The following is a 72,089-nucleotide window of genomic DNA, read 5'->3' as shown; positions in this document are numbered from 1 at the left end:
AAATGGTGAAGTGGAGAAGTGTGGCTCAATGATTAGAGTGGCAGACCCTGATGCAGAGGTCTAACCTGGGACCAGGGTTCAGTTCCCCACCTTGGCGGGTCTTGGGCTAAAAAATTCCACGGACCTGATAATTCTCGCCTCGGTGCCTGTTTCAATCATGGAGTCCCACTCTGCAACTCTGGGCAATAGCTTGCTTAATCTCCACAACGGCCCCCACAATGCCAAGGATGCCTGGCCTCCACCTTGGGGGAGCCCAGGAGTGGATGCCTCACAGGGAAAGCCAGGATGGGTTCCACTGTGGTATTCGTACAAGCTCCTTGAGACCCTTGCGGGTGAGTAGTGCGCTATACAAGTATCAAATTTACAAATTTTACACTGACAGTCACCTAATTTGGCCTACAGCTTCTGCATATTCATGCCTAGTTTTTGAAAGCTATGTACTGTGGTGCCGATTTAAGGATGGCATCCAGCAAAGATGACAAGAATGTAGAGAGTGCTTTCTAAGAGATGCCTGCCAGTTTGTCACATGTGTTCTAGTATGGCATTTGCATCCAGGCCAGATGGCAGGAATGCAGAGAGTGCACTTTGAGAGTTGCCTGCCACTTTGGCACATGTGTTCTGTTATGGTATTTGGCATCGAGGACAGATGGCAGGAATGCAGAGAGCGCACTCTGAGACTTGGCTGCGACTTTGGCAGATGTGTTCTGTTAAGGCATTTGACATCCAGGCCAGGCGCCAAGAATGCAGAGACTGCACTTTGAGAGTTACCTGCCAATTTGGCACATTTGTTCTGGAATGGATGGCATCCAGAACAGATGGCAATAATGCAGAGATCACACTCTGATAGGTGCCTGCCACTTTGGCACATGTGTTCTGTTATGACATTTGGCATCCAGGAAAGATGGCAGGAATACAGAGAGTGCACTCTGAAGGAGAATTGTCTGCCACTTTGGCACATGTGTTCTGTTATGGCATTTGGCAACCAGGGCAGATGGCAGGAATGCAGCGAGTGAACTTTCAGAGTTTCCTGCCACGTTAGCACACGTTATGTTATGTTATATGATTTGTAAAGCACAAGGCTGTCCCGGCAAAGGAACATCCCAGGGCTGACTGCCAGGAAAAGAGGATGGGAAAGGAAGCTACTGATCAGCGAAAGAGTCGGGTCTTCACCGCTTTTCTGAAGGCTAGGAGGTTAGAAATGCTTCTAATGGAATGAGGCCGAGAATTCCAGAGGGTCGGCCTAAACACCTTAAATGAACGGCCTCCCACTCTGGTTCTGTGAAACCGAGGGACTCGTGCCAGGTGGAGGTCGGCCGAGTGTAAAAAACGTGTCGGGATGTAGGGACGGCAAAAATCACTCAAAATGGCTGGGACAGAGCCTGCAAGAATTTTGTGAGCAAAGCAAAGGGCTTTAAAATGGATCCTCTGCTCTATAGGCAGCCAATGAAGGCAACACAGAAGGTCGGAGACCGAGCAATGCCTAGGCAGGGCAAACAGCTTGCGAGGTGTGGCATTCAGAGTGTGCTGCAGCCTTTTAATCATGGATTTATTGGAGCCAAGGAGCAGACCATTGCAATAGTCCAGCCTGGCTATAACAATGGCTTGAACAATCAGCTGGCAAGAGTGGGTGTAAAAAAAAAACAATATGGGTTTGAGGCCGCGCAGCAAGCCAAAACAGGTACCTGCAACAGACTTGGCATGATCTTCATAGGTAAGAGCGCTATCAACCCAAATGCCTAGATTTTTTGCAACAGTTTTAGGCAGAGTGGGAGTGCCAAGCTTTGTAGGCCACTAATTACTGCTCCAAAGATGGGAGTCTTTACCTAGTAGGAGGATCTCCGATTTAGTGGAGTTTATTCGGAGGCAGTTAGCCTCCATCCACACGAAATTGCGGTCAGGTCCTCCTGAAATTTAGAAGCATCCTGGCTCGGGTCCTTGGTAAAGAAAGTATCAGCTGCATGTTATCCACATATGACACCAGAGAGATGTTACATTCTTTGGCCAGCAGAGCCAACGGCCAAATGTAAACATTGAACAGGGTAGGGCTCAAAGCTGAATCCTGGGGAACACCGCAGAGTAGGGAATGAGTGTGGGAATGAAAAGGAGGGCTGCAAAAACAACAATTGATGGACAGAATGCAGAACAATGTCATACATTCACCCTAGTACAGAGATCTGGGCCTAAATCCATAGTTTTTTTGCTCACCATGCCATTCCAGTTTGAACCCAGCCATATGCAAATCAGTCTTGACCCTGTGCCTCATGGGAACAGTCCAGCCCAAACTGCCAAGCCAGGTCCTCCCTGGACTGGAAACAAGCATCCTAGGACCGGTTTCGGGGTTTCACCCCTCTTCAGCCAGGATAGCTTGATTCCAGTGGCATGGAGAGCACGGGACTGACGTCTGAGCATACCCATCCCACTCGGGGTGACAAATGCAAAAACAACAATTGATGGACAGAATGCAGAACAATGTCATACATTCACCCCAGTACAGAGATCTGGGCCTAAATCCATTGTTTTTTTGCTCACCATGCCTTTCCAGTTTGAACCCAGCCATATGCAAATCAGTCTTGACCCTGTGCCTCATGGGAACAGTCCAGCCTGAACTGCCAAGCCAGGTTCTCCCTGGACTGGAAACAAACATCCTAGGACCGGTTTCGGGGTTTCACTCCTCTTCTGCCAGGATAGCTTGATTCCAGTGGCATGGAGAGCACGGGACTCACGTCTGAGTATACCCGTTCCACTCGGGGTGACAAATGCAAAAACATCAATTGATGGACAGAATGCAGAACAATGTCATACATTCACCCCAGTACAGAGATCTGGGCCTAAATCCATCGTTTTTTTGCTCACCATGCCATTCCGGTTTGAACCCAGCCATATGCTAATCAGTCTTGACCCTGTGCCTCATGGGAACAGTCCAGCCTGAACTGCCAAGCCAGGTTCTCCCTGGACTGGAAACAAACATCCTAGGACTGGTTTCGGGGTTTCACTCCTCTTCAGCCAGGATAGCTTGATTCCAGTGGCATGGAGAGCACGGGACTCACGTCTGAGTATACCCGTTCCACTCGGGGTGACAAATGCAAAAACATCAATTGATGGACAGAATGCAGAACAATGTCATACATTCACCCCAGTACAGAGATCTGGGCCTAAATCCATCGTTTTTTTGCTCACCATGCCATTCCGGTTTGAACCCAGCCATATGCTAATCAGTCTTGACCCTGTGCCTCATGGGAACAGTCCAGCCTGAACTGCCAAGCCAGGTTCTCCCTGGACTGGAAACAAACATCCTAGGACCGGTTTCGGGGTTTCACTCCTCTTCAGCCAGGATAGCTTGATTCCAGTGGCATGGAGAGCACGGGACTCACGTCTGAGTATACCCGTCCCACTCGGGGTGACAAATGCAAAATCAACAATTGATGGACAGAATGCAGAACAATGTCATACATTCACCCCAGTACAGAGATCAAAGGAGGGGCCATGACTTAAAAGGACCTGCTAGTTAGAAACGATGTGAACCGGGTGTGGGCTTTATTGGTGATACCGATCTCCCGCAGCCGAAAAAAGCAAGATGTTATGGGAGACCATGTCAAAAGCGGCACTGAGATTAAATAGAATCAGTGCCGAACTTCTGCCCTCATTCCGAGATGCTTTGAGTTGCTCAGTGACCGCCAGTAGAGCTGACTCAGTACTGTGACCAGGCTTAAAGCAATTTTGAGAGGGATCTAGTATGAAACAGGATTCAAGGTACTGGGTCAGAATGGTGTTCACATGGGATTCAGTGATTTCAGTTTAAAAAGGGAGCAGAGAAATTGAGCTGTAGTTCTCTGGTCTAGAAGCACCTAGAGATGGCTTTTTTAATAGTGGAATTACTTTCGCATGATTCCAAGATTGCGGGGACGCTGCCGATGATAGGGATAGGTTAATGAGTTGCAGGCAGCTAGGTAGGAGGCAGTCTTGGAGCTTAATGAAAAGTTTCAGTTTAAGGGGATCGTCTGGAGATCCAGATTTTATCTTACTAAACAAGGCATGGAGGCCTTCAGTGGATATTAAGGGGAGGGCCAGAATGAAGTAAGTCTCAGTGCCAGTGAGGTAGCCTTCCAAGGAGTCCAAAGAAGTGCTCTTAGACTGGAAGCTGTCATAAATTCCCTCATCCTTGTTAATAAAATAGGTGGCCGATACCTCAGATTGGCAATTGGGTGTTATGGTATTTTTGGGGGCCAAAGGGGATTTGACCATCTCCCTTAAGAGAGAGAAGATCATTTTGGAGGGGTTGTTACTGATATTGATTTTATTGGCAAAATAGGCAGCATGGGATTTCTGCACCAATTTATGATAGGCTTTCATGGCCGGTCTATATTCAAGTTTAGCAGTGGAACTGTATGAACGTCTCAAATCGCGTTCCAACACTTTTCAGTTATTTCCTGTCTATGATAAGGCATTCATCAAACCACACATTAACCCGCGCTTTCTTGAGATGAGTACATTTGGCGGGGACACATTTGTCTAGAGCCTGATTGACCCACCCACTGAAGCAGTCATTAGCCATCTCGATATTGTCAGGTAATGCCGGTTTTAAGGGACCAAGAGTGTCTCGGAAGGTTGAGTGAACTAGTTTATGCCAAGGGTGTTTATATGTAGGGGTACAAAGAGCCTGGGATTTAGATTCTTCTAAGTATATTGAGAAAAGGACGAGATTGAGGTTATTCCATGACATGGGTAGTGGCGGCAAGACCTCAAGGAGCGGGATGTTGAGAAAAAATGGGGCCAAGGAAGTGGCCAGCCTTGTGTGTGGGCCCTGGAAACAATGGAAATAGTTGGCAAGCTGCCATGTCACCTAAGAAGTTGCAAATGTCAGGGTCATTGTGAGACTCTAGGTGGAGATTTAGATCTCCAATGATGGTAAAATTGGCTGAATTAAGCGCTAGTTCAGTGGCGGCATTAACTACTGCCTCTCTAAAAGATTTACTCGGCCCTGGGGGGCAGTAAATAAGTAGTGCAGAAAGCGGGAAATTATCAGTTAGAGACATTTTTAAAATAGTGCTTTTGCCGTCCCGGAGAGTTCACTGGCTAAAGGTACAAGTATATTGCTTTCTAAATCACGGCAATGCCCCCGCCTCTCCCCGTTCCTCTATTCACATTTCTCATGACGTAACCTAAGGGCGTGGCCAGGGCAGGTATGGCGGCAGAGTAATGCGAGAGCCAAGTCTCAGTCAGAAATAAAATATCCAGTGACTGTTCAGATAGTAAGGCAAAAACCAAAGGAAATGCCAGGGAAGGGCTGGAAGCTTGTTTCCGGTCCAGGGAAGACATGGCTTGGCAGTTCGGGCTGGACTGTTCCTATGAGGCACAGGGTCAGACTGATTTGCATATGGCCATGTCTGAACTGGGGTGGCAGAGTGGGCTAAAGAACGGTGATGGATTAAACCCAGATCAGTTGACTGGGGGTGAGTGCTTGCAATGTTCAACACTCCGTCCATCATTTCCTTTGGTTTTTGCTTTGTTCAGTTAGTAAGTCAAATATTTCTGCATGATGTTTGTCTAACCAACAGCAGTTTAAACAGCCAATGTTATACTCCTTCCTACATGAAGGGACGCTTGAACAGTGGTTGGCCCTGAAATTGCACTGGCCACAATGTAGAGAGCCAGCGGTGGGAGACCAACTATGGTTCCCACACAGGGGGTGCTTCTTTGCGCGTCAAGTAAGGTGTCACGTGAAAAGACTAACCTATTGGGGGTCAAATGGGCATAGTGTCTGACTCCTGGCGACGGCCAGGCACAGACGGGCGCAGGCGGGCTTGCCTTTGGGCCGCCCAGCGGGGCGCCCGCTACATGTGTCCGCGCTGCGGTGTGCATGAAGTACCTGGGGGGATACAACTGGCTCCTCCCAGGCACACCTCTGATTGGAAAAAACAAGCCAATCAGAGCGCAGCACTGCCGTACATACAAACAATCCCCAAGAGGTTTAAAAATGGTTTTAAAAATTGCTCATAAACAAGTAAAATCAACACACAGCGCAAAGAAATGTAAAATAAAGGGGAATCTGCCTCAGTGAAGGCAGGCCGAGCAGCTCCTCTCCATAATACACTTTCTCCCCCAGAACATGTGTTCTGGAACGGATTCTGGATCCATTCCATGTGTTCTGGAATGGATGGCATCCAGGACAGATGGCAGGAACGCAGAGTGGACTCTGAGAGTGGTCTGCCACTTTGGCACATATGCTCTGGAATCACCCACATCCAAGTAGTTGCAGCACGGTCAAGAGCTTCACATGACTTTGGCATGCAACCTGACTGTGGTGGGATCAAAAGCGGGGTCAATTTTGTCCATCCAATCCCCTATCATACTCTTAGAGAAAGCCTTTAATACCAGATAACTCTCTGGTGAAGGAGTGAGACTCTAGCTGAAGCTCCTCATTTTTTTTTTTTTTTTATATAGCACGAACTTGACCCGAACTGGGTATCATAGCGCTGCACAAAGCACCAGTTACGTTACATGAGGACACACATTCATTTTTTTGGTTAGGCACGGGGAGATTAAGTGATTTGCCCAGAATCACAGGATGTTCAGCGTCATTGCCGAGACTCAAACCCAGTTCCCCAGATTCGAGGTCGACCGCCCTAGCCGTTAGGCCAACTCCTCTCGTGGTCTTCTTCTAGAAGATTAACATAAGCACTAACTGCTCCGCAGGGTAAGTGTCTCCTTTGTTTTATCCCTATACCAGGAGTATTGTCTTGTGCTCCATTTTATAGAGCTGGTGATATTAGCCTCGTTTTTACACCTGCTGGGAGCTTGTATTATTATTTTTCTGCACAAACATGATTTTGAGTTTGCCTAGGCTATGCGTGGTTCTTGCAAAGATTCCTCCTAGATAGTCCCAGCTTGTATAATTTAAAAAAAATGTTGACGAAGACTGGCACATGGAAGTTTTTGCATAACACAACAGCGAAAAATCAATGCAAACAAGCTTAGTACCAAGTAATACATACTTATCTGTCTTCTGTGCCAGGTTTTCACAATGCTATACAAGAGCAAAGTAAATCACGCCCCAAACTTGATATAGTGTTTAATATAGTTAGCAGTGTGTGTTGACTGTGCCTTACAGCAATCCCACTCATTAAAGATAACCTAGGTGCAAATTTCTAAGCATGAGGAATCTTCAGTTGGTAAGCATTTTTCATCTGAGTTTAGAGGAGCATTACACGTTTTAGCCAGAAGATGGCAGTTTTGTACTGTTTCGAAATGTTAACATCATTCAGCTATGATTTATTTTAGGATCTGTCGGTATATACAATATACATTTAAATAAGTAGAAATATAATATTCTGGCCATTTAAAAAAGACCATCTGCTCAGTTAAAATATATGCCTCTATATGGAAAGTCATAAAGTTAACTCTTAACTCTGAAGATTTTTGAATCTCATTTTCTTGTCTATTTATATTTTTGATATTTTTTTGTATAACTCCAAATATAGTTTAATGGAATAAATGTGAAAATAAAAGTATGGCGTATGTCCCTTAACAAACATTTTTAAGTCCAAGGTTTGAATGAGCAGTCTTTTATTTATCAAAGCTCCATACAAGCGACTAACATTAAGCTAAACATTCTCTGTGTTAAAGGGACTTTGTGATTAGTTAGTAGGACCACGAATCACCAACTACTGCGTTATCAAAAAGATACTGGGGCATAATTACAAGCTCCTAGCGCCACCAGAGCGTCACTTTGTTGACGTTGTGCTAGCCCAAATTTACAAGGCCATTCAAAGCCAATTTGGGGTATAATTTACAATGGCATAGCACTACCGGAGCTTCACTTTTACCGACGCTCCGGTGGCGCTTTGCCCTGCTCCATATTTACAAAGTGGTGTTAAGCCACTTTGAGTGGTTAAATGCCACCATATAAATACGGGCCCTTTTCAAGCATCACTTTGCGTGAAAAGGGCGTGGGATGCTTGTTGCTGTGAACATTCCCATGCCCTCTTTCACGTAGTACTCTGCGTCAAAGGGGCATTTCATGGGTGTTGCTGTGGGTGTTCCCACTCAGCACCCATGGCTTTGTGACCCTGCCTCAGATTTACAAGGATTTGTAAATCTGAAGCAATGCCAAAAACGAATGCGTTTCCGGGGAAATGTCACGTAGGGTACACTGGCCTTCTTCAGGACCTGTGAAAAGAAACCTACTACATTATCTGAGCAGTACATGCAGGTGCTATGATCACGTGGATAAATAACCATAACAAAAGAGAATGTTATTGTCTTTTAGCTTCTAACTACATTATGTTGAGTTTAAAGGGCACTATTTTGGTTTATAGCACACGTTTTTTTTTTATTTTGGCAGTCAACAGTACAAGCAATTTAGCAATTTTTTGAGTGGGCTTCCTTGTTTTCGTGATGGTGTTCTCTCGCACCCACCTACTGTACCCACTGTAGGATGCCTTTCACCTATGTTGGCAGGCACTGGAAACAAGGCATAACCCTTGGTCAGAACTTGCACACAGTGCCCTTTCCATTTTTACCCACACTACAGAAAAGCCATTGGCTGTTGCTAGCACTCTGTCCCTGTATCTATAGGGCTCAGTGGATCCAGCCCAACGCACTATGGGCTCATGACATGGCCTTCAGCCATGCCCTACACCAAGTATTGCTGTCTCTGCCTTCCTCCACAGCATGTGATTCAGGCTACAAGGCCTGCCTCTTGCCATGCCTCGTCCTCAGAGACTTCATGTCTCCATCCTTGACAATGCACAGGGGCCTTTTGGCGCATTGACATTCCAAGACGGCTTAGGGTACAGAGCACAACCTCACATAATGCCATGTTCCCATGCCTTCTTCTCCTATTTTTTTGACTGTCTTTCTCATTCGCCAAGGTCTATTTTACGGTCAGTTATTCAAAATGTATGCTTAATAGAAATATTAAAAATGTGTACATTAGTTTGCCATCCAGTTCACAATTCCCTTTTCCTCATGTGCCCCTATCTCTCATAGTGTGTCAGGAGCTTTTGAGTCAGAACTCAATGGGAAGCCCGCCCATAACCTGATCAGCCAGAAAACGGAGACCTTTCCCAGCATGGGGACCATACCCCAGTACAAAGGGCAAAGGCAACCACACCAGGATCATGACCTCCTCCCCCTGTTGGCTCCAGGCCCCAGAACAAACATGCAGAAGTCTTTCTACCACCTTGTAATCCCTTCACACTAGCTGCAGTTGAACTTGAATCTCATCTGTAAGTCTTGCTAAAGTCTTCACCCTTATCTACATTTGTACAAAATTCCATGTTCTTGTGGACTGGATGGGACTGGTCCAGATGACTTCACCGGTCTTTACATTGAAAGCTGGGTGCTGACTTCACCGGTCTTTAAATTGAAAGCTGGGTGCAATGCCTCGCTTAGCTTTCAGTTATCATTCATTTATCTTGATTTGAACAAGATCTTCTGAACTCTCAACACTCATGATGCTGTCAATGTGTTGGGATGTACTGATCTAGTGGAATCTCTGGAACTTACAGAAAGCATTTAGGGCCAGAATTACTAACCTTTCCTACAAAGCAGTGCAGAAAGGGAACTTGCTGCGCTGCGTTGCATGAACAGGAATGGGCTGAACCGTGCTCTAGCCCCGCACTGTGCACTTGTGACTTCCTAGCACCAATGTAGGTATTCTGTAGTGTCCTAGCGTGGACACGTTCTAGTGTTCATCAGTGTGTCCTACACTGTACACCCACCCACCACAGACGTCACTGGGTCAGGTGACGCTGCTAATGAAAAGGGCCGAGCGCACGTGCTCGTGGCCAGTTAACCCACTACCCAACCATGCGTCCTGTGTCCATGATTCCCAGCATGAGGGCCTAGGGCCCCAACACCACAATGGCGACGAGGGTTGTCAGCCACAGCGTGCAGCAGCGCCCAGCTGTGATGAAGGGGGAAGAGAGCTACCTGGTGTGCACCCCCAGCAGGCACGGACGGCGCCCGAATGCCGCCGGGCGTGTGAAGAGCCCCGGGCATAAGCGGTGACCGGGAGCCCACCCCGCACCGCCACGAAGACTGGTAGGCGGACGCTGTGCCCCAGGGTGGAAGCGTGGCAGTCGGGTGCCCACCCCGACCTGCCGCTGTGCCTAGAAGCGCCCAGGAATAGAAGTGCGAGCCGTGCGGAGCCCACCCGCATCGGCCACGACGCCGCGGGAGGTCGGGTGCCACCCCGACCCCGTCGAACCAGCCACGGTGCCTGGGTTGTGAGGAGCGTGTCCGTGGTGACCAGCGGTCCGAGCGGAGCCCACCCGCATCGGCCGCGACCCCGTGAGTGGCGTGATCCACGCAGAGCCCACCCGCGTGGAAGAAAAGGCCCGCCGGCCAAAAGGTGAGGAGCCGCGCTGAGCGAAGCCCAGCAGGGCGGAAGCGAGCCGTAACCCACCAGCTGGTGGCGAAGCCCTGCGGCCCAAGCATCGGAGGCGGAGCCCACCCGCACGAGGAGGAACGGTCACGGTCCGCAGGAGTCCACCCCGCGGCCGAGTGGGAAGAGGCGGACCTTAAGCAATGGTAAAAGCGGAGCCCACCCGCGTGAGAAGAAGCCCGGTCGAAGGTGAATAAATAAAGCGGACCACACCCGAGAGGAGCGCCGGTCTCACGGAACCCGCGGGTGCCTACCCCGCATAGGGACAGATATGCCGACACTTCGCCCCCGCAGCAGGAGAAGTCTGCGAGGCTGCCGCGGGAGGGAGGGAGATCTGCCCAAGGACTGCATGCGGCCAGAGCCGCTCGCGGTAATAAATATATGATTGCCGCCGCAGTAAGGAGCCCAACGAGCGCACCCCCACCCCCTCCCTGCCACGTGAACACTGCACGGAGCTGCCGCAAGGGAGGGCGATCGTAAGTGTAACGAATGGCCGCCGCCGGCCGGAGGAGTATGCCCCACCTCGCAGCACACGAAAGAACTGCAAGCAAGCGGCCAGCGCCGCCGAAAGTAAACCACAACATGTGCGCGAAGGCGCTGACTCCCACTGTGCCCATAGAAAGATGCCTCATCCTCTCTGCAGTGCCTGTGCCCCCTGCACCTCAATAAACAAAGGAAAAAAGACTTACCTGCTGCCCAGCCCCTCTCCTGCACTTCACTGGTCTGCCTGGCTCCAGCTCCCCTCCAGCTCTCCTACTCACGAGTGAAGCCTGGAGAAGTGGAAAAGAAAACAAGGGATAGAGTTCTGGCAGCACAAAAGGTTGCTGCTGCATGGGAAAAGCAACACTGCCACCCAGTGCCCACTGGTGGTATTGCAGACACCAAGAAACAAACAAGCATGCAGCAAGCCAAGGAAGTCCAGCAGCCACAGGAGACCGACGGCTCGCAGCGCAAGGGAGAAGAGGCAGCAAGGCACGTACCGCAAGGTCTGACGGAGGCACGATGGTGAGCGCACGGGAATGCGACGGAGGCGCACAGGAATGTGCCAGAAGCGCAGGAATGCGACAGAACTGCAAGGGTGAAGAGACAGTGTGCCACAGGGATGCAGCGCCATCCCGCAGCGACAAGGAGGAAGAAAAGGAAATGGTGTCAAGCCACATCCACCCCAGCGAGGACTGCGCTGTCGCCGCATCAAGTGGAGCGAACCCTCGAGAGAACAAACGGACTCAGCGCAGATGTACCCCGGATGCGGAAGGTACACTGCAGCGCCTACAGGAGAGGAACCCACTGAAGAGGATGGGCGCAGCAAGTATCCGACACTGGCGGGCAAGGATGCAGAGCAACACCCAGTGGCGCCAAGAAGCCACCACATCAAGTGATCATGGCACAAGGAGCAACGCTACACTGAAGATGTACCACGACGGTACAAAGAGTAGCACGCACCAGCGCCTGACAAGGCAGCGGACACAAGTGGTCACACGACGTGATGCACCTCGTGAAGCCGACCAGCCAAATGGTCGCACCACAAAGGCCAAGCCGACCTGCCAAACAGTCGCACCACAACGGTCAAGCCGACCAGCCAAATGGTCGCACCACAGAAGCCGACTCGCCAGGAGTTGCAAAAGGAGGTGACCGACGCACGGGTCAATGAAGCTACAAAGCAAGAGGTCTGACGACAAGACCGAAGATACCCTGCCAGTGATCGGCAGCGCGGACCGTCAAGTGGCCCAAGAAGCTCAAGAAGAACCAAAGCAACTGGTGAAAGGGAGAAGACCGAAGCGGACCATGAGCATGGCCCCACGAACTTCAACCGAAGTAACTGGTGAAAAGGAGAAGATGAAGAGAAGGTCACGACCCTAACTCGGAAAGCTGAGGAAGATGAAGAGAGTGTTCTCGGACGAGGACAAGACCAGGGGGAACACGTGCAGAGTGCGCGCGCTGCATGGAGAAGCCTGGCCAGACCAAGAGGAGAACAGAAATGGTCCAGAGTGGGTCGTGAAGGGAAGAAGATATCGGAGTGGCACGTTTGCCACTACAAGAAGAGAAGGAAGATGACATCGGAGTGGCACGTCTGCCACTAATAGAAAAAGGGGAAAGAAAGATCTGAGTGGCACGGTTGCCACTGCAAGAAGGAGAAGAAGTCAGAGTGACATGACATCCTCACGGAGAAAGAAATAGAGGAAGGAGAGAAGAGTGTGGCAAGACTACTCACACCTAAAAGACAAGGAAGGTGACAAGCGTCAGAACACAGTGCGCAAGTCCTGAAGAACACCCGTGGCACGGAGAAAAGACCATCTGTTTGATGATGCTTTCAGCACACCTGGGATCTGCAGAGGTGAGCAAGCCGGACCATTCGAAACACCCACCTTTGGGGTTACACGGACACTGGTCAATGCCAGCCGTGGTGACTCAGGGGCAAAGGCCTCAGGGATGCCGGTGAGAGAGAGTATCCCCGCGACGAGAGATGGTCATCAGCCGCCCTTCAGCAAAGGTCTCAGGAGGATGAAGACTTCGCGTGCTAAAGACAGGAGCCAACAGCCACCCTCCAGGTCTGACTGCGGAATCTGAGGTGAGACCTGTCGTCTCCTCCGCACCCGCACTTATCGGCATGGGAGTAACACGATACAGGACACTTAACCCAGGCCAGATCTGATGAAGAGGGCCTCAAGGATATCCCGTGGCAGGGGAACACCTGTGAGAGGGGCATCCTGGTGAGAGGGGTGTCTTGCGAATAACCCGTCTTTCTGCAAAACAGAACACACGCCACAGATAAAGAAAAGGACTGGACTAAAAGATAAACGGCGATATCTAGCGCTGAACCAAAAGAACTCAACAACTGCGTTTGTCGCCAAGAAAGTAAAGCGAAGAAAAGACTGTGAGAGCAACTTCAAGGCAGAGCCGTCAAACAGACTAGATCCATCGAGCACCCCTGACTGGTGCCACAGTGAACTGGTGATCGCCCGCGACAGGAAGAACATCGTCCGCGACAGGAAGAACATCGTCTGTGACTCCAGGCTGCTGAAGCGTGAGCGACTCTGCAGAAGTTTGGTCACTGTATTACCTCTGTATATATATTTTCTTTCTCCCCTAGGTTGGACATTTGACTCTGGGTTTTTGTTATTAAAAATTGGGAGGAATGTAGTGTCCTAGCGTGGACACGTTCTAGTGTTCATCAGTGTGTCCTACACTGTACACCCACCCACCACAGACGTCACTGGGTCAGGTGACGCTGCTAATAAAAAGGGCCGAGCGCACGTGCTCGTGGCCAGTTAACCCACTACCCAACCATGCGTCCTGTGTCCATGATTCCCAGCATGAGGGCCTAGGGCCCCAACACCACAGTATTCCTGTGTCATGGTGCAAAGGTGCCAGCACTGTGGTAGGAATGTTTTTGTGCACTTAGAGGCTAAATGCAGCACATATGGAAACAGAAAATAACAAAGAGAAATAAAGATATTTTATTTCTCCTTGTTATGCCAGGAGACAAACACAGGTTTGCAAGCTTTAGTATATCTGGGTTTGCATCAAAATTCAGGGGTAGATGCATATGGAGAACCATGCGTTGTTTTACTACGCTAAGCAAAGCCATGCAAATTAGACTTTGTGAGGCTATTAAATTTCAACATACATTTTGCATCTGGGCTGCATCACAAAAGAGATACAATGGTTGCCGGATGAAAGATGGCACGACTTCTGTTGGCTATAAAAAGCGTGTGGAAGATCAGTCAGCTCTGTGGAACCAAAATCTGAACTTCAAATTACAATGTGGAGGGCAGTTTCTTTTATACATTTGTAAACACAAATACGTCATGTATTTTCATGTTGAATCAAACATTTGCTCAAGCACAAAAGTATATCAAAAGGTAATACTTTCTACAAAACATGTAATCACATGTTTATGGAATGCGACTCATGTGCATCTGTTATTGTTACATTTTTACTTGACTGCCGTACTACTGGTGTCCTTGGCTTGTCTCGTTGCTTTGAAGCCTAGCAATGCACATGTCTACTGCTCTAAGAAATATCTAGTACGAACCTCTAAACCGGCCTGTATGATTCTTCAATAGATCTCTACAGATTCTGCATTTCCCAATCTGAATTGTCAAGAATACATTCTATTTCATATTGTCACAATATTTTTATAGAATCCAATCCACTAGAGTTTTATAAACAAAATATGTTTTTTATTTATTTTTTCTTTTTTTCGTCTTACCAAGATTTAAAAAATAAAAATACCTCTGCACTTGCATGTCCATTCTAAACTCAGAATGCCATGTAACGCTTCCTTCTCTTCACAGCGCCAAGCCGTGATAGGACGCACCGATCTAAAATAAATGATCAGCACATGTAATAATAGAAAGAGGAGTACCTGAACTGCTGTCTGAACGTTAAAACCATTTCGGAAAAGGAAACTAAACACCTGCTCATCTCTACTTCTGTATTTCGATTCTGCATTACAAGATGTTGATGTCCTAATACTATAAATCAAAACATTGGTGGTCCAATATCAGCAAACAAATGCCATTGGCGTCCATCTGCTGTAAACCAATACTTTAGTGCAAATAAACACTTGACTTCCAGTCCAAGACCCAGGGCTGTTGTCCTTATTAGTACCCAGTGCCATAAACATTGTTGAATTTGGCTGTACAGTAACAGCACAAAATCCAGTCAGACATCAACCAGTGAAGCAACTGGATTATAATTGGTTAGCTCTATAAGAGCCACAGTATTGGAAATCAACAAGTGCTGGCACAGTGTAGGTGCAACCTGTCAGCACCCGCAATTTGTCAATCTCTGATATTGATGTTTGTTCAAGCAGCACCTACACTGTGTTTCACTTTGAGTTTTGTCACTTCCTGCATTCAGTCACAGGAGAACCAGAATTCTCTACAAGTGAATGGACAAGCTCTCATGAGCACTTCCTTTTCCCCTTTTAGTCCGTTCAGTACTATGCATTGCAAACCACTTTAGTAACAAAATAGTGGAGCACTGTGCCCAACATTGCTTCCGCATGTTCTCTATATATGATTACTGGGTTCTTTGTCTAGAAGCTGGTGTTTGGTTAACTTGCCTTCAGCAAATTTGTGTTTACAATGAGATTCTTAAAACTTTCACAAACCCCATAACGGCTGTCAGAATCTACATGATTAGGACTTCACCATTGGTTCACAAACCCTGCATCTTGGTTCTTCACTGTTCATAAAACGTATGGTATTTTATACGGATCCAGATATACCCTAGAGCCTTGGGAGTAGAATGTGCTCAGCTATAACCTCAATGAAACAGTTTTCATGCCATAGGCAACTTCTTTTCATATTAAAGGCAGATGGGAGAAAAACATCACAGCTAGTCAGCTTAGGTCTTAGATCCGCACTGTGGTGCATGAGCTCATTGACAAATCAAACTGTGAATATGTTGTTATAAGATTCTTTGCAAATATTTCCAGACCAATTTACATAAGATAAAAAGAAATTTAAGATGGACCATTCCCTACATCCATGTTTCATTTTGAGCAGTTTTGTCTAGTGGCTTACCTGCAAAGTCGAAATTCTGATTGTATTTTGGATCATAAAAATACAATTAGGGACTGTAGGAAGGTGGAGTATTATGTGGTGTGGTGGTTAGACCCCACCATGTTATAGTATCACAATACTCCAAGGATGGCCCTTTGATACACACTAATAAATCCTTAGCTCAGTCCTGGTAGTGTGACAAGGAGTAGTCAGACTTCACTAGAGGAACATGTGTTAAGCATTTCAGAGCACCAACATGAACAATAAGTGACTGACATGGCTCAATAGAAATCTAACACCAATTTATAAAAATAATGTATTCTTATCTTAACTTAGACGGAATGTAATAGCATACGCATAACTGGAGTTATAGATTTTTGAAGCAATACAAAATCAGTGCCAAACAATACAGTGAAACTTTATCATTGTGGTCAATGGGAAAAAACACTAGTGACAATCGGTCACTTACAGGCAGCATTCCATGGTACACTTGGACGGTAAAGGTGAAGCTGTTCCTGGTGCTGAATGGGAGCCTTGGGAGAGCTGCTTGTACCATTGAAACTGTGCTGAGGGTGACAAAGATGCAAAAACACAACAACTGGGTGTTTGCTGCTGTTGGGCGAAGGTCAGATGGAGTGCCCTCTAGGTGCAGTGTAGAGTAAAGGGGTCGGTTGCCAGACTGGTGACCAACAAGTCTTGGCAGTAGTAAGTACAGCAGAAAGTAACTTCGACATCCGGTAGCCCCAGTGAACGACGGGAAGGTAGTAGGTGCCTGTAACTTTGTGGAAGGCAGGACTACAGTTCCCACAATGCATTAGACCATCTGGATTTGGGCAATCCTCAAAGGGCCTGATGGCCAATGAGTCTTCTGCTCCAGAGCATTGTTTTGCATTTAGTTTGCAGGGGCTACTGCCACTAGTTCAGAGGAGTCTAAGGGTGCTTCAGGCTTACAAAGGGGTCCCTCTGTCTGGGAGTACTGAGAGATAGCCAAGGACGAGTCTCGCTCTGGCAGGTCCAGGAGTGTTGCCACAAGTGCACAGTATCCCTCTTTTGTTTTGTGCAAGTCTTGTTGTCACTGAAACAGATCTCTTCTTCTGTCCCCTTTGATGCAAGTTGTTCAGAACTAAGGGTCTGGTGTCAGCGATGTCTCTTAAATCCTAGATTTTGGGGAGTTAGGCCCATTGGAGCAAGTAGCCAATAGTCTGCAAGTCCCTACTACTAGTCAGCCCAGAGTTGACCACATCCGGGTGTGTGGGTTACCTTTTCTACCCAGAACCATCTATTCTGCCACTCCTAGAGATGGCAGAAATCAAATATGGTGTACAGATGAGGCTGCTCACCTTGGGGTTTTGGCTAGCCTTCTGGGGGTGTACACCTCCTTGACTAACTACTTTCCTGCCTGTCCTGGTGCAAATGTGCCTGGGGCATGGGAAGGGTTGTTTCCTTCACTAGGGGTCATCCCTGATGCATATCAGAGGCTGTGCAACCTTTGAAGCTAACTGCCTTTATGTGCCACTTCATTAGCCTGCTTGGGAGGAGGGAGGTGTGACCTCCTTCCTGCCCAAGCCTTTTTTCCTGACTCCTGGGAGTAATCACACTGTCTGGCAGGGGGTCAGAATCCTGTCTTAGCTGTAGCAAACGTGAGAAATGTGGGTTTGCTGGCCAACTGGGCTGGGGCAACTGATGCAGGGGCAACCAGGTGGGCAACCTATAAGGTAGCCACCTCAGTGCATGCCACATCGCCCTCGACAGGAGATACCAAGCACAACATATTGAGGCGGTACCATAATGGAACTGCCAACCTCAGGTTTGCCCGGGTGCCAGCCCATGTTATCCCATGGACTGTCTAACACTTATAGTGTCCTTTAATGGTAAAGGGCAATATCGGGTCACATATGCTTGCACTTACATGTCCACTTCTCGATATAAGCCGCCCTGCCTCCTAGGCTTTAGGAGGCCATCCATAGGGGTAACAGGTATATATCAGAGATAGTGCATTGACTTTGCCGCACATTGTGAGGGCAAAGTTGAGTTTAAGCAGTTTGCACTACTTCTGTAGTCTGCAATGGCAGGCCTGCTGTCAGTAGTTTCTTTGGGTCACTCAGGAAAGCACAACCAGTGCTGCAAGCCCTGGGGAGCCCTTTACTATCCATGCCCTGGGTACCACTGGGACATATGGGGGGGGGGGGGGGGAGTTAAGGTCCTTGTCCTTAGAAAATGCCAATTTACATATAAAAGTTTTAGGGAGAGAGCACTGGCATCTGGGGCCCTTGGCAGCAGGCTCCAGTGCACTATCAGAGTCATAACAATCAGCATTGCAGCAAAAAGTGAGGGGTGGCCATACAAAAAGGGCCCTTTCCGACATGACCCCCTGCAGATGAAAGGTGATGAGCAACTAATCAATCCACTGGTAGTTCTCATTGTCTAAGTGAAAAAACATGGAAAGGCCATCTACGTTGCTAAGGTCAGTCCCTGGTCTGTGTTCCACTGCAAAGTCCATCCCCTGTAGGGAAGTGAAACACCTCAAAAGTTTGGGGTTTTCCCCTCTCATTTGCAACAGCCATCTGAGAGGTCTGTTGTCAGTTTGAGCCGTGAAATGAGTACCAATCAAGTATGCTCTCAGCTTCTTCAGAAACCAAACCACAGCATGGGGTTCCCTCTCAATGGTACTCCGCTGCTCTCTAGGGAGGAGTTGCCTGCTTATATAGGCAACTGGTTGATACTGCTCTCATCATTTGTTTCTGAAAACACTGCCCCATTTCCATGTTCAGAAGCGTTTGTTTGGACAAAGAACTCCTTTCCATTAAGTTTAGATAACCTCTTTGGCGTCCAATACGCTCTATGTATGGTAAATAAGTGGTTTCTTTTTAATGCAGCAGAAGTTACAATAGACCAGCATTTGCTCATTGATACTTGCCATAGATTATTCGTATCCAGCGTCGGCAGATCTTTCCCCCATATTCTCTCTGGGATCCGGAAGACTTCCTCCCCAGCTGAGATAAGGGCCCAATACCAATGCGATATTTCTTTCCTAAAGGGATCCTTCTCCAGCATCTTCATTTCTAAAGGAAGGTTCCCCTTTCTGTTTTCTTTTAGTGATTTTGCCCAGCTTAATAGTTGATAGTATTTAAATTTTGATAATGGGATATTCTTGATTTCAACTAGTATCTCCCAGTCCAGTATTTTATTCCGAAACAACAATTGCCCCCATTCTATTATTCCTGCTGATTTTAGGGGAAACGCAAGAGTGTCCTTAAGGCATTCTGGTGTACTTGGCGAATCCCAGATCGGGGCTTTGTCACTAAAAAGAGGAATATCTAAAGTAGATCTTACACAGTACCATAACTTAGCGGCAGACTTCAAGACCTTCAGTTTTATTTTTTTGAAGGATTTCGGGTGACCGAACTTGTATAAAAAGTGGCTTGTGTTATTTGTCATTATATGTAGAAATATTGGGTAATGTACGTATGGGCCTAACAAAGACCTACAAGATTTAAATTGAAAGGCTCTGCAATACTCCAGGAGGTCAGGGCTGGCAAGCCCCCCTTGTTCTTTCCTTCTCCTAATTTTATTCCATGCGATTCTCGGTCTTTTTGAGGACCAGATAAAGCTCGACAACTCTCCCTGCATTTTCTTTATAGTTTCCCTTTTAAACTCCAACGGGATAGCACCAAAAATAAAAGTAAACTTCGGCAGGACTGACATTTTAATAATGTTCGATTTACCCAAAATCGTTAATGGGAGACCACTCCATACTTTCAGCAGCTTTTTCACCTCAACCTCTATTCTATGGATGTTAATGTGGGATATTTCATCCAGGTTCCTAACTAATACTAACAATACCCAAGTATCTGATTTTATCCTTACAGTAAGGACTCGAAAAAGCCTCGTTCCAGGTCATGATTTCAGTTTTGGCCTGGTTTATCTGGTATCCGGAAATTTTCCCAAAATCGAGTAGGGTCTCTTCTAATGCACATTGGGCTTCTTTTAAATCTGACGTAAAGATCATAATGGGGCAGCAGTGAAGAGTTGTCCGAAATGTGGACTGCAGAATGCAGATGACCTGTATATGTTCCGGCAGTGCCCCAATCTCGATGGTTTCTGGACGGATGTGGGTAAGACTTTAGAAGAGGCAGTGGGAAGACGGCTAAATGTAAGTACCGATTTAGTTATCTTGGGGTGATGGACGTAAATGTGGTAGGAATCGTTACTAAGGCTCAGGAAAATCAGTTTTTTTTATTGATACTCTTGGCCAGGAGAGAGGTGTGTATACAATGGCTAAGTCCTACCCCTCCACTCCATAGGGAATGGCTATCCTCAGTTTTAAAAGTGTACAATTTTGATAAGAAAAAGAAACCATTCTCTAAGAAATATAAATTTTGGGAGACATGGGAAAAGCTTCATGTGGGTTGACTTTACCAATCTATAAAGCTTTGACACCTACCTGGCTAGAAGGTATGGTATCCCATTTTGAAACTTGGCCTCTAAGTCCGATGATTATGTGTGAGTAACACAATATTGATGAAGGCTTCAAAGAGTAGCCAGAATGGCTAGCTCACCCCCCCCATCCTATAAGAAACCTTCTTCTAAAGTTTGTGGAAGTAAGGGGTTCCTATTCTCTCTGAAATTCCAGGATAAAGAAACTTTGCCAGGAAGGCAAAAGTGAGATAAAGAGAAAGGACCCCGAGATCTCATTTACTTTTAGGATTACACAATGAGGAAAAAAAAAAGAACTCCTTTCCATAGTCAGGACCTTTGGCATCCTGTAGTCAGATGACCTTCTTAGGCGTAGGCTGATTTGTGGAGATACATTCAGTGAGTGGGGACACAATGGTCCCATAACCCTTCACAAACCTCCTGTACCCAGTCAATCCAAGTAGGGCCCTGAGTTGGGTTTGGTTTTTAGGAGCCTCCCACATCAGTATAGTCTGGCTCTTGAGTTGGAAAAGTTGGACCGGACTCCACCTATAAGGTGGCCCACGTACTCAACAGAAATCTGCCCTATCTGGCATTTACTGGCCTTAATAGTTAGGCCTGCCTGATGCAGGGCCTGTAAAACCTCATTCATGTAGACCAGGTGATCCTCCCAGGTAAAACTAAAGACAGCTGTATCATCTAGATATGCAGCACTAAAGTTGTCCAGGCCTCAATTCACCAACAATTAGAAGGTTACAGGGGCATTTTTAAGTTCAAAAAGCATCACTCTAAATTGGAAGTGGCCTTCTGGAGTCGAACATTCTTACCTCTTCTTTACTCCATCAGTGAGTCCAATCTGCCAGTATTTAATTAAGGAGTAAAAGGGTTCTCTACCTGTGTAATTCAATAAGTGCAATAAGTCATGAATGATAAAGACATTACCAGTGCATGTCTCGGATTAATAGTGACACCACAACAGAAAAAAATAGGAATATATCAAAAATACTTTTTATTATAATTTAATAATATGATGCATAACATGATTAAATAGAAATATATATACACATCCCACAACACATTCACTCAAACCTCAAACATACCTAATCATAAACTCACATACTCACACACCTAACAATTTCAGACATTTAACAAAATACAGTCAAAATGTACATAGATAAAAATATAAATATACATATAAATCCCCCAATGGATCTGAGATGATATGTGGGGCCAAGCAAAATACAAATATGCCTCAAGAGAAAAGAACACATGGAGTGATAAGCATAAATACATTTTCATAAGTTGGTAAACATTCTTGAAGGACAAGTGTTTTTTTTTTATATATATTTATCAACACCATTCAATTGGTGGAATCCAGTGCCGACGCGTGTTCGGTGTTAGACCCCGATGTGGGCGTCACCTTCCTCTGGGCGCAACAAGTCAGCTAAACAAAAAACAGTAGGATGTGCCTGGACAAAGGACTGGAGCACAGTCAGAAAGTGGGAGGAGTGCAAATATGCTTGGCTGTTTGTAAAATACGGCCGTTGTAATGGAGAATTCTGGATGGAAAGCACAGTGGAGGCGGATGCTGAAAAGTGGATGGCGGAACAGGTACGGCGGGGGCTGAGACCGTATAAATGTGGTGACAAACTATTTTGTGGAGAGATGAGATGCCCGGTCTCGAGCTAGACTCGATCGTTCAGGGATAAAAGGTCCCAGTGGGTTTCCTCCAGCACTATTTTCTCCTTTGAGTTTTTATTGCATGTTGTTTTGACTTTATAACTTTTTGATAGCACAATAAATATATTCCACATTGCCTTCAATTAAGCCTGCTCTGTGCCATAGCTATCAGGGGGTTGAGCTCAGGATAATTCGGTGACTTTGGGGGTTAAAATAGTGTTATCAACTGCCCACCCTAAAAAATAATCTACTTTCTTACAGATAGCCTACTTAAAGAATTCCCTGAAACACTCACCTTAGACCAGTTCTCTTGTTGACACAGGTGTTGACTGAAAACTAGCATTATATTTATTTCCAACAAACCTTTAGTTTGGCGATACATTTTCACCTTCTCATTGAAGAGTTCATGTAATTCCAAAATGCCTTATGAACTCAAACTATTAGCCTCACCACCACCCTCCTTTCATGCCAAAGTACCAATCTTGATTAACTAGGAAAAATCATGACACAACCTACAGCAGAAACTTACATACAGTTGACTATCATTTTGCAACTCTTCCTTGCACGTTAATCTCAAGAATTGTCTTTCAGGTATGGTCTAACACACTTGTGGCAACAAATCTCGTCATCTATATTATCTTGTCTCATATGACCACCACTAGGTGTTTGCAAAATTTGAGCAATTTCCATTCGCATAATTATGTATAATTTTGGAAAAATGATGGAAAATGATTCAAAATTGCACTGTCATATAGTGTTGTTTTTTGTTGTTAAGGGCATCTTTACTTCCATTTTCATGCCAAAAAAAAACAACAAAACAAAAGCACCGCAAAGAGTAGCTGCTTTCACTCATGCACTCCTGTGATAGGATTTTTTCTCCCAAACGATCTTCAATTATGGGACCAGGTGCATTTTTGTAATTTTGCATAGCAAGCATAATGCAAAATGCCAGAATTTATGTGAGATTGCACAAGTGTAATGAAAATGTTGCACGGGACAGTCATCACTTTACTCAGGCTCAAATCAGAAATTTCAAACAAGGCCTCAGAACCTGTCCTAGAATTTCCAACTTTCTAGAGTAACAGACTACCGAGTCACACTGATATTCGCAAGTCTCCTGAATGTCCTCCCACTTTGCTTTAATTCAACAGTAGATAAGGATTTTGTTTACACACAGTTTGCCTGTCTCACTCCTTAGCTTTGACAATAATAATAGGCAGACACTCACCACCAGGTCTTTTAACTCAACACATTTCATTTTCTCATAAAACACTGTTCTTGCTGAAATGGGGTCTCTCTCTACAGAACTAATAATGGCAACTCTTTGACCTCACTTAAGTCCAGTGTTATCTCACACCTATAAAAACTCATCTCCTGTGACCAAAACTAAGCACAAGTTTAGACTACAATGTGATTAAGATACTCACATATGCAGAACGTTCCACAGCTATCCACTAAAGCGAACAATGATGTATAGACTGTGCCAACTAATAACCTATTAATCCACTTAAAGATGTTTGTAATACTCCCTTCATTGAAGGCATTACAAAGCAGCAGTTAAGTTCTAAAAGAAATGGTTAACACTGTGAAAACTTGCTGAAAATCAAAACATTATTGTTTCCTATGAGCATCAAGGTAACATCCTTTTTCAGCTAGATCTTACACATATCATGTTGAAACTACTGCAGATCAGTTCAAGGGAGTAGCCAGGAATATAAAATACCCCCGAAGTTACTGATCCCAATACTTTCTATTGAAGAGTCCGTGGAATTTGTTCCCCTTAGTACAGTGCTTTAAAATTATGCATTTTGCAGTTTTATTTTAAAAGAATTTGGTAAAACTGCACGTTTATCAGTATTGACTTCTTTCTTTCTTTCTTTCTTTCTTTCTTTCTTTCTTTCTTTCTTTCTTTCTTTCTTTTCTTTTTTCTCTCTATCTTTCTTTCTTTCCTACCTACTATTTATTTCCTCCATTCCCAGTCTCCTCATCACTGCTTTTTATCTTCCTTTCCTTGTCTATTCTTGTGTACACCTTTCTAGCTTTCTGCCCTTCTCCATATTCTCGTTTAATTTTCTTTGCTGCTTTCCATCTTCCCATTCTTATCTTCTTCTTGTGTCCTTTCTTTCTATCACCCTACTGTCCTTACCCTGCTTTCCATCTTTCTTTATTTTTGTATTCCTTCCATCCGTTAATTCTTTCTTTTCCTCCTTTCCTTCTATTGTCCTTCCATCCGGCACGCACTTCCACTTTCCATTTTTCCATTCTGTTTTTCTGCTTTCCTTCTTTATTCTCTGCTTCTGTCATTTATTTGTATGTATTTGTTTTTTCTTTTTCTTTTTCGTTTTCCTATCCTTCTTTACAAGCTTCATTCTTATCTTCCCTCTTTCTTCCTTTTTTCATTTTTCATCCTTCATTCTCTATTTCTTTTGTATTTACGATTCATCCTGCTTCCTTTTAACTTTCCTTCTGTGCATATTTGCTTTCTACACTTCTTCTGTCCTGCTGGTGCATTGCCTTAGCATCTAACTTATTTTTTCTTTTCTATTTAAATAAATTCTCTTCCTTTTGCCACTGTTTTATGCTTCTCTGACAGTTATATCTCAGTACTTTATTCTTCCACTATGTGTAAGTTTCTTCCTCTGATTTCAAATGACATTCGAGCCACAGATGAAAGTTAAGAAGGGTCGTAAAACAATTAATCTATTCCAAGCACCCGCGCTGAAGCTGGTATAGCGGGTGCCTCCCTACTTCCTTGGATCAGTTCCCACTCATAGGTTAGAGATTAAGGGTCTGATTAACAACTGTACTTGTAAGTAAATTCAGGGCGGTGTGACCGGTGTCATCGTTATCGAAGCTGACTTCAGGGGTGCTGTTTTTTCCCCAACATGTTATGGAGTTAACAGCATAGGCTACAGTGTTCCTTGCCTTAAGCAAACTTCCTGCAACAATATAAATGTCAAGATAACTCTGTTGAATAATGAGCCCGCTGGAGAGAGATGGAGTTTTGTCTAGTGGAAGGTTTGACTCATCACAAAGTAGCACATAGGGTTAATATGCCTGCTGCAAAGCACATGTACCATGCAGATCACAGAAGTTAAAATAATGTAAATTTTCAGTGGGTTACTGCTTTTGTCGGGGATGTCCTTTTGTTACCTGCAGTTTATAAGTTAATATCCTCATATAGAACAATGAGCTATTGCCTATAATCAAAGAGCTGCACGCAGAAATGCATGTGATTAAGCTTGGTTATGGAAACTTTTGCGGCTCTGTTAAAGGGTAGTAGTGAGGTAATCCATGGCGAAGGAGGTCATTGGAGGGCACCAACAAACACTGTTGCACTGAGCGCTACCAGCACTGAAGCAGGCTCTACTTGTAGTTACTTACAAGATTGAAGTAACTTTATTCTTTTGAATTTAGTCCGGAGCTACACATGGCCAACCACTGGTACTGCAACACCTTCCCATAGATAATAAGGAAGGTAAGGACTTAAAATAAAACCTCCTAGGAAATAATCCTAAATGATATTTCATTTGTTTATACATGAATATAAATTAATGTTAAAATATATAAAAACGGTATGTGTTTATTATAGAAACATAAAATCTTTAATATCAGGTTAATAAATATTTTCTCATTAATTAATATTATAAATATGTACTATTTTTATATTTTTTAACACCGGTGCAATACATCCTTTGAAGGCAGAAGTGGTTTCTGAGCTGGCGCAGTTTTGTTCAATGGCTACACGTCACAATTTTTTGTTTTTCAAAATCTAACTCCAATAGCATTATTGGTTTTTCAAACCTTTTCAACAAAATTAGCCTGATGCACAGGGAGTTTCCTCCATGTGATCCTGGGTCACTATTTGATTTCCATAATCAACATGAACATCTAGTGCCTGTCATCACAGTGTAGCAATCATCACTATGACTTGGAGGCCCTGTGGCAGTGCATCGTCCGGATGCTTTTATGGAAATTCATCCATGCCACCAAACTCTAATTAAGACTGTAAATTCTTCTACAGGGATTCTTGAAAAACCTTTCCATGAAAGAAAACAATGACAAAAATATATCTTCAAAGTCAAAGCTACATTTGTTAGTACAGCACTGAATTAAGCAAAATGACTGACATAAAAATTGCTTGAATTATTAATCAACAAATCCACCTCTAACTCTGTGTATTAATGATAACAGAAAAGCTGTGAGAATTGCTTGCTAATTGTTGAAGAGAATGTAATCATGCTTGACTTCTCACGCCTGCATCTCCATGGACCACCATACCGTCCATGAATCAGCCCAGGAAAATATGACTATTAGGTCACTCTCAGAGAGGTCACCCAAAATGAAACGTTCACTACTGTTTCCATGCTAAGATCATTCACACATTTCACAGATCTAGTTCCAAGAAAGCAATTCTTCTCTGACTTCTTACTGGACAAAGCTGATAAATACCACAGGATCTCAATTAACAGTCCTTGGCTGCAAGTTTGTCATATCAGTCCCATTATTTAAAAAGCAAGGTAGAACACTGAAGACTTGAATGATGTTTGTACTGGGTCTAGCTATTGCAAGTATTGAGGCAATACTCTTCAAAGAATTCATAGCTGAATATAAAAAGTTAGATGACTTACAGTCTGGTTTCTGACAGGGATCTAGCATGGAAACTGCAGTACTATAAATTGTTGACGATGCACTTAGAATCTTTGAAAATGTCACTTCTGCATATTCTTCCTTCTAGACCTATGAGTGCCATTTGACATATTTTATTAATCCACTCTCTTGAAACTTTGACAGAAAAGAATGAGTGTAAATGGTTTAGTCCCTAAATGGTTTTAATTGCAGCTAGAAAACCAATATCAACTCATCACTCCTCAAATAAGGACTTCATCAAGACTCAGTCCTCTTACCTCCCATTTTCAAGTCACATTGAACCTCTTGGTCTGGGTTTTTTCCCAAACAATCTAACACCTCATACTTTTTTATGTAGACGATATTAAGCTCTTGTGAGAAAGTGGATTATTAGCACAATGTGAGCTGCAGTGCACTAGGTCAATTCACCATACAGGACCTGGGTACACTTTGTACCATATACCTGACCTGTATATGTAAGATCAATCAATCAGTCAAGAAAACTTTATTTCGAATGCCGAAGACACTCATAAAAAGTACAAACAGATAAAATGAAAACATCTAAAACACCTGCTAAAATAGCAATGAATTAACAAAAAAACATACACATTTATCAGTGAGCATCTGTAGGCCACACAAGGCCACATCACATTTTTTTTAAATTATACTTTAAAAAAGTAAAGTGCAACAAAGTCTGTCTAAAGACACCATCACAAGGCCATGTGCATATGTCTTAAAGGAAAACACATTAAGTTCTGAAGAGTGCCAGATCTAAATCTAAAAAGTAAAGTTTGCTCACAATTTCCTGGTGCCAGCATCTGGTAAGGCTCAATCCCTCTCCAAGACTGTAAAATCACATATTGCCTTGACAGTTGTCATTTTCAGTTCTATTTCTTCTTTCTTAAGATGCAAATATTCTAGGAAGGTCCTTTTTACCCATGGTTTATCTTTTTTCATAATTCATAGGGGTTTCTCGTACAAAAACAGGTGACTAGACTTCTGCAGATTCGGTTTAACGAATGACAGCTAAGGAATAGTCAGCCCCTAATCATGGGTTAAGCACCCCTTATAATTGAATGATTGTGGGTTGCATGGGGGTTCAAACAAATAGAAATCCATAGTATAGAAGACCCAAGTTTAAATAATCCTCCAGTTAGTTAAGGCAACGTTTCTCATGTCAGATGTAGTGCGAAGTGCATGGCGGCACTGAGAAAAGATGCCCACAAAAGAACATTCTCTTCAACCTATAACAGTGAGGTGTTGACATAACCCAAACCCCCTACCCCATAGGTTAGAATAGGGGCGATAGGTTTCTCACCTAACCTTGAAGGTAATTTGAGTAGGGTGCCGGTAGACTGAGTACATTTTTGACTCTGGACACAAATATTGGGTCTCCAAGTAGCGGAGGTATAAAAAACTACACCTAAGCATGGAAAAACTGGACTTTTGCTATTAGGATATTATCTATATTAAAAGTAAATAGGCTGAAACTGCTGGATCTGCACCAAGTCAGTGAAAGCTCTTTCACCTAAATTGTTGGAAATGGCCTTTTCTAGGGGGCTTCAAGAATCGTGAATGACACTGGATGGTGTTTTCAATACAATGGAAGCAGCTTCTCGCATTAGATTAGCATGAGAGGGTGTAGGGAAAGGCTGTTGAGCATTATTTCCTACGGGCTGAATAGTAACAGTATAGTATTGGGTATCGATGAGTTTGTAATGGCAAATCCTCTCTGGTAGTGGGAGTGGGTTTGACATTATGGTGAAGGAAATGTCAGTTTGGGAAAGTGTGCAATTCGGTGTGCCTTGCTTTGTGTGCCTGGCGACTTATCTCCTAATTCACAACTGGGTGCTAGGTGGATAGCCACATTGTGCATTCCTGATAGAGGGTCATAAACTAGGGGTTAATGGGAAACTGCGGACCTCTGACACTGAAGGGCCTCTCTGGGATGGCTATGTGGGGGTGGAATCAGCACCTGCATTCCAAGGGGCAGGGTCTTGGCCCCACTAAAGACTGTAATCAAATCTCCCGGTGTAGGATGGCAGACAGGACAACATTTTGAGAGGGCCTATGCATTTCAAAGGTGGCCTTTTGAATTGATCCTATCTTTAAAGGCCATAGTGGGTAGAACTACTGGGGCTTCGGCTTCCGAAAGTAAAGATACTTTTGGATTTGGAACCATACTACTCTGGTTCAAAACTGGGACATTGGCAAGAGAAATCATTAGGGCAAGAGGGACTGCAACTGGCCTATTTGCAGACTTGTGGTGGCTTGGAGCTTGTTGTGCTCCAGGAAGGGGATTATCACTTGATAGATTTTACCAGGATGTTGCTGGTCTGCAGCTAGAGACAACTGTTGTGGACTGAGTCTCGAAGTGCTCTGCATGGGTTTGTGAGCTGGCCTCCTGTCCACGAGATCCCAGGGACACAAAGGATCTCACTGTCTCCACTAGATCATAGGGTCTGCACTGGGTGTGGAGGAGACAGGTTGAAGTGATTGTGGTTGGGACAAGGACCATCCTGACATATACCATCATCTCGCTGTGCAAGAGGAGTATGTGCACAAAAATCAGCAGCCGTCTGATGTGCCGGGACAAGAGGAGCTCGAGGAGTGTAGGGAAAGCTTGCAGAGTCCATGGGACTCGCTTGCACTCCAGAGCATGTTGTGTCCAAGGGGTGTTGGGGGAACCTCAGCCTGGAGCTGAAATTGTCTTCGGACTCCAGATCAGGATGATGACAGTGCCTAGCATTGCATCCTCTGTCCGATGTCTTTGGCTCCCTTTCCCTGGACCCACACCACAGAGTGCTTTGTTTTGGAAAACATCGTGACAACAACCGATGGGTTTGTGCGCCTTGTTGGTATCTGCAGCTGACTGTTGGAGGTTTATGGCAAGTCACACCTTCAAATGAGGGGAAAACATTTCTTCAGACAGGGTAGCGCTCCAGCTTTTTGTGTCACAGCCTTTTGTCTACGGGGAGCTAGCAAGCCCACACTTGTGCAGGTGCTGTCTGGAGCCTGGAGTTCTAATCCGGATGGACGAAACTAAGTAACTGTTTCTTTCCGTGTTAGGGGGTTCTGACTGTCTAGTCAACAGGGCGCAAGCAGGGCACCATGTATCAATAAATGATAGCTTCAATTTTTTTATATTTTCCACGCTTTGGCGTAAATCTACAAGGTGTGCTTTTCCACTACGGTGTCACAGGTTAACTTGGTTCAATGCACCAGCAATAAATGCGAAAGACAAGTTATTTTAGCCCGGCAAAACACTACTCTATGTGTAACTGACATAGAAGCATTGCTTTGGGGTTATTAGCATAATGGGGATTAGGGGCACTATGGAAACAGCAACAAACCTTATTTTGTTATTCACAGTATTACGGACACGGTACTATGAAGAATAAACACTTTTCAAGTTAAAGCATTTATTACTGCAGGAACAACCCGTTTCTTAGCACAACTAACATATCTACACAGAATATTATAAAAACTGCAGAAAGACACTTTATAAAGGATGAGAAAATAATGAACATTTCCAGCATTGTTAAAATGTCATTTAAAAATCTTATCTAGAACCTTACACCCTAATACCTTCTTATAGGCACTATACTATGAGAGGATGAACGGCAGAGTAACTTGCAATCTGTAGTTTCTTAGAGAGAAGAGATGCACTGCATACCTTGTTGACAGCAAAGACTGTCTTTATCAGCGGAGGCGTGAACACAGTGTTCCCTGCGAAGGGCAAACACCCACTACAGTAGCAGTCAACCGGTCTTCCTCTGGGACTTAGCTTTAACAGCTTCAGTATCCAAGTGAGATGTGACATCTGCAAAGTGTGAAATGCACTGGCAGAAGGTGAGACCCTCTCTGGCAGAATCTCAGGCGTTAATCTGGGCGAATGACCTCTCCTAATAAGTAGTCAAGTGGCAGTCCTTACATATTAAATCTTATCAGAAATTGGAATTTCTGACATAAGTTCAGGAATATCTGAAATAGATTATTTGAATCAAGGTATGCATACCAGACATTTCCCTATGAAGATATAAGGCAAAAGGATATCTATTCAGACTACATCATTGTGGTTATATGTCTGTTTGTGTTCTTATTTGATCTTGACATGGTGAGTCGTAGACATTTGACCCAGAAAAATGTTGCATTATATATTGTACCAATGTCATTAATTAAATAATTTGATGCTGTCACAGTTCCTAGGAAGATAAGGTATGGCAACATCTGCATTTAAAGGCAGGCATGCCAATGATTCTGCATAAATCAGGGAATGTGGCCGCTTCCATTGTCTAAGTTAGGAAAGATTATGATTTCCATGAACTAAGATGGAGTTGGGGTCTACATGCATATTAGTCGGACCTCACGGACCTTATGTCAGATCACCATATATCTATGAGGTTGAGGTCAAACATTGGGAAGGTTCAAATTAGTGGTGATACAAGTTGGATTTCAGTTGGGATACATTATTCTATAAATAGCATGTCTCCTGCAGGAAAACCATATCAGCTCTCATATTGTGTGCCCACTTTAATAATGCCTTTCTTTTATCAGGAGAATTTAGACATTGAATATTAGTTGATTAAATATATAAGTATATGTCTGCATTTATCTTTAGGATTCTTATAGGGATATAAGTTATTGTATTAGACGTCTCATGCTCCCCTGTCTGTTAGCCAGTGAGGGCTCGAAAAAACCACCTGAAATACCATCTTAAAACTGATGATTTAGGAAAATAACAGTGTTAAACATCACTGTTAAAAGCAATCTGAGTATCATATAGAAAATGCAAAGAAGGAATTAGCAACAACCATATTTCCCCAGGTGCAGAATAGTACCTCAGACACCAAAAAGAGAAAAGGGCTAGTTCCTTGAGTGTCAAGACCCTACTGCCTACGTTCTTGACAAATATAAAACATGAGCATACCATGTGTCTCTTCACCGCCGGTAGTACAATATGTGCTACCATTTGTGGCTTTAACACCCATGTTGGCAAATGGTGATGGGCAACGTGCATAATTTTCAGCCAAAAGGGTGCTGGTGGGGGGTAAGCAATTTGGTCACTGGTGTCTGAGCTTGTAACAAGTCCTTAATGTTGGGGCCCTTCCTCGCTTTTATTTTCTTTGTCAACATTTGAAGAAAGTGAAGGGACAGATGATCCCACTGGTGAAAAGCGATAGTCTTCTAAGGAGTTTTTAGGCAAACAATCATTGGGGGGAGTAGGAGCAATAAAGCCATGAGCTCGCCCCTCTTGTCTCAGCAATAATAACAAATGTTACCCTTACATCATGTAGCACTTCACATAATAAACAAGTCTGCATTTTCAGCCTCCATCAGCATTCTTAAAAACCATGATGCAGTGTTGTTGATTATCAGAAGACAAGGTGAGCCTCATGCACCATATCAGCCATAAACTCTCATCATGGCCCACCCCAAGTCACTTGAGAGGTTTTGGTGCCTCTTACCACAGCATCAGAAGCTTTCTGCCAACTCATGTCTACAGCCGATTTCTGTAGAACCTCGGGGAGCGAGGCAACATTCATCCTCCAGCAAGCACTCGATCTCGAGGCGCTCCAATCTCTGAGCCCCTATTCATATGGCGGGTAGCGTCAGCTTGACAAATATTCTTGGGCCGTGGTAGCCATCTTAGGTTTCTGCAATTGGGTTGGCACAGCTGTGTTTCTTCAAATTGCAACTAATTCAGCCCACAATGCTTGTCGCCAGGGTCCTCTCTGCCTCCCCATGCCGAAGCGTTGTCTATTTAAGCTCAGTGGAACTGGCATTAATTGTCAGGGGCTTGGAAGAGCTTAATCTCGGGAGCTCAGTGAGGACAGGTCCACATGGGTCCTTGCACATCCTCCAGGTTGCAGATTGGTCTTGACCAGCTACATTTAGGACCTTTAAATTTAAACCAATGAATTTAAGTCTTTCAAGGCCTTTGAACTTGCATAATAGGATAGCTAATTTTCTTGCCATAAATGGGGGTTTTATCGCTTTATCGTGCAGATAAACTGAGATTTTATTTTAAAAAATGAGGCAAGAGGAAAATACCTCCCACCGCTCACAGGGATTTGGTCTCATTCTCTTTCTGTTACATTGTTCGTGCATTGCTCTTTTTCTTGCTCTCCCAAGCTGCCCTTCACAGAGTTCCTTCTGTTTTATATTCTTCATGACCTGCTTGTCAGGAGTACGAAGTGTGTGAAATTTGCTTTTGCGTAGTTGCGTTAAATATTGGCACTATTAAGCACCATTATACTGATTACTGCCAGATGTTGGATTTATCATAGCTATTAATTAGCTACCTTGAAGTATATTTTTAGGTGGCTCCTGTTATATTTATACTTAAATAAAATATCTCAATGTTTGCCTAAGGAGCCATTTACTACAATGGGGAAAATGGAGTTGGCAGTTTTCCCTCACCACGACTTACAAAATATATTTTATAAAGTCACTGCTTATAGTTCAAGGCACCGTACCCCTGGGGCACCTAGGAGAGAAATTAGGGGTAACTTATATGTAAAAAAAAGGTAGTTTGAGAATTTGGGAGTACCTTTAATTCAAAGTTGAATTTGCATGTAATTAAAATCTCAAAGCCACCTGCAAGGCAGGACTCGCTTTTTAAATGACAGCAGGAAACACAGTGCACACTCTAGTGCAGGAAACCTACTGGGCCTCTAAACCTCCTTGTCCAATTATATACTTGGGACTTATAGGTCGTTTGAATTCCTTACTATATACTAGGGACTTACAGGTATCTGTCATTGCCAAATATAATTATACCTAACCATGTACTTTTAATCAGAGCCCAGGCCCTGGGTCTTGTTAGCAGAGCCCAGGGAAGAATCAGAGTTAGAAAACCAGCACCTAGTAGTCCAAAAGGGGCAAAAAGTGGGGGGACTCCTCAAACAGGTCCTGATTTTTCTCAAACCCTCCCCCATCCCCTACAGCCCAGGAGACTCAGCCCAACCCTGGGAGAATTTCCTTGGTCTGTGAGGCGAGGAAGAGAGTGCAGAAATCAGGCTGTACAATTGCAGGGCCTACTCTGCCTGACATCCTCTTGACAAGGTAATATCCTCTGGAAAACTGACCCATCTCTACATTAAGAGGTCCCATTATAAACAGGAACTTCATGACAGTTGTTTCATTTTCTTCCACCCTCTTTAGTTGGGGTAGTGAGGTTCCCAACTCCTCTCTTCCTAACTTTGCTAGGGGCACATCTAGCTTACCCACAGAGGTTACCCTATTATATACTAGGGACTTATATGTAGTTTGAACCCCCATTGCCTTATTATATACTAGGGACTTGCAGGGGTCTGTCATCACCAATTATATTTATATCTAACCATGCACTTTTAATCAGAGCACCGGCCCTAAGTCTGGTTAGCAAAGCAGGGTACAATCAGAGCCAGAGAAAAAGCACCAAGTAGTCAAAATGGGGGCAAAAAGTGGGTGGACTCTTCAAACAGGTCCTGATTTCTCACAATTACTTTAAACGCAAAACTGGCATTTGGTGGTGTATTTTAGAGTGAAATGCTTTCTCGTGTCTACTTTAGGTATGAGGATGCATTTTGCGATAAAAAAATAGTGCAATATTACAAAAGAACCACAAACAACAGCTGCTCGTGCTCTGTGGTACACTTTGTTCCTATGAGTTGTCAGTAAATTCTCATTGCAAACTGTAATCTTTTACCACCAGTGGTATGTAATTACAGGATGTGGCATAATGGCCTAATTGCAGGAATTTCACGCAACAAGAGTAATTTGAAGTTAACAAAATTGTGCTAATTACAAAGGAAGAAAGCAAATTTTGCATGGGCCAAGCCTGGACTGGTCTATAAAGAAGTCCATTGACTTTGACATGCTTTTTCCTTGCATGATGGTCACAGTAGATTCAAAAGAATATTATTGTTTGTAATATAACATATATGCTTAATAGAGTGCCACCAAAGTTTGCGTTTAGACCTCTGTATTGTGACCTCCTCTAGAACCGGAAGCCTGGGCATACCTCAGCTTCTATACAGCTTCTATACACCTTTAAAATGGATTAGAATTCCCCTCTAGTACATTACCTGTTAATAAGAGAAATATCTGACACTCGACCGGTCTGTGGCAATACATTCTTCCAGATATTAACATTTCTGGAATCTTTCTCATATGAATCACAGTTCTTCTATGATTGGGTTAATGGACATCTGTCTGCTATGGTTTGGGCTGTCATCAATTTTTTCCTGAGGTCCTTGCAGTGTTGGCATGCCGGGGTTCTAGGATATCAATCCACTCATAATTATCACTCTGTAGGTTAAAGGACTGGGTTATTCTAAGACCCAACGGTGCCAGGGGACAACACCTGAAACCTTCGTGGGTTACCTGTTCTGGCGTACAAAACACAGAGACACGGGACACTTCCATCGACGTCAAAGATCAGCGTTTATTTACTGCAGGGATACAGAAATCACAAGAAGTACACAACGTGTAGGTTCTCGGAGACTGCTTCGAATTGCAAAAGTGGATCGCTCCTTTTATACACGTTATTGCCATTGCACAACACGGCAAACAAAGGTTACAACTCAGTTCCCACAATAAACTTCAAAAGAGTCGCGTTCATGTTTCAGGAGGCCGGAACATAATAACAGCAGCATTGCCGGTTCCCAACTGTAAAAACATATCATCCCCACAGTTAAACACATTCCATTCTGACTGTAAACACATTAAGAGAAGGGACAGAAACAGATGCAAAGAAAGAACAAGGATGCACGACAGATTGGAAAAGAGTGTTGGGAGTAATAACGGAAACTTGATTACAGGATCAAAGACCTCGTGTCCAATGCATGGACGACTGAAACAATAGACCAGCACGGTAAGATGAGCCTCGAGCGGGGCCATCTGCCTTCGCCGTGTCATTTCCCCTATCATAAAAGTCACCCTCAAAGAAACACGTGTCCTTCGTGTAAGCTTGGGAATCCCAGGGTCACAGAGCGGACAAGGTCCGTTCACTGGCTACTTGAGGGCAAGAAACAAAATGGATGTCGCATCTAAAATGGAACCCGAGGGTTCGGGTGGACAAACCCAAAAATGAGACGAACCATACGTGGTTGCGTAGCGAAAACGCGTACACCCACTAAACTCGTCATTTGCGGTTCGTAGACACCAAACTCATCCATATTCGACAACACCCGAAGAGTGTCGTTCCGTCTCGCACGGAACCTCAGACGCTCCTTTTGCCCTCATGTAGGCAAGCACTAGTCAAGATCGGAATCAATTTCAATATTCATCAGATCGTTCAGCTGCTGCTGGAACGTCATTCTATCCATCAATGTCTCCTTGGTAACAGATGGCCGTCTTATACACGTTGTAGCACATAGGCCACATAAGGCAGGACCACACTGTACACAAAGACAACACGTGAACAGAAACGTTACAACAACCCCTACGATCATCAGAATTTTCCAACCCCAAGTGGATATCAAGCCCCAAAACCAACCTAGAAGTGTCCAATTACCTTCGTCCACGTGTATGGACTCGGAAATCTTGTGCAACTTCGAGATGGCTTGGTAGACAGTTGGAGCGTTGTCAGGAATGAAAATGCAACAACTCGAATGGATAACTTTACACACACCACCTCTATCTGCGAGAACAACGTCTAGAACCATACAGTTCTGCAACGTCATGAGTCTATCCGCCTGAAGTTCAGCTGTTAAATTACCAAGGGCACTCGCAGTAATATTAGCAGTCGACTCGACTACACGGGTCAACTGTCTTAGGTTCCTACTATTAACCATAGGTCCCCAAAACGGCAAGAAACCCTTAAAGAAGTCTCCTGCTTCTTGACCGGCAGTATCCTCTTTGCTAATAACGCCTCTCACAATTCTAGTCTTGTGATAGTCTGAGGCAACTGTAAAAGTCGGTGGTAAAAGATTCGCAATATAACAGGTACCCGAAAAATCACGGGGTAACCATGTATATGCGCGTTCATAACATACAAAATAAGTGCCCTTAGCAGTCAGAAAAACAGGGGAAGAGAGCATCGGTAGGACATACGTGTCAGTACAAGCACTGTTCCCAAGTTGTGCTCTCGGATTTCGACCCATACCTTTCGAGCAGAAATTACCAAGGTGTGGTACAATCCATATTGGGGACGAACTCTTGAGCTGTCTATCACCCACTGACGTACTATACTCAGCCTCACTCAGATCCTTATAGGCTTGCACCTCTTCATCTGGGATAAGCGATGCATCAAAAACATCTCTACCTAAATCCGCAATGGCTATCGCCAAAGGCTTGTGGTACGGACCAGGACCAAAGTTTGCAGAGCGTGGTTCTCGACTGGGGTAGGAATCTAGTGCACTACGGAACATAGTTTGGAATGCTCGAGCTGACCCTTGGGAGCTATAAGGAAGAACCAGATACGGAATACCCCTATCCATGGTATGTGGCATTAACCCACACACCCAACAGTTGGTAGTATTCATCACCAACTGATGCTGATGTAGGAGTTGAACGAAGGAGTTATTCATAAATTCCGCACGTCTAACCTGTTCGTGTTGAGGCAGGGGATGAAAAGAATGTGGGGAAACAGTGGTGATGGAGCTTAGTTTAGGAGAAAGAGTAGGTGAAACAGAAGGTAATAACAACTGTATTCCAAAATACACTCCGCCCACCAATAACATAGACACAGTCAGAAAAAGTAGGAATACCTGAAACAGAAAACATTTTGTTCGTACAATCTTATGCAATTTTGATCTTTGCGCCGACATCCTTTCTACTTCCAACAGCTTAGAGAATGCCATCCTCTACAAACCGTCCGTGACGTACTTGACGCACTTCGTTCTGAGTAGCTATTATCAATTCCCAGGAGTTCCCAGGAATCGACAAAAGTAACCGACCTAGTGTCAGAAACCTGCTTAACAGAAAGGAGTACCCGCACGGCCCTACGGTAACCCGGATGATAGGTTTTCTCAAAACGTTCAGTTTTAATACAAATCTCTTAGCAGTGAAAAACGCATAAAAACTCAAAAAGAAAGGATGTAATCGTTCATAATGTCCGTAGCACCAGTAAAAGGAAAAAAAAAATATAAAACTAAATTTTATTAGTCCTTGCTACGTGGACGAAGAAAGTATCGACTTCTTCCAGGTCGAGTCTGCTCTACAAACAATTGTTCAGCTGGTATAACAGTGTTCGGTGGAGTGGATGACGATTCAGACCTTGAGTTCTCTACGACTGATGACTCCACAGGTGTGTCTGGCAGCAACAAATTGTCTCCTACAGGTTGAGCATCACTAAACGGCACAAAGCTTAACGGGGTCTCAGTTTCCGTTGCCGCAATCCCAGTTCTCACCCAACCATCTGTTGGTGAGGGGATCGGTACTTTTTTCGTGTGGCCGGCGTGAACCCAGTTCTTCCTGCCTTCCAATCGAACTGCAGTCCTCGTTGTTAATAAGACTTGAAAGGGTCCCACGAATCTTGGCTCCAAGTTACGTTTTCGACCAAAATTTCGGGTAACGACCCAATCGCCTGGCCGGAGCTGATGTCCAGGACCCTCTGTCTGCGCCGGTAGAGCTTCAAAGACCTGTTGGTGGATTAACCTTAGTTTAGTGGTCAAATCATGAAGATAATCAATTAGCATTGGATACTCAAGACTATCAAAGGCCTTAGGTCTCGGGACTCCCCAAATGTTCGCAGGGCGGCCGAACACAATCTCATACGGGCTAAGCCCTACTCGAGAGTGTACAGTCGCTCTGGTTGATAGGAGAGCCAGAGGCAAGGCATCAGGCCATGATAGACCAGTCGTAGCTTGTATCTTCACAAGTTTCAGCTTCAGGGTACCATTGTACCCTTCAACTAAACCCGCTGCCTGAGGATGATTAGCGCTATGGAATTTCTGCCGAATTCCAAGGCCCTTACATACACTCTGCATCACACTTCCCACAAACTCACTTCCATTATCTGACCACACAATCCGTGGCATTCCATACCGAGGAAAGTATTCCTTCAGCAAAATTTTCGCTGTGGACAGGGCAGTGTTATCCTTAAGAGGATAAGCCTCGATCCATCTGGAGAACGCACAAACCACAACTAAAACATACTTCAGATTATTGCATCTCTCCATATGGATAAAGTCCAGTTGGATAACCTCAAAGGGACAAACAGGGGGAGCAAAATGACCAGGTGGAGTGGGGGTGCCCTTGCCAGGATTATGCATCAGACACACCATGCAATTCTTAACCACTCTCTCAGCACATTTAGTAATACCCTCATTCTTCCATACAGGGGACAAGAACTTGCATATCCCTTTCGCACTAATATGTGACAATCCATGAGCCATCGTCATGACAGCTAATACGTACGCATCCGGTAACATCCACCTCTGACGTTCCGACAAGTCAACCCAACATCCATGCATATCCAACTTTCCCGTACTTTCTTTCCACTTGGTCTTTTCAGCTTCAGTGGCCTCGTTCTGAATTGCTTTCACACTCTCAACAGTGTCTTCACACATACCAGTTTCCGTCGACCACCTCGTTGAACTTGTCACATACATTCGAGTTGCAAGATTCTTAGCCGTTTCCTTAGCAATCTCATCCGCAAATGCATTACCACGACCAACATCATCCGTCACTTTCCGATGTGCACTACATTTGACGATCGCCACCTGTTTAGGCAATGTAAGTGCATCCAAAAGATCATTCACGAGCTGCCCGTGTTGGATCTTTGTACCATGCGATGTCATAAATCCTCTTTCTCTCCACAGTCGTCCAAAACTGTGCGCAACGCCGAATGCATACTGACTGTCGGTAAACACATTCACTCGCTTTCCTTTAGACAAAACACATGCTCTTGTCAATGCAATCAACTCTGCCGCTTGCGCTGAATTCTGATTCAATCTCGCAGTTTCCACAACCATGCTCAACGTCACTACAGCGTACGCAGTCGTCACATCATCATTCGGCAATTTAAAACAGGAACCATCAACATACAAAGTACCATCGGGATCTGTCAATGGAGTGTTTTTCAGGTCCACACGACCCTTTGTTTCTTCCTCAGTTCGTAAATAACAATCATGTGGTGGTACATCGTCTGATTCCATGTTAGTCGGCAACAATGTCGCCGGATTCAGTACATTACAACGCTTGATCTGTATATGACTTGCCAAAAGGGTCAGCTTATACCCAGACAACCTTGCACTCGTCAGATGTTGAGTTTTTGTCCGATTCAGGAGAGTGTCAACTGCATGCGGAACCATCACTATGAGCATATTATCCATGACCAAACCTGCGGATTGTCGAATAGACGCCGCAGCTGCCGCCGTCGCCCTCAAGCAACTCGGCAACGCTCTAGCTACCGGGTCTAAGGTCGAGGAAAAATATGCACACGGACGCTGCTTGCCACCAAATTGTTGCGTTAAAACACTCAACGCACAACCTTCCCTCTCGTGGACGTATAGTGTAAATGGCTTGCTGTAATCAGGAGTACCTAACACAGGAGCCGAACCCAACGCATCACGAAGTTCAGAAAAACTTTTCTGACATTCTTCCGTCCATGGCAAAGGAGTCGAAACGTCCTTGCATGTGAGAGCTATCAATGGCTTCGCTAACAGTGAAAAATTTGGAATCCACTGTCTGCAATATGACGTGATACCTAGAAAGGCACGCACATCTCTCTGAGTTGTTGGCACCGTCATTCGAGCGATCGCTGCAATTCTTTCTGGGGTCAACCTTCTTCCCGCCTTTGACAATAAGTGACCTAGATAGGTTACTTCTTGACAACAATATTGCAGTTTAGAAGGTGACACTTTGTGATGTAAGTCACAAAGATGCTGTAACAGTGACACTGTAGCAGTCTTGCAAATCTGTTCAGTGTCTGCAGCTACCAACAGATCGTCAACGTACTGAATCAAGGCCGCACCAGTTGGCAGCACAAACGCATCAAGTTGACTCTTAAGAGCTTGGCTGTAGATCGATGGACTCTCACAGTAGCCCTGAGGTGCGCGTTTGAACCGGAAGCTACGACCACCTAATGAGAAACCAAACAAATCTCTGCTTTCCTCAGCAATCGGAATGCTAAAGAACGCATTCTTCAGATCGATTACCGAGAACCATGATGCAGAGGCTGGAATCAGAGTCAGCAAAGCTGTAATGTCGGGTACCACGGGAAACTGTGGGACAACAATTTTATTTACCTCCCTTAAGTCAATAACTAGACGGTACACAGGAGGCTTGGAGGGATCAGTTCGCTTCAAAATAGGCAACACAGGACTATTACACACGTTACCTCGTGTTTCCTCAATGACATCTTTATCGATCAAATCATAAATGATCGCTAATAGTGCTCGTTCACCATCAAGGGAGATACGATACTGGGGTATGCGCGTCAATCGCGCGTTGAATTTCAATTGAACAACATAAGATGGTATCTCCAGCAGGCCCACATCATTGGGACCTGTCGCCCACAAAGAAGCCGGAAGAGAACTCAATTCCGGTGGGAGCTTATCGATCGACAAATACATAGGAGAGATCACTCTCTGACCCAATGTAAGCTCCACTCCCGTAGGAGAGCAGTACAAAGTCGCATGTAACCGTTTCAACAAATCCAAGCCCAAAAGATTCTCACCACAACCCGTAGTCAAAATCAAAGGAGCTTCTAACTCATGAGCCCCAATCGTAAGGGGCAAGGGGCTAGAAACTGGATTGCTAACGGGGGCGCCAGAGAATCCAACGGAAACATTCCTTAAGCCAGACAAAGGCGCGCCAGGGAGTTTCGAATGCATGATGGAACTTTTCGCTGCACCAGTGTCAAACAGAAAAGGCTCAACTACGCCCAATGTGGCAACTGCGACATAAGGCCCTCTCTGATCAACCAGAACTGATACTTCTCCCTTCCTCTGTCTACGGCTGTCCTAATAGATACCGTCCGCATCAACATCATGCTCGACATAATAGTCATCAACATGATACTGTGCAGATCTACCAGACGAGAGATCGCGTCGGTCGAAACAATTCTGCGAATCTGACGAAGTGGCAAGACGCTCGGCCTGGTTCTGAGTAACACCGCGACCTCTACCACGTGAAGCTTGTTGAGGACCACTACGACCTCCTCGAGCCGACACACCATTGTTCCTGTCACGTAAAACTGGACAATTAAACTTCAAATGGCCCTCACCCCGACAATATGCGCATTGATTATACCCCAACACAAAGCGAGGTGCGGAAGAGTCATTACGCACCTGGGATCTAGAAAACTGCGATTGTGAGCGATTTGGCTGCTGCGAGTCATTATAATTCGAGCGCGGAGGATACGCTTGCTGCAATAAGACCTTAGTTTTAAGATCCTTCGTTTTCTTATCTGCGCGTTCGCTTTCTTCCTTCTCTCTGTTTTCGTAGTATTGGGCCGTGGCTAATATCTGAGCAGTGGTAGAAACAGCCCACGAACTCTCAGAATTCTTCAGCATGTTGCTGAGTTCAGGCAACAAGTTTGATACGAATTTATCAACGAACAACCGCTGACCACCCTCCGAGCTCATGTCCTGACCACTATGATCAACAAACGTCTCCTCAAATCTCGTAAAGAAATCGGAGACACTCTCATCCCTCTTTTGTTTGCACGTGGACAACTTGTCCCAATTAACGCGTATTGCTGGCATAAGTGTTTTCATAAGGGTAATTATCCTCTGGGGCAAATCCACAATAAGCTGTTCGGGTTTAGCCCCACCAACTTGCTGGGCGTCTGCCGCCGCAAGAGCAGCCCAGTCACCGCCTAACTCAGCCGCGTGATTCTTATGACGGATTTTTGCCCAAATCGGCTGAGGCACTACATTACCAAACAACATGTCAATATCGGCAAGATTCATAACGGTAGCATCCACTAGTTGGGACAACTCCTTATAATAACCTGCAGGATTTTTACGGGGATCGGGCAACGTTTGTTTCACCTGCAAAACTTCCGATCGCTTCCAAGGGAGGTGTATCCAAACTCTCTGAAAACGTCCTGGGACAGCAGGATTAGCATTAGGATTACCCGGCATCCATACTGGGGGAACTTCCCGCATAGGGTACTGACCAGGTTTTGCCATCCACTCTGCAGTCTCGTCCTTAAATAATGCTCGAGGTGGCACTGTACATCGAAAAGATAACAGGCGTTGTAGAGCACATCGAACATTATCACCTACAACCACACCAGTCGTAAATTGATTCTGGAGCTCAGAAACCTCAGACGGTACATTATCGACCGCATCATGATCCCACTCTTCCCTCAAAGATTTACACATTTCCTCAAACACGAATCGTTGTGTGGGCGCATTAAACTGGGAAAATGTTTCAAACACTATACGTGAAGTGTACTTCACAGGATGGCGAATCCATTTACGCGCCATTTTTACCAACGACTCACGTTCCCTACCATCAGGAATCTGACTGCGCCTCTGAGCAACATCAGGAAGAGTCGATCCGAGTATTGGCCCAAAAAGCGGAGAATGAAGAGTAGCGACAGCATTAAAGAGACGGCTACGAACAGAAGGAGAAGGTACAGGAGCAACAACAGTAGGAGTAGAGACAGTAGAAGTGGACGCGGTAGCAGGAGTAGCGGGAACGACAGGCTGAGGAGGGACTGGCAAAGGAGCAGTAGGAAGAAAAGCCGGTAAAGGAGGATGAACAATTTGCGGCACAAGAGGATTCGGGAGAGCAGGAGGAACGACGGGCTGACCAGCAGCCGCCAGAACCGCAGGTTGAGGAATAGGAAGAATCATAGGACCCACGGTATCTGGAGCATAGGGAGGTGGTGATTTTAATAGATAAGACAATAGCGAATCTTCTATCACTTCCTCTCCCGTCTTATCAGAACTAGACGGTAACACCGGATAACATTTGTCCACCGCCATATGATGAAGTCGAACACTGACTTCCTGCTCCTTCTCATCTTTGTCTCGCTGATACTGTTCTGCATTTCGCATCACCGTAATAACACCTTCTCTCTTATTTTTCTTAATCTGTTTGATTTCTTTCTGCTTGGCCTCTTTGCGCCATAACCGGAAGGAATCAAACATGGCTGGCCTAGCCTTCTTTTTAAACAGTTTAGCTTCAAGATTTTCTAAGACGGCAGTTTCGAAACTACCATGTGATGGCCAACTAAGAACGCCATAATTTTTAGTGTAACGAACCCAATATTCATTATATACGATAGGACCTATGCCATGGCGACTATAGAGCTCATAAATTGGAGTTCCAGCCGGAGGTATCGGGCATGAATCCTCCAGCCGGGAATCCGTTCTGCAACATTTAAGGAAACCAAACAAAGTACTACGGCCAGGCATCGTGCACACTAACCGAGTTTACAAACTTCAAGGGCTATCGAATTAGGATGTCCTCGCACAAAAATGCAAGACCCTCGGTTTTTGGCAATTGCAATCGTCAAATAAAACCCAACAACTAAGAACCACAAATGCAATGGAACCATGCAAACAACAAAGTAACTCTGGGAGCGACCCACAAATACTTAACTGAAAGAGCAATGACGTCACCAGGAAGGCCCGTCTATCGTCTCGCCGTACAAAGGACTACGCCAGGCGCCAAAACAGGTCGACAGTCAGGGCATCAGTCCGTTGCAGCCGACAGGAGGCGGGGATCTTCGCGGGAAAAGACTTCGGGCCACTTATTTCGACAACTGGATCGATGAAGCGGGGTGCACCTTCCCTCGGAGATTTCACACGAAGTTCCTCACGATCGTCGGGCTTTGGACCGGTACCGCTGATGTCGCCCTCCGTTGGGCGCCAACTGAAGGACTGGGTTATTTTAAGACCCAGCGGTGCCAGGGGACAACACCTGAAACCTTCGTGGGTTACCTGTTCTGGCGTACAAAACACAGAGACACGGGACACTTCCATCGACGTCAAAGATCAGCGTTTATTTACTGCAGGGATACAGAAATCACAAGAAGTACACAACGTGTAGGTTCTCGGAGACTGCTTCGAATTGCAAAAGTGGATCGCTCCTTTTATACACGTTTTTGCCATTGCACAACACGGCAAACAAAGGTTACAACTCCGTTCCCACAATAAACTTCAAAAGAGTCGCGTTCATGTTTCAGGAGGCCGGAACATAATTACAGCAGCATTGCCGGTTCCCAACTGTAAAAACATATCATCCCCACAGTTAAACACATTCCATTCTGACTGTAAACACATTAAGAGAAGGGACAGAAACAGATGCAAAGAAAGAACAAGGATGCACGACAGATTGGAAAAGAGTGTTGGGAGTAATAACGGAAACTTGATTACAGGATCAAAGACCTCGTGTCCAATGCATGCACGACTGAAACAATAGACCAGCACGGTAAGATGAGCCTCGAGCGGGGCCATCTGCCTTCGCCGTGTCATTTCCCCTATCATAAAAGTCACCCTCAAAGAAACACGTGTCCTTCGTGTAAGCTTGGGAATCCCAGGGTCACAGAGCGGACAAGGTCCGTTCGCTGGCTACTTGAGAGCAAGAAACAAAATGGATGTCACATCTAAAATGGAACCCGAGGGTTCGGATGGACAAACCCAAAAATGAGACGAACCATACGTGGTTGCGTAGCGAAAACGCGTACACCCACTAAACTCGTCATTTGTGGTTCGTAGACACCAAACTCATCCATATTCGACAACACCCGAAAAGTGTCGTTCCGTCTCGCACGGAACCTCAAGGTGCAATAGTTGTGTCCTACTGAATTTTTACTGTGGCTGACCAATTTTAGTGCACAAGACCAGGAGCTGCAAAGTTTTCTAAAAAAAGAACTGGAAAATAAAGGTTTTCATTGTGTGTATATCAGCTACACTGTGAGATGTGTAGCCATGCCCCAGTTGTCTCAAAAGTGTGTTTTCAATGACTCAGACATTATAAATGCATGCAAATCCAGACTATTTTGTTCAATCAATTAACCTAACATATTGTAAATTAAAACACACCTTCACGTACAAATTTCCCTAAAATGAATAAACTATATAGGCCTTATCGCAAAGGTAAATAGTGGTCATAAAAAACAAACATAACTTTTATATACTCACAAACTGACCCTGTTAAGTGTAGACTCATTTATGGGGCAAATATACCCCCCACAAGTCGAAACAACTCATTCCCACTTCGCAATAGGTAGGCGACTTACTCCTGCACAGGGCTGGGTTAGCAAGCCTTCTAGGAGGCAAAGAACATGAAGAGAAAGAGGACTTTCTCCAGGGGAAAATATATTTTCTCTGCAGAGAAAATGCAATATAAAAGTGAGTGTGCATTAGGGAATCCATTGCCCCTCTACAAAGTTTTCTGTCTTGGAAAACTCCTTGCAGATAGAATGGAAGCACAAGTTTGGCATAATTGAGTTCTCATTGAAACGTGCATGGATCCCTGCTAAAAGTGCAGCTTTCCTTCTTGATTCCAAATTAAATTTGTGAATTTTAAAAGGTAGTAAATCTGTACCATTTTGTGAATAGATCCCATCGACGTTTCAAGACATGGGCAATTCGGGGCAACTGCCCAGGGTCGCCAGCTTTCAAGGGGCCCCTGTGAAAATTAACTTTCTCTCTACGACAATGTTGTTTCAAAACGGCCAGTCTTACCCACAAAGTTCTACACACTGGCAACCCAGACTACCTTGCAGCCAAACTCACTAAAGCAGGACAATCAAGAAACCTAGAAAGCTTCGATACGCTCGTTCTCATCCCCCCAAAAGGCACAAGCAAAAAACCCTCTCATGCTTCTTCTCAGGCAATGCCCCTAGAATCTGGAACTCTCTCCCAATACATATCAGAACCAACCCCTCCTTCACTAATTTCAAGAGACTACTAAAATAATTTCTCCTCAACCATCATCTCTAACCCCCAGGACAATAGCCGCTCTTTGTTTCGTCACCTCATCTCCTCATCCGAGCTCCTACACTCTGACTGAACGGAAGCCTTCATCTCACAATACTGAATTGGATTCTTTCTAGTATCTCTTATTACTATTGTACTCCTAATCTGCTCAAGATTCTGTTGTATATGTTTTGCTGTAAAGCGCTCTGATACCCCCTGGGTCATGCCAGAGCTATCTAAAACACCTCAAATAAATCTAATTTCTGTCTAATTCTGCATCACAAACATTACGTATAACCCAATGTTGTATGGCTTCAAGGCACTTGAATCAGCAGGAAACAGGTTTTAAAATATATTTTTGACCGATCAGATATCCCAAACTATTTCTTGCCCGAGGCCCTCAAAAATCTTAAGATTACACTGATAAAATCACTAGATATCTACATACCTTGTTTAAATAGCCCAAAATCTAATCTCTTTCCTGTCTGTATACATAAGAGAGAAAACTTTTAGGAAAGTTATCAATCTTCATCAAACTTCATTTTGCAATTCCCTTGTTTAAGCAATACCCCTGCAAGTAGATGTAAAGTATTCTCAACGTGATATCTCATTTCCACAGAGCCACCTTTTCACAATTTTAGACCAAAATACTAATTTTAAATGCACGTTATGCGAGTGGTTGCATGGCAGCTCTCTTTTGTAATTTATTTCACATTGTTGACAGTTAATGGGCTGTAAGTGTTTCAACTGTTGCAGGAGGCTCCTGCAACAGTCCCAGGGAAAGCAGAGAGACGACCCTTGTTACAGCCAGTGTCAGCTTATGAATTGGCCAGCAGAATTGCGTTGTATGCCAAGTGTTTATGGTCTACATATTTGAAAATCCTAGTTTACTATATCTTTGCAATCATCACCTTCTCCACTCCCCCAGTCTGCAAAATAAAATATCAGGAGATAGTCAAGGAAACTGCTACTAAAGTGTGTGTAACCTGAGCAACTGGCTCTCTCCATAACTTCAAGTGTTCACAGATGTGTGAAAAATAGAATACACTCAAAATGCATAACATATGTAAACAGTAATCAATACGATCCCATCATTTGTGATACTAAGGGGTCTATTATAATGTTGGGCAGATCGCCACCGCCCGCATGGCGGTGGCAATCCTCCCGACATTATCTCCCGCCCGCCTCCCATTTCCCCCGCCGCATTATGCTGGCGGGGGGGTACCGGGCGGACGGGAAGACCGTCCGCCTCTTTTCAGCCCGGTCGACGAGTCATACATATCAACTGCAATACAAAAGATAATAAAAAAAGAAAACACAAAACATATACAAAAAAGAAAAAATTAACAAACGATAGAAACATAATAGCAAAAAGTCTAAAAATGACATACAAAGATTAATTTTTCAAAATGTAAAAATAATTTACAAACAAATAAATATTTTCTAACAGAAATTAATTATAATAAAAAACATTCATTATAAAAAAATATATTTGTTTCCTACCCAATAACACCACACAATATACAACTCACATCTATTTTTTTTTTAAAAAGTGTGCCTCCATATTTAACACAAATATTTATCAATAAAACAAATATTCTTAATTAAAAAACACATTAAAACAGATAAGAATGAATGTACTAACTAAACGTTACCACTATAGAACCAAAATACACAAACAAAATAAGAATAAAAAATATCAAATATATTTATCAAGTAATAAATGAATATTAATGATCAAGTAATTAGTAATTAATTTAAACTAAATTACTTTCCACCCTCTACCCCAGGGGTACTCATAGTACGGCCCGCGGGCCGCCAGCGGCCCCCCGGCAAGCCTTTCTTGGTGGCCCGCGGACCTTTCAGACATCGTACCGGTGTTTTGTTTTTTTAACAGTGTCAGCAAACACAGACTCTGCTCTGTGGGGGCCCTGGGATTCAAGCGATAGTCCGAGTGGAGCTGCTGGGGCGCTAAGAGGTGAAATACAACAAAGCCTCGTTATCATGCAAATGGTCTCTTAAAGACCTGTGAAGTACTCGGGTGGGGCTGTGTGTGTGCCCTGGAAGGGAAGCTGCCTCAGCTGCCACACAAGCGGAAGGAGGGGGGGGCGGTGGGGGAGAGGTGACAAAGAATGACAAGAGAACAGCAGGGTGTGAGAGTCGGGTAAGCGGACAGAGGGTGACAGAGGGCAGTAGGGAGAGACAGAAACAGACAGAGACAGATAGAGATAGAGGCTAACAGAGACAGGGACAGACAGAGACAGATAGGCAGAGACAGGGACAGACAGATAGAGGCAGAGACAGACAGAGAGGCAAAGAGACAGACGGAGAGGGAGACGGAGAGGGAGACGGAGAGGGAGGGTGACAGAGAGAGAGGGAGACGGAGAGAGAGAGGGAGACGGGGAGAGAGAGGGAGACGGGGAGAGGGAGGGAGACGGGGAGGGAGGGAGGGAGACGGAGGAGGGAGGGAGATGGAGGAGGGAGGGAGGGAGACGGAGGGAGAGGGAGGGAGACGGAGGGTGAGGGAGGGAGACAGAGGAGGGAGGGAGACGGAGGAGGGAGGGAGACGGAGGGAGAGGGAGGGAGACGGAGGAGGGAGGGAGACGGAGGACGGAGGGAGACGGAGGAGGGAGGGAGACGGAGGAGGGAGGGAGACGGAGGAGGGAGATAGAGAGAGAGAGATATGTGTATGCCGGGTCCGGTGGCTCAGTGGACGAAGGCGTCCGCTTCAGGGACCTGTGTTCCACCTCATGGTCACAGTTTTTTTTGTTGTTGCTCTAGCCCCGCCCCCTCCCCCAATGACCCCACCCCCAAGGTGCGGCCCTCGGCCACAAACCACACTGTAAATTTGGCCCCCAAGAGAAAGTTTGTGAGTACCCCTGCTCTACCCCAATAAACACCACAACACACACCTAAAAACAATCACACAATTTCCATAAATGTTTTTACATTAATTAATTAATCCCAATTAACCACAAATCATTAGTTCATAAAAACAAATGACCACTATAAACCCCACAACTCACACATCAAATTCATTACTCAATTTCCATATATAAATTTTAATTATTTAATCAATTGATTAACAAATACTTGATTAATTATAAAATAAATTACCTCCCACTCTATTTCCCTATAAACCCCACCACCCATTTCTAAAAACGTGACACAATTAACACAATTAATTAACAATAAATTAATTGATTTAAAAAAAAACAACAAGCACATTTGACATAATTATTGATAAATTAGTTCCCACAATTAACAAATAATAAAATAAAATAAAATAAATATTATATAAAAAATATTAATAAATGTATTACTATTAAATTACTTCCCACCCTACTCCCCTATCAACCCACAACCCGTTCCTAAAAAAAAGACACAATTAACATAATTACCAATTAATTATTAATAATTACCAACCACTTAATAAATAATTAATAATACATTCCTCCAATTAACAATATGAACTATTGAATAAATAAATATTGAATAATAAAGAATGTTAATGTAATAATAATTAAATTACTTTCCACCCTATTCCCCTATAAACCCAAAACCCGCTCCTTAAAAAATTACACAATTAACATAATTACCAATTCATTAGTAAAAATAAACAACCAATTAATACATAATTCATAATAAATTAATTCCCACAATTAACAGTATGAAATATTAAATAAATAAATATTAATACAACATTAATAATGTAATTATAATAATTTACTTCCCACCCTATTCCCCTATAAATCCACAACCCATTCCTAAAACACAATTAACATATTTACCAATTCATTCATTAATAAAAATTAGCTACCAATTAATAATTAACTATTAATAAATTAATTCCCACAATCACCACTATAACATTTAAATTAAATAAATACTAATAAATAAAAAATAATATTTAATTTATTAGAATTGAATTACTTCCCACCCTATTCCCCTATCAACCCACAACCCGCTACGGAACTAAAATGCAAAATGTAGTTAAAATAAAATTAATAACCATTAAAAATGTTAACACATGGGGCGTGGCTTGGAGAATGAGGAGCATGGCGGCATCCGGGTGAAGCTCTCCCGTGCGCCTCAGAGATTCCGCGCTATTTGGCCATCTTCCGCGAAGCTGCTGAGCACTCGTGATGTTGGAAGGTCTGCTGAGCGCAACTCGATCCCAGCTGTTCCTGCTTGCAGATTAGAAGAATGCAAAAACAACAATTGATGGACAGAATGCAGAACAATGTCATACATTCACCCCAGTACAGAGATCTGGGCCTAAATCCATCGTTTTTTTGCTCACCATGCCATTCCAGTTTGAACCGAGCCATATGCAAATCAGTCTTGACCCTGTGCCCCATGGGAACAGTCCAGCCCGAACTGCCAAGCCAGGTCCTCCCTGGACTGGAAACAAGCATCCTAGGACCGGTTTCGGGCTTTCAGCCCTCGTCAGCCAGGATAGCTTGATTCCAGTGGCATGGAGAGCAAGGGACTCACGTCTGAGCATACCCTTCCCACTCGGGGTGACAAATGCAAAAACAACAATTGATGGACAGAATGCAGAACAATGTCATACATTCACCCCAGTACAGAGATCTGGGCCTAAATCCATCGTTTTTTTGCTCACCATGCCATTCCAGTTTGAACCGAGCCATATGCAAATCAGTCTTGACCCTGTGCCCCATGGGAACAGTCCAGCCCGAACTGCCAAGCCAGGTCCTCCCTGGACTGGAAACAAGCATCCTAGGACCGGTTTCGGGCTTTCAGCCCTCGTCAGCCAGGATAGCTTGATTCCAGTGGCATGGAGAGCAAGGGACTCACGTCTGAGCATACCCTTCCCACTCGGGGTGACAAATGCAAAAACAACAATTGATGGACAGAATGCAGAACAATGTCATACATTCACCCCAGTACAGAGATCTGGGCCTAAATCCATCGTTTTTTTGCTCACCATGCCATTCCAGTTTGAACCGAGCCATATGCAAATCAGTCTTGACCCTGTGCCCCATGGGAACAGTCCAGCCCGAACTGCCAAGCCAGGTCCTCCCTGGACTGGAAACAAGCATCCTAGGACCGGTTTCGGGCTTTCAGCCCTCGTCAGCCAGGATAGCTTGATTCCAGTGGCATGGAGAGCAAGGGACTCACGTCTGAGCATACCCTTCCCACTCGGGGTGACAAATGCAAAAACAACAATTGATAGACAGAATGCAGAACAATGTCATACATTCACCCCAGTACAGAGATCTGGGCCTAAATCCATCGTTTTTTTGCTCACCATGCCATTCCAGTTTGAACCGAGCCATATGCAAATCAGTCTTGACCCTGTGCCCCATGGGAACAGTCCAGCCCGAACTGCCAAGCCAGGTCCTCCCTGGACTGGAAACAAGCATCCTAGGACCGGTTTCGGGCTTTCAGCCCTCGTCAGCCAGGATAGCTTGATTCCAGTGGCATGGAGAGCAAGGGACTCACGTCTGAGCATACCCTTCCCACTCGGGGTGACAAATGCAAAAACAACAATTGATGGACAGAATGCAGAACAATGTCATACATTCACCCCAGTACAGAGATCTGGGCCTAAATCCATCGTTTTTTTGCTCACCATGCCATTCCAGTTTGAACCGAGCCATATGCAAATCAGTCTTGACCCTGTGCCCCATGGGAACAGTCCAGCCCGAACTGCCAAGCCAGGTCCTCCCTGGACTGGAAACAAGCATCCTAGGACCGGTTTCGGGCTTTCAGCCCTCGTCAGCCAGGATAGCTTGATTCCAGTGGCATGGAGAGCAAGGGACTCACGTCTGAGCATACCCTTCCCACTCGGGGTGACAAATGCAAAAACAACAATTGATGGACAGAATGCAGAACAATGTCATACATTCACCCCAGTACAGAGATCTGGGCCTAAATCCATCGTTTTTTTGCTCACCATGCCATTCCAGAACGATGGATTTAACCCAGATCTCTTGACTGGGGGAGAATGTCTGCATTGTCAGCATTCCGTCCATCATTTGTTTGTTGCAGATTAGAAGAAGCTTTTTCTCTGCAGTGAGTTTCTTTCTCGGCGACGCGTTCTCGCGGCCGCCATTTAGTTTTTTTCGCTGCTTTCACTGAGCTCTCTGCTAATGAGGCACATTTAGCTACATATGCCTAATTTTCCTAGCAACAGGCTGAAAACCTTGTAATTTCTGTACATTTTAATCTGGAGCGCCTGCTACTGGCCAAGTATTCCAATTTTCAGCATTATGTTGTGGCGACTGTGAGGTAACATTTATGGCAGCCATTTTGTGGAATTCTACTCATCTTTATGTCACAGGCTTCATTTAATTTCCTTCTAATTGACTTGAAGTTGGCGCAACTCCTACATTAATAATATAGTTACTCATGCTTTTGCAATGGTGAATATCTTTTTCACTTTTTAAAGCCACATTGATATAATTTCTGAACTTACTTTTTTTTTCAAGGTTTTTTCTCCTTCATGAATTCCATATTTCCTTGTTTAATCTTAAGCACATTTTTAACTGAGAGCCGCGCTTGACTTATGCTTCATGGGCAGAACTAAGGCATCTCCTTCAGCGCTTCCAAAGCCAAGGCATATTTTTGTCAAGAATTCAAAATCTTTACTGAGTTTTCCAAGCTGGAAGATTCTCTGCTATCCTTGCCTCAGAGTTCGGAGACAAAAATGGACCCCTCATTCGCACCGCTAGGGAAATCCATTACTAAATGCCTAAAAAAGGACCCTCCTTCCCTGCCTAAATCAGTCTTGCCTGTTTCTATGGAGGTGCTGTTGGAGGAAATCAGGGCCCTTTGTCCCTTTATGGAAGAAACTAATGCCAAATTGCAAATCCTTACAGATAACTGGTCTCAACTTGATACAAGATTTTCTGCTGTTGAAGACAGCGTCTCCTCCTTTAAAGACACATGTGCTAATCTCAACTCCACTCCCAAGTCTCTGTGCTCCAGCGACAAGTTGAGGACCTCGAAAACCGTAATAGGCGGAATAACCTCCGTATTTATGGCTTGGCAGAGGGACTTGAAGGATCAGATTCTCTTACCTTTTTTAAATCTTTCCTCCCCAAGTTACTTCATATGCCAGAAGCAACTATACTTAACATTCAACAAGCACATAGATTGGGTCGCACTCCATCTAATGCGTCACCTTCACAATGACCAAGAGGAGTTATCTTATACTTCTTAGAATACACAGATTTGTTAAAAGTTTTGTCAGCAGCCAAATCCTCTCAAAGAATTACTTGGTCAGGCTCAACCTTATTTTTTGCACAATATTATGCTAAAGCTACTGCCAACAGACATACGGCTTTTCTCAATATGAGACCTGATCTTCGTTCGATGGGAGCCCGCTACGGACTTTTTCATACTTGTCTTTTTAAGGTCACGTATAACAACAGAACAACAACATATGAAGACCCACTGCGATTACAGAGTTTCATAAACTTATGTAAAACCGATGCTATGGATTCCTCCAGACCTTCCTCTTCATTCAATGTCTGATTCTATGTATTTTCTTCTCAGATTCCTCAGATTCTGTTTTCTTCTTTGCAGCATTTTTTCCATACAAAAAGTGTTACTCATTGGACTTTGATGAGCTTATTGCTATAATCTAGTTTTAAAATATGTTAGTTTGCTTGATGTCTTCTCACTATTTTTCTTGTTCATAGTGCGTTCTATTATTTGTTTTAATACTTGTGGTTCTTCGCTTTCACAGATTTTTTACCCTCATGGCGTGGTTTTTCCCTGGTCCTCCGTGTGGTTGAACCCGGATGTTTCATCTGTTCCATGTGGTTTCACCCCCCCCACGTGTCTCTTTGAATCTTCTTGGTGTAGGTATGTTATTCCTCTACATTGCTTTTTTCTTTTTTCTTCTTTCCTCTTCTCCAAATATTTTTCTTATTCTTCTCTCAGGTGTTGTTGATATTTTTCTTCTTTGTTTCTTTCTTCACTCTATTTTTTATCTTCTTTCAGGTGTCTTCAATACTGACGTTCTTTTCCTCTCATTCATTTTTTCAAATATTCTTGTCTTTACTCATCCAGTTTATTTTATTTCTTTTTCATTCACAACTCCTCTAACATGTTTAATCATGCAAATGTTCTCTCTTACCAACTTTATTGTTCGTTTCTATCAACCTACTTATTTTAATCTCTTAACCCTATAGTTAAATCGATCATATATATGATACTCCTCTCTTTCTATATTTCCTATTACTGTTTCGTTGAATTGGATTATTATTGTTCAATTTCTTCATTTCTTCCTTCTTTTCACATGTTATGCCATTAAAATTAGTTTCTTGGAACGTTAGGGGATTAAATTCTCCTATCAAAAGGCAGAGAGTCTTAACCCACTTTGCTAAACTAGAATCTGATATAGTGTTTCTCCAAGAAACTCATCTCACGGATACTGAATCATTAAAATTAAAAAAGGGTTGGGTGGGGGAAGTTTTCTTTTCCCAAGGTGATGGTACACGTAATGGAGTTATGATACTTTGTCGTAAATCGCTCCCTGTGAAATGTATATCATAAGAATCTGATACAGACGGTCGCTGGCTTAGTGTTAAACTACAATTGAAGGGTGCTCCAGTCTCTTTTCTTAATGTTTATGCCCCTACTGGTGGGGACTCATTTTTTTGGTCTTCGTTAGCTAAGCTAATTACTCTTTGCATTGAAGATAATTTTATATTAGCGGGTGATTGTAATCAGATTTGACCCATTTATACATCGAAATTCCAAAGTTTTTTTCATCCCTAATAAACCCCACAAATCATTTGTCCATGCTATCACCCAACATAAACTCCTAGATGTGTGGAGATGATGTAATTCCATCACTAGAGAATACACCTTTTACTCCCCTGTTCACCATACTCAATCACAAATTGATTACTTTTTTGTATCCCATAACATATCACAAGAACTTATGAGTGCAGAAATTGGTCTCATATTATTATCGGACCATGCCCCCATCTCAATTAGCCTTGATAGAGTGCCTAGGGTCAATGCTCCCAGAAGATGGCGTTTTAACAATACTCTTCTTTTGAATCCAGCATTTACCTCTTCCTTCGCTACCTTTTTTTAATGAATATTTTTCAATAAATAAAAGTGCCTTTAAGGCCTCAGCGAAAGACTTCATCATAAATGATGTTGCCAAAAAGCATAGAATTGCACGCAAACGTGCCAATTCTCTTTTTCATGATATAAAGAGACTGGAGCACTCATATTACACCTCTATCTCAAAAGATGCTTTAACTGCTTTTATAAACGCAAAATTACAGTTTAATAAAAAATCAACAGATAATGCCTCACTATACCTATTGAAATCTAGTGCGAAAATTTACAGTGGTAAAAATAAAGCAGGGAAAGTTTTGGCTAACTATTTAAAAACTAGGAATAACAAGCTAAACATTGAGTCTATTTATGATGAACATTCTGTCTTAAAATTTAAGGATGCAGACATTTTGAATGAATTTTCTCTGTTTTACAAGTCATTGTATTTCTCCGAAACAAACCCCACAGATCTTTTATTGTCACAATTCTTCTCCACCATACAAAAACCCCAACATACTCCTCCTGATTTATCCTCCTTGGAATCTGATCTAACACAACAGGAACTTTTGGAAGCTCTCCAACATCTCAAAAAAGATAAAGCCCCTGGACCAGATGGTTTCACTGTCAAATTTTTCTTCACTTCTCTAAATTATTATTACCTAAATTGCACTTCCTGATACATTCCTTTTGCTCCTTGGAAAATTTGGTTGGCTCTTTTTCAGAAGCACTCAAAGCTTCAAAGCATTGTAAAAACTACAGGCCCATCTCTCTTGTCAACATCAAGTATAAAATGTCCTCCAAAGCATTAGCTCTTCGTTTAGATTCCTATTTACTATGTATATTAGGTAAGGAGCAATCAGGCTTTGTTAAAGGGCGAGTTATCACTGATAATACCTGACTCTTTTTCAACTTTTTATGCAAAACCTCACAGCTAAAGCATCCCCTTGCAGCAATAGCATTAGACGCGGAAAAAGCATATGATAGAGTTGAGTGGCCTTACCTATTTTACACCCTTAGATGGATGGGCTTTGGGCCTAAATTTATTTCCCTAATTTCCCTCCTCTATTCTAATCCTCGCGCTGCTGTTTGCGCTAACGGCCTAATATCTCAATTTTTTGATTCAGGCAGAGGAGTGCACCAGGGATGCCCCTTATCCCCTTTTCTTTTCAATTTGGCTCTTGCACCTTTTATTTCGAAAATCCCACAAAATCCACACATACATGGCTTTGAAACACCAACATCTCACATTAAACTTGCAGCATATACAGACGACATAATGCTTTTTATCTCCAGTCCTAGTGATTTGATTCCTGCCTTTTTTTTAGGCTTGGGCGTAGTTCGCGAAGTAGCACTTCGCGAAGCTACGCAAAGTGAAGTTCGCACTACGCGAGCTACGCGTAGCACTTCGCGAACTGCGTAGTACCTTGTTCGCACTGTGCCAGATGTCGTTTTCAATGATTGCACAGTGCGGACAAGCAACCGGCACTGTGCAATCATTGAAAATGGCATCTTGCACAGTGCGAGCTGTAGTTTTCTGCTGCTCGAGTAGATTTTTACTCGAGCTTCAGCTTTCTCAACGCGAACTGGTAGTTTCTCATCGCGAGCGGTCGCGACCATACGCGACCACTCGCAATGAGAAACCTGACCTCCTCGCGTTGGGAATCTCGCCGGGAGGTTTATTTTCCATGCTCGCGATCGCCAACTTGCAGTTGCTGATCGCGAACAAGGAAAAAGTCTCGCCGGGATGTCATTTTGCTTGCTCGCGGTCGCCAACTTGACGTTGAGGACCGCGAGCAAGCAAAAAATGACTGCAGCACTACGCAACACTACGCTACGCATGTTCGCACTGTGCTACGTGCAGTTCGCGTAGTGCGTAGTAGCGCAAACTTTGCAAACTACGCGAGCGTAGCGTAGTGCTTTGCCCAGGCTTACTTTTTAGCAGAAGTACAATCCTTTTCCTTAATTTCTGGCTACGAATTAAATAGTGACAAATGCGAGATTCTACCCTTGACTAAATACACTTTTAAGGCAGATTTTAACTCGGCTAACTTCAAATGGAGCCCTAATCATATTAAGGTGCCGATTCCAATTTGGTAAAAAGGCCCTACGAATCGTCGTACGGAGCGTTTTCTCCGTACGACTCATACCTGATAAACTGTCCGTACAACCTAGGAAGTACGATTCGTACAGAAAGCCTATTTCTGTACGAATCGTACAAAAGACCGTACGGGTAAATAAACCCTATGAATCAGATCCAGAACAGCCTGTACGCGCCGCCCGTACGTATGGAAGCAGCGTTTTATGGCCCAGCAAGTATGATCCATCCCTACGGCACTCCGTACGGCTCTTTTTTTACGGGAGCCAAAAACAGCCGTAAAAGCTGATTCCCCAGGGGTACGAGTCATACAGGCCCCCCCACCCTCCCCCATATGTACGCACCGTACCCCCACCACCCCGTATGTATGCACCGTAACCCCACCCCCGTATGTATGCACCGTAAACCACCACCCCCGTATGTACGCACTGTACCTCCACCCCCTGTATGTACACACCATACCCCCACCACCCCCCGTATGTATGCACCGTACCCCCACCCCCCGTATGTACGCACCGTACCCCCACCACCCCCGTATGTATGCACCGTACCCCCACCCCCGTATGTACGCACCGTACCCCCACCACCCCCCGTATGTACACACTGTACCGCCCACCACCCCCCTGTATGTACGCACCATACCCCCACCCCCGTATGTACGCACCGTACCCCCACCACCCCGTATGTATGCACCGTACCCCCACCACCCCCGTATGTATGCACCATACCCCCACCACCCCCGTATGTACGCACCATACCCCCACCACCCCCGTATGTATGCACCGTACCCCCACCCCCGTATGTACGCACCGTATCCCCAGCACCCCATATGTACGCACCGTACCCCCAGCACGTACACGCTGGGGGTACGGTGCATACATACGGGGGTGGGGGTACGGTACGTACATACGGGGGGTGGTGGGGGTACGGTGCGTACATACGGGGGGGCCTGTACGACTTGTACCCCGGGAACAACTTTTCCCAGGCTACGAGTCGTACAAATTTCGCTTCGTAGTGGGTAGAGTCATTCCCCGTGTACGGGCCGTTTTCCGTACGATTCGTAAATCGGATAGCCGGTCCGGATCGTACTTGTACGCTCGGACTGTCTTTTTACGAATCTTATGGAAAAGTGTCCGGGTACGTCTCGTACAAATTTTCCCGCTACGATTCGTATGGAGCGGGCCGATCCGTATGTACTTTTTCCCGTACGAATCGTACTTCACGGGTCGGACGTGACTTGTACGATTCGTACGGAAAAAAATACGGATACGAGTCGTACGGAAATATTTTTTAACGGATCGGAATCGGCACCTAAGTATTTAGGGTTTCATTTTACGCCTTCAATTCCTGGTACAGTGACGTTTTGCATGAACAAGTGTATTCAAAAAATCTCGGAGCGTACAACTAAATGGCACCCTCTTTACTTGTCCTGGTGGGGGCGCCATGACATTATAAAGATGATGCTATCCCCTATAGTATTATACACCATTTCCAATATACCGGTCCCTATTTCTGCTAAAAAAATGTAAAACATTAACTCCATATTTTCCTCTTTCTTATGGAGTAATAAGAAACCTTGTATGTCTATTTCCAAACTAATCCATCCTAAAAATGAAGGGGGAGTTAATTTTCCCAATTTTTCTGCTTATCAAAAAGCTTTTCTTCTACGTCAAGCTTCATATTGGCTGCTTACTTCCACAGAAGAGTGCCCTTTATGGACTTCAGTTGAGAACTCTTTTCTATCCCCTTTTTCTTTTCAGGAGTATCTCTCCTTTTCTCGTAAACCCCAATCCCTTTCCACTCCTATAACTAAGCATACCTCTAAACTCCTTGGATTACTTTACCCTTTAGCTCATGAGACTCTTGATTCCTTCCTAAGTTCAACTATATGGCATAATAAAACTTTGTTAATATGTAATAAACCCTTCTATTGGAAAACTTGGAGGCAAAAAGGGTTAATTTGGGTCCATCAATTATTCTCATAAACAGAATTTATATCCTTTCCCACACTCCGGCAATTATTTGATCTCCCTATTTCATTCCACTCTAAATATAATCTTCTTAAGAAAGCTGTGTTAGATGCCAGCGCTCAATTCACCATTTCGTCTGTTAATGTTCATACTCCTGATTCATCTAAAGGCCTGTCCACCCTGTTGCACACCTCACCCAAAGCATCCACCATATACCAATTTTCACAATGTACTGATAATATCAGACAAAAATCGAAAATTGAGACTACATGGGAGCAGGACTTTAATGCATCTTGGCCATTATCTATGTGGAATAACATCTGTACCAAGATACGAAAGTCCTCAAGAGCAGCTACTCTAACGCAAACGTTGTTTTATGTATATAATAGGTTTTTATTATCACCGAATATCTTAAGTAAAAGATTTCCCACTGTATCGGATGCCTGCTGGACATGCTCTTCTCCAAATGCTGATTTGTTCCATATGTTATTTTCATGCTCATTTGTACATAACTTTGGGAAACGTGTATGGTCTCAGATTAATTACATTTTTGATACCAATGCTTCTTTTTCCTACACTCCTGTATTTCTAGGAAATCTCTCACCTATTTGGAGCAACTGTACATTCAGGTGCCGATTCCGATCCTGTAAAACCCGGGTACAAATCGTCGCACGGAGCGTTTTCTCCGTATGACTCGTACCCGGGAATTCCACCGTACAAACCAGCAAGTACGATTCGTACAGAAATACCTTTTCCGTACGAATCGTAAAAAACACCGTGCGGCTAAAAAATACATACAATTCCGATCCTGGACAGCGCGTATGCGACGTCCGCACGGAGTCAGGCAGCGTTTTACGGACCAGCAAGTACTGTCAGGACTGGTACTGATAGGGTTAGAGTCCCCCGGTTGAGGCTACAACCCAGTAGTCAGATTAGGCTTGTGCGAGGGAGGCGTAGAAGCGTTTCGGTAAGATCGCTCTCCGCTATCCTTCGTTCATTGATGGTCTAGGCTAATTCTCCCTTCCCTTCCAAGATGGCCGCTGGTTGGTCCTTCAGTTTCCCTAATAGTTCACTCAGGCAGTGTTGCAGTGTTTTTGAGTTGATGTTGCGCGCGCGCGTTCAGAACGCGGCGCACTTCAACCGTCAATTCCTGTCGAGTGCGGTGTTCGTAGAGCTCCGTTCTCTTCAGAATTTCCCAGTCAGAGTTTAGCTTCTTCGTCAGCCTAATATTGTCGCACTCCTGTGCGTCAGTCTCATTGTCCCTTCAGTGGGAAATTTCTTGTATTATCTCTCCCAGTCATTCGGGGTGGTTGGTCCAGAGCTGCCCAAGAGAGACTTCCGTTCTATTTTCTCTCCCTGTTCATAGCGGGGAAGTTGTCCTTAGTTAAGAAGATAGGCAGCCTTCACACATTCGATGAGTACTCCGCTTCACAGAAAAAGAGTCGTAATAGAGGCAAGTTGCGTTTGACATTCCATGAAGTAAGTGTTGCCTTAAATTATTATTTTCGAATCGCCTTCAATTCAATGAAAGTTTCCAGTGACTTTTTAGGGTTGGAAAAGACAAGACAGTCAGTCAATAAGCAGTGGAGTCCAGTATATGGAGTTGCCTGTCAGCAGCAGTTTCGCAGCAGAATTCAGCTTATCTGTGGAAAAGAAGAAACAGTAAAGAGGAGTGAGTTAGAAAGAGACTTCACAGCTTGTTTCAAATCGGATACAATTATATATATATATATATATATATATATATATATATATATAAAAGAACTTTCCGATCAGCATCCATCTGCGGAGTTCTGGAAAGAAAGAAGAATTGAATCTGAACATTTATAAGGACATTTTCACATTTTAGGAATAGATGGTATATCTCCTAAGGTGGTAGACAGGTAATGGCAGTCATATAGTGCTAGGGTGGGGACTTAGGCAAATAGGTATTACATGTATTTCTCATTGTAGGAGTAGCAGTACGCCAACAGTACAGCCCCTCTTCCACTAAGAAAGGCACCCTGCAGAATGAGTACAGAGAGCAGCTACCCACTGTGTCAGGACAGGTAATCGTGTGGAACTATGTCTAATATGTACATTAGAGTTAGGTCTTTGAAAAGCAGTTGCTGAGTAACTCTCATTACAGGAGTCTTGCGGAAGGTGCTCCGAGACCAGTCCAGGAAGAAGACGCAGTGCAGTCTCTCTTTGTCTGTCCAATTCCCCTTTCCCCCTCCCTGCTGCTCGTGAGCCTTGCGCTCGCGGTAGTGGATTGGGGGAGTGGAGATCAGGCATCTGCTCCCGTGGAAACCAGACCTTCAGTACAAGGTACCTGACAGATTGAAGTGCCTTAAAAAACTGAATTCCACCTGAGCACGATGGCTGAGAGAATTGACGTGAAGGCTCTAGCCACAGTATTAGATAGTATACAAAAGCAGTTAAGCGATACCATGGAAGAGAATAAGTCCTTGAGAGAGGAGGTTAGGAAGTCAGCCTTAGATGCCCGTCATTTGCGTCAACAGTTTGAAGAATTCTCTGGGGGGTCCCGTCCTACTGTCAAGGAAGATAAACCCCCCTCTTTTGTCCCTGCCCCATCAGCGGCCGAACAATGCAGATTATCCACGCAATCTCCCCAACTATTCCATTGGAAGCTCCTGAAAGGTATAGTGGGGACCCAAACAAGGCCCTGATTTTCCTCACGCAATGTTCATTACACTTTCTCTGTCAGCCCATCATTTTTAAGGAAGACCAGTCTAAGGTGGCGTTCATGCTGTCGTACCTGAGTGGAGATGCCGCCGCCTGGTCCATGCCTTTGGTGAACAACAATGACCCCATCTTGTATGAATTTGAAGGATTCAAAAGAGAATTTCTACGGATTTTTGATAGACGGTCCATCTCTCAATCCACGGACAATGAGTTATTAGATCTAAAGCAGGGAAATCGTGAGTTAGTGGCATATTTGGCTCAATTTAACAAACTAATAGTGGAGACAAATTGGCCAGAAGCAAAACGAGCCGCAATTTTTTATCGAGGTCTAAAGGATGAGCTCAAGGATGGTCTATCACAGATTCCTAAATGTCCCACGGAGGTTTCCAAATTAATTGACCTTGTTCTTCAGATTAATCAGCGTCTAAGTGAGAGGAAGAACGAGAGGCGAAAAGAAACTAGGTATATTCCTCCCCGGTTTGACAGAATGAAAGCAGAGGGATCCAAGCCCAAGGAAACTGCATCTGAAGACGAGCCAATGCAGATTGGTTCCGTAAGAGGACCATTGTCAAAGGAAGAAAGAGAGAAGAGAGGTTTGGGCAAGCTGTGTATGTACTGTGGAAACTCTGGTCACTTTGTGAAGGAGTGCCCAAAGAAGCCCAAGAACAATTCTTGGGTAAAAGATCGGCTCCACCAGTAGAAGGGGTTGCCCTGGTGGAAGCGAAGGAACAGTCAACTCCAGATCTGAAATTAGTGGCTAATACCTTGCAATCTGCGGCCCCACATTTAATTTTATCTGTTCAAATAAGATTTGGATGGCGGATCAAGGAAGGAATTTCCGTCATGATCGATTCGGGGGCCACAGGAAATTTTTGTGACATTGGTTTTGCAAGGGCTCTTGGAATCACCTTCATGAGGAAGGAACGACCGGAGCCGGTACGTGCAGTTGATGGAACGAGTTTGTCTTCCGGACCTATAGTCTATGATTCTGAGGAGATCTTGTTGTGTGGACCTGGTCTACATTTTAGCTCCTTGCAATTCAGTTTGATCGATGCTCCGCAATTTCAATTTATCTTGGGTCTGCCTTGGCTCACGGAGCATAATCCTCAGATAGATTGGGCCCGACGATCTATTCGCATGAACTCGGACTATTGTTTGCGACATTGTTTTCACTCAAATCCTGAACCACCAGTAGTTTCACAATCCCAACTGTTAGCAAGCATTCCAAGGACCATTTGTGCCGTAGATACTCAAGAAATTCCACAAGAGTATGAAGATCTCGCCCCAGTGTTTGATGAAAGAGAAGCGGAACGTTTACCCCCCCATCGTGAGTACGATTGCCGAATTGAGCTGGAGCCGGGAGCCTCTTTGCCCTGTAGCCGAATTTACGCGCTGTCGGAAGCAGAAAATGTCCATCTCAAGGAATATCTGAGTAGATATTTGGCCAATGGTTTCATCCGCCCTTCACAGTCTCCGGCTTCATCTTCACTCTTCTTCATTCCAAAGAAGGATGGCCAGCTGAGAACTTGCATAGACTATCGCGCCCTCAATTTGGTGACCAAGAAGAATCGTTATCCCCTGCCTTTGATTTCTGAGCTCTTGGATCAAGTTAAGGGAGCGAAGGTATATACAAGATGGATCTGAGAGGGGCCTACCATTTGGTGCGCATGGCTGAAGGAGAAGAATGGAAGACGGCCTTTCGCACTCGTTTTGGGTTGTTCGAATATCAAGTCATGCCTTTTGGTTTATGCAACGCTCCCGCAGCCTTCCAGCACTTTGTAAATGATGTTTTGCGTGAATTTTTGGATCGATGCGCAGTTGTTTACATTGACGACATCCTCATTTTCTCGGCCAGTTTAGAAGAACACATCCAGCACGTCAGTTCCATCCTGATGAAGTTGCTTGAGAACCAACTTTTTGTTAAATTGGAGAAGTTTGTGTTTCATTCCACACAAGTTGAGTTTTTGGGGTTTGTTTTGTCTCCTAATGGTGTATCAATGGATGAATCAAAGGTCAGAGCAATCAAGGAGTGGCCCTCCCCGAGTTCCGTGAAAGAAGTTCAGAGTTTTCTCGGTTTCGCCAATTTTTATAGGCGCTTCATAATCAACTTCTCAGAGCGAGTTTGTCCTCTCACTAGATTACTAAATAAGAAGACCAAGTTTGAGTGGAATGCGGAAACAGAAGCAGCCTTTAAAGAACTCAAGAGAATTTTTGTATCTTCCCCGGTGCAACTCCATCCGGATCCTGGAGAACCATTTTTTGTGGAAGCAGATGCCTCCAATTTGGCCATTGGAGGAATTTTGTCTCAGCGCCATAAGCAGATGGGCCAGTTACATCCTGTGGCCTTTCGTTCACGGAAATTAACGGCTGCAGAAATCAATTATCCCATCGCGGATAAGGAACTGTTGGCAGTCAAGGACGCGTTCTTGGAATGGAGGCATTATTTATTGGGGCCAGGCACGTGGTGACCGTTTTCACGGACCATCGGAATCTCCAGTTTTTGAAATCCGCCCGTACCCTTACCCCACGTCAATTGAGATGGTCTCTATTTTTTGCAGATTATGATTTTGTCTTAACTTACAAACCAGGATCAGCTAATGGAAAGGCGGACGCCTTATCTCGTTTGAATGTGAGCGACGATATCAAGACAGTTGAAAAAGGAGTTATCATTCCAGTTGATCGAATAATCGGAACACTCACCTACTCTGACATAGAAAAGAAACTACTAGATTCTTTGTCTCAAGAAGAAGTGAGGGATTGGACTGCTAAGGGGGAAAAATTCCAAGTCAAAGATGGAAGGCCCTATTATCTTGACAAATTGTTTGTGTCGAATCTGGAACTGCGAAGACAAATCATTGAACACTTCCATGATGAGCCCTTGGCAGGACATAAGGGGGTGAAGAAAACAATGGAGTTAATTTGAAGAGAGTTTTGGTGGCCAGCAATGGAAGCTCAGGTGCAGCAGTATGTTGCCACTTGTGAGTTGTGTATCAAGGGAAAGACTCCAAGAAGGGCCCCACAAGGTCTTTTACAGCCGTTGCCTCTAGCCCCATACCCCTGGCATACCATTTCCATGGATTTTATCGTGGATATCCCGTCCAGTGGAGGTCTTTCGGTCATTTGGGTGGTGGTGGACCTTTTCTCTAAAATGAGCCATTTCGTCCCATTGAAAGCTCTTCCAAACGCCACACAGCTGTCCAAACTGTTCACACAACACATCGTAAGGGCACATGGTATTCCCAAGACAGTCATTTCTGACAGGGGCCCCCAGTTTGTTTCTCGTTTTTGGAGATCCTTCTTGAAAAGGTTGGGGGTTGACTCCCGTCTGTCCACCAGCTTCCATCCAGAGACGGATGGACAGACGGAAAGAGTAAATCAGGAATTGGAGCAATACTTGCGCCTGTTCTTGATGGATCAGGAAGGAGAGTGGCCAGACCTGATTTGGGCAGCCGAGTTTGCTTACAATAATGCCGAACATGCTTCCACAGGTTACTCCCCTTTTTATTTGAATTCTGGCAGACATCCAAATACACTGATAGAAAAAGAGATCAGTAATGTTCCAGCAGTGGAGATGGTGGTACAAGAACTACACAAGGCCTATCGATTAGCTTCCAGAAATTTGTCTAAGGCTAAGGTTGCTTATAAGAAGCAGGCAGACAAGAAGAGGCGGCCAAATCCAGTTTATGAGAAGGGAGATCAGGTCTGGGTTTCCACTCGAAACTTACGCCTGAGGGGGAACTGCAAGTTTCAGCCGAGGTTTGTGGGCCCTTTTCGGGTAGACCGAATGGTGAATCCAGTCAGTGTTAAGGTTGTCTGCCTCCAAGGTTAAAAATGCATCCAGTTTTCCATGTTTCCCTGCTCCAGCTTAGTCCAGTCGGGAAGTCTCCTTCATCTGTTTGGGTGCAGGGTAGTGAGGAATTTGAGGTGAAGAGAATTCTGGACTCTAGACTAAAAAAGAGGGAAGATATTCTATCTAGTTGACTGGAAGGGTTATGGACCAGAAGAGCGTTCTTGGGAGCCACGATCCAATATCCATGCTTCACGTTTGCTCCGAGAGTTTCATCGAACTCACCCCACTAAGCCCAAGGAGGAGAGGAGGGAGGTTTTGGTGGGGGGTACTGTCAGGACTGGTACTGATAGGGTTAGAGTCCCCCGGTTGAGGCTACAACCCAGTAGTCAGATTAGGCTTGTGCGATGGAGGCGTAGAAGCGTTTCGGTAAGATCGCTCTCCGCTATCCTTCGTTCATTGATGGTCTAGGCTAATTCTCCCTTCCCTTCCAAGATGGCCACTGGTTGGTCCTTCAGTTTCCCTAATAGTTCACTCAGGCAGTGTTTTTGAGTTGATGATGCGCGCGCGCGTTCAGAACGCGGCGCACTTCAACCGTCAATTCCTGTCGAGTGGCGGTGTTCGTAGAGCTCCGTTCTCTTCAGAATTTCCCAGTCAGAGTTTAGCTTCTTCGTCAGCCTAATATTGTCGCACTCCTGTGTGTCAGTCTCGTTGTCCCTTCAGTGGGAAATTTCTTGTATTATCTCTCCCAGTCATTCGGGGTGGTTGGTCCAGAGCTGCCCAAGAGAGACTTCTGTTCTATTTTCTCTCCCTGTTCATAGCGGGGAAGTTGTCCTGAGTTAAGAAGATAGGCAGCCTTCACACATTCGACGAGTACTCCGCTTCACAGAAGAAGAGTCGTAATAGAGGCAAGTTGCATTTGACATTCCATGAAGTAAGTGTTGCCTTAAATTATTATTTTCGAATCGCCTTCAATTCAATGAAAGTATCCAGTGACTTGTTAGGGTTGGAAAAGACAAGACAGTCAGTCAATAAGCAGTGGAGTCCAGTATATGGAGTGGCCTGTCAGCAGCAGTTTTGCAGCAGAATTCAGCTTATCTGTGGAAAAGAAGAAACAGTAAAGAGGAGTGAGTTAGAAAGAGACTTCACAGCTTGTTTCAAATCGGATACAATTATATATATATATATATATAAAAGAACTTTCCAATCAGCATCCAGCTGCGGAGTTCTGGAAAGAAAGAAGAATTGAATCTGAACATTTATAAGGACATTTTCACATTTTAGGAATAGATGGTATATCTCCTAAGGTGGTAGACAGGTAATGGCAGTCCTATAGGGCTAGGGTGGGGACTTAGGCAAATAGGTATTACATGTATTTTTCATTGTAGGAGTAGCAGTACGCCAACAGTACAGCCCCTCTTCCACTAAGAAAGGCACCCTGCAGAATGAGTACAGAGAGCAGTGACCCACTGTGTCAGGACAGGTAATCGTGTGGAACTATGTCTAATATGTACATTAGAGTTAGGTCTTTGAAAAGCAGTTGCTGAGTAACTCTCATTACAGGAGTCTTGCGGAAGGTGCTCCGAGACCAGTCCAGGAAGAAGACGCAGTGCAGTCTCTCTTTGTCTGTCCAATTCCCCTTTCCCCCTCATTGCTGCTCGTGAGCCTTGCGCTCGCGGTAGTGGAGTGGGGGAGTGGAGATCAGGCATCTGCTCCCGTGGAAACCAGACCTTCAGTACAAGGTACCTGACAAGTACGATTCGTACCCACAGCACTCCGCACTGCTATATTTTTACGGGAGCCAAAAATTGCAGGAAAAGCTAAGTACGCCGCGATGCATGAGGAAAAGAGGGCCCGGTACGCGCCGTACCCACACCCCCGTATGTACGTGCCGTAGCCTCAGCCCCCGTATGTACGCGCCGTACCCCCACCCCGTATGTACGCGCCGTACCCCCACCCCCGTATGTACGCGCCGTACCCCACCCCGTATGTACGCGCCATACCCCCACCCCTGTATGGACGCGCCATACCCCCACCCCCGTATGTACGCGCCTTACCCCCACCCCCGTATGTACGCGCCGTACCCCCACCACCCCCGTTTGTATGCACCGTACCCCCACCCCCGTATGTACGCGCCGTACCCCCACCCCCGTATGTACGCACCATACCCCCAGCGCTATGCGCTGGAGGTACGGCACGTACATACGGGGGTGGGGGTACGGCGCCTACGTACGGGGGCTGGGAGTACGGCGTGTATATACGGGGGCTGGGGGTATGGTGCGTACATACGGGGATGGGGGTACGGCGCGTACATACTGGGGGCTGGGGGTACGGCGCGTACATACGGGGGGCTGGGGGTACGGCGCGTGCATACATGGGTGGGGGTACGGTGCATACATACGGGGGTGGGGGTACGGCGTGTACATATGGGGGGGCTGGGGTACGGTCCTGGGGTATGGGGCGTACAGTTGCGGGGCTGGGAGACGGGCCTTGGGTGCGGTGCGTACAGGTGCGGGGCTGTGCTACGGTGTTGGGGTACAGTGCGGAGGAGGGGGTACAGTGCTGACATACGTGGGTACGGTGCTGACATGTGCGGGGTGAGGGGGGGCTGTACGACTCGTATCCAGGCACAAGTTTACCTGTGTACATGTGTGCTACAGCGTTTGCTCCGTACGGGGCCTTTTACATGCGGTTGTGTATTCGGACGGGCGGTACGGATCGTACTTGCGTGCTCGGACTTCTGTTTTACGATTTGCACGTAAAAATGTCCGGCTCCCTATCGGACACTTTTCCCGACGCTATTCGGACGAAAAATGTAAGGCTCCCTCTCGGACCATTTTCCCGACGCAATTCGTATGTATTTTTCACGTACGAATCGTACTTCGCAGTTTGTACGGTACTTGTACGATTCGTACATGAAAATATACGGACACGAGTCGTACGCAAATTTTTTTACCCGGATCGGAATAGGCACCCCAATGTTAACATTATTGATTTGTTAATAGCGGTTGCTTTTCAGCGAATTACCAGGAATTGGAAAGTCTTCACAAAAATTTCTTATAAGGCTTGGTGGTATGCTATTTGCCATAATCATAGGTTAGATACCTCCTTTGTTTATCCTATACATATGGCTACGAAAAATACTCAGTTATGGTTACCTGTTACAATGTATTTTGATGCATGTGCTAAACAATCCTCTTAGTCAGTCAAAAAGCTTTATTTCGATAAGAATTATCATAAAAGCATTCACAAAAAGTCATAGTAAAAGTAGAAGTTCGTTAGGGAACAGATTTTACAGCAGATCATGATAATAGCTTAGTGGCTGATTTAAAAAGAGACATCCTAAAAATACGATTAAAATAAAGTTAAAAGATACAGTTAAAAAAGACGTATATAAGAAAAACAGTTCATTGTGTCATCTGGTGCAACTATTAAGTATGCTTCTGATGATCCAGGACCAGCCCAGAAATTTGGCCACAGCACAGACCTGCACCAAACTTGTGTCAGAGCGAAGAATACGTAGGGCGACACGATAGTTCGAAATGCCCAGGAGACGGCAGGCAGGGGCTAGCCATCTTTTTCTCGGGTTACTGTACGCTGGGCATTCAAACATAATGTGGGCTGTACTTTCTACTTTTTCAGAACATGTCGGGCAAGTGGCAAGGGTCTGGTAGGGAGGCTTCCATTTACTGGTAAATTCACGAGTAGGGAGGATCTCAAGTCTGAATTGAAAGTACAGTGATCTGTCCCTAGGTTTTTGTATAAACTCAAGGAAAGGCTCAAAGTTAACTGTCTGCTTGAAGGTGTAGAAAGCTTCAGTTAGTCTTCCATGACTTGAGCTACCAAGATCCTGGTTATCAATCCAGGCCCAATATGCTTTTTTGAGATCCGCCTTGCTAACAGGGGCTCCGTGCTCCCAAAGATCATTTAAACCGAGCTGGATAAGAGATTTTTTAATATTACGAAGCCAGCTTATTTTTTGGGAACCAGCTGTATTCATAATTTCTCTCAAGCCCTCAGTATATTTGGCTAGCTCCGGGGTGCGCCATAGGCCCAAAATAACAGGGGGCGTAGCCTAACAATATCTTTAAACGAACGCCTACCCAAGTCACTAAAGAAAGGTTTCAAAGGAGTACCCCTTGGCATTGAAACTAATTCTCTTAAAAATTTATTCTCGGACAGAGTAAGTTCTTCTGTGTTTTCGAAGCCCCAGAGTTCGGCTCCATATATGGCCGAACCTACTGCTTTGGCCTGGTAAATCATTAGTGTGGGAGTGATTGGCTTGCTCCTCGAGGAGCGATGTTCTTTGGCAATTACCCCCGTGGCTCGTTTATGATTAAGCAGCATTTTGTGAATGTGGGGCTTCCAGCTCAGAGTGTCGGAGATCCTAATACCTAGTTAGTCAAATAATTTGACATATTCTAGGGGGACTCCATCAGACATGATGGATACACTAGGTGATTTGCGAGATTTAAAAGAGAGGAGCTTGGTTTTTGATGTGTTAATGACCAGTCCTCTCATTGAGCAAAACAAGTGAAATCTGTCTAAAAGCTTCTGTAACCCTGCTGGTGTCTTGGAAATCAGCAGGGTATCGTCCGCGAATAAAAGAGTGGGGACTTTTTCCCCCGCCAAAACAGGAGCGTCCGCCGGGACTTCTAGCAGAAATTTCACCACTCCATTCACAAAAAGGGAAAAAAGAGTGGGCGCGGCGGACTCCTCTGTTGACTGGGATCTTATCAGTTCTCTGAGCCTGGATACCCCATCTCACCCTGGCAAAATTCCCCTCGTGGAGACGTACCAGGAGGTCGAGGATATAAGGCGGAAGACCCAAGTCAAGGAGGACAGACCATAGGCGATCACGAGGGACCAGGTCGAAGGCCGACTTCAGATCGATAAAGGCTAGATGGAGATTGCCCCTACCAATCAGTACAGTTTTCCAATATAACAGTAGGAGCCTAAAGACCTGGTCGATTGTGCCCGTAAATGGCCTGAACCCAGCTTGATAGTGTGACAGAATATCATTGTCAGTGACCCACAGTAGAATTCACTCCAGCAGAACCATCCTCTTCGTTACGGTCTTCTCAACAAGAAGTACTTAAACCTCCATGAACTCCCCAGACGTTCCTCAGTTTTCTAACTAAGTACTCATTATAGTACTCTTTATCATTTAATTCTTTTGTTCTCACTTATAAATCCAATGTATGTATTCCTGTTGGAGTAAACATGTGTTGTAATGACTTTTGATTAATTTTATATATTGTATGTTGACACCCATATTCTTTCAATAAAATCTTCTTTAAACTTAAAAAAAATGTAACACATATATTACAAAACTAAAGCAATACTAAGACAAAAAATAGAGTACACACATTTAAAATACATACTAAAAAACATAACACTAACTAAAAAAATGATATTTTTAACAACTATATTTTTGCAAACGATATTTATGACTTCGATATTTCTAAAAACTATATTTCTTACCTTAAACTCGATATACTTGACCACGATATTCTTGCTAACAATACTTCTGTGTCTCGATAATTTCAACTCGATATTTGTGCAAGTCAACATTTACAACTCGATAATCTGTCTCTATACCATATTGTTCCCTTTAACGTAGTTTTCTGCAGCACACATAGAAAGAGGACAAATCTTTTTGTGATTGTTTTTGTGCAGGATGGTTTCCCTTCCTGCACAAAAATAATCATCCCGGCAGCGCAGGCATCCTTGCACAATGGTGCACAGGTGCCTGTGTTGGCGCACAGCAGCCCATTGTGCACCAGCGCAGGGGAAAAGGACAAGAATGCACTGTAGCTGATAGAGACGGCACAATCCTGTCCTTTTCCTGCGGCGCTGCCCCCTGGGCAAAATCTCATGAATGAGGCCCTTCGGGCCTCATTTATGAGGCCCCTTCAGCACCGGAATGTGCTTTTTGATCTTCCACTGGTGCAGTGTGCCCCGGCATATTTACAATGCCACGTAAAGCCGATTTGCGTGACTTTTCATGTCCTTGTAAATATGTGCTTCTTTCACGCAGAATACTGCTTGAAAGGGGC

This window comes from Triturus cristatus, chromosome 2_1 (assembly GCF_964204655.1).
Source record: "Triturus cristatus chromosome 2_1, aTriCri1.1, whole genome shotgun sequence".
Lineage (NCBI taxonomy): Eukaryota > Metazoa > Chordata > Amphibia > Caudata > Salamandridae > Triturus > Triturus cristatus.
The sequence above is the reverse complement of the archived record's forward strand: the minus strand, read 5'-3'. Positions refer to the sequence as shown.